Source organism: Lotus japonicus, chromosome 1 (genome assembly GCF_012489685.1).
Source record: "Lotus japonicus ecotype B-129 chromosome 1, LjGifu_v1.2".
Lineage (NCBI taxonomy): Eukaryota > Viridiplantae > Streptophyta > Magnoliopsida > Fabales > Fabaceae > Lotus > Lotus japonicus.
Window position 1 is genome coordinate 83,608,679 of NC_080041.1, and position 67,954 is coordinate 83,676,632.

Here is a 67,954-nt window from a genome sequence, read left to right on the forward strand (position 1 = left end):
TTTGAAAACATTGATGATATATCATGTATTCATCATGTGTTGGGTAATGGCATGTTTGGGTGGCGAGATTTTAGTGTGTGTTTTATGTCGAGTATCGAGGGGGTGACTGGTGAGTGAGGTGTTTGACTGAGAAAAGTGTTTACAACTGAGTTGAGTTGAGTTGAGTGGTACTGTCCTCAGTCATAGCATAACAACTTTGCATTCCCATTTATAGGAATAATGAATATCAATCAAACAAAAATTTGTTACAAACAAAATATCAATTAAATTCAAATCTACAATCTTTTTGGTTTAAAATTCAAATCTACAATCTAAAATTGCCTATTTTGAAATCAGTGTTATCAGACACAGATCGAAGCGGCAGGTTGAAACCGGTTCGCTAATTTAAAAAAAAAAACTCCAACCAACAAAACGACATCGTTTCATCAAGTGTTGGGAAATAAACGTCAAAGAGACAACATACAGCCGGTAAGCACCTTACTGATGTGTTGCTCTCTTTTTATTGGTTAAACCTTATTTTTTTGCTATTGGGCCCAACGGGTATGTACTTGTTTTGTGCATTAAAAATAGCACAAAAACTGCAAAAGTTGTGGTTACATAATTAAATAAACAAAGGTGATTTGGATAAAAAATAATAATTAAACTATGATGGATTAGTAATATTTTTAGGTGAAATTGTGATAGTAATTATAATATTTAATAGTAATATTTGTTTGTTTGAAGCTATTAGTGGTTTTAAATTTACACTTTGAAATTATTCGATATTAGTATTAACTAGTATTGTGATTTTTTTTAAAAAATATTAATATATTCCGAGTCAAAGGGTTCAACTAATCACCCAGTAGTTCGACCAGTGACCCATTGACCGAGTCAATCTATGGGTCGAGTCTGATAACACTGCTTGAAATTGTTATAAATTGGATTCTTATTTTCATAATTGAGAGGGATAAATTGCTCATCTTCAATTTTTTTTAGTATATCATTATATCCCTATTCATTGAGATGTACAACAATAAAAATATTTATATCTTGTTCCTCTTTATTCTCTTTAGGTTATTGCTTTCCTCATTTGATAATTCGTTTTCAACGATAGTTTTCTCCTTAAAAATCAAGTAAAATGAGTGTTCATGCTCATGATACCCCCACAAATAGTGAAGATGTTTGTTTATTTTATTGTGCAGCAACACATACAATACTTAAAGATAAATTTTACAATAATGATTGAAGGCTTTGAAAACTTAAAATATTGTTGCTTAGAGAAACACCATTGAATATTTTTTTGGTTTTCGAACAACATTGAATATTGGCAATGCATTTATTTCTCTAAAACTCATAGAAACTTATTAAATTTCAAAGATATACGTTAAAAAACGAATACTTCATTGGGACAATGAATGAATAAATGTGGAATATATTTAATATTTGTATCACAAAAGTAATCTCAGGGAAAAAACGCACAGTTGAAAATTTATCCGCATTCTCTTCTGGTTTATACTACACAAGTATTTGTATAATTGAAGCAAATGTTATCATAAGCTAGAAGTTTACGAATTTTTTTATTTGGCATGATCGGTTAGGTCATCCCAATTTAATTATGATGCGGAAAAATTACAAATTCGTGCGGACATCAGATAGTTCTACCCAATAAATTCACATGTTCTTTTTGTCCCCAAGAAAACCATCACCAACAAAAATTAGGGGGTGAACCACTTATATTTTTGGAACTTTATGTGGACCATTTAGACACTTTATAATTTTAATTGACGCGTCAACAAAATGACCACGTGTATGCCTATTGTCTTCTCGCAACTTGACACTTGCAAGATTACTTGTTCAATTGATTAGATTACGAGCACATTTTCCTAATTATTCAATCAAAAAATAGGCCTTGGTAATGCTAGTGAGTTTACCTCTTAAACTTTTAGTGATTATTGTGTTTATTGGAATTGATGTCGACCATCTTGTAGCATATGTTTAAACACAAAATGAAATTGCATTAAATGTTTATAGTTAATCACAAGGAAATTCCATATGAGGTTAGAACTTTCAAACTCTTATGAGACATACAATATTACATAATTCTGCTTCATTTGCATCGGGCCAACGAGTTATCATCTACACTTCTCAATGCAATTGATTTGTGATCAGAAACATAATATTTATCATCTAAGAACTTTTGGATGTATGGTATATGTTCCAATTTCTCCACCATAACACACATAGGTGGCCCTTAAAGAAGATTGAGTATATATGTTGGGTATGAATTCCCTTCTATTATAAAATATCTTAAATCATTAATGAGAGACATACTTATAGTTTGTTGATTGTCATTTTGACGAATCATATTTCCCCATGTTATTAGAAGAGAATATATAACTAGTAATTAGGTGAGGAAACTAGTTGAAATTAACTATCATTATCTCATTTTAATCCTTGAACAAAATAATGTGAACTTTTTTTTTGAAATGAAGATAATGTGAACTAAAAGTTCAAAAAATAATTAATTTATAAAGATTAGCTAATCAATTGTCATACGCATTCACTGATCCATGAGTAGTAAAAATGCCATGAGATGAAATAAAGAAAAATGAAAGGGAGAAGGTCATGAGTAATTAATAGGGGTAGTTAAAGAATTGAACTGGAGTAATTTTAAAAAATTGTATAAAATCTGATAAAAACATGAGTGAAAGGATTATTCTACACACTATAAAAAGTTTAACGAGTTAATACACCTTTTATATTGTCAGTGACTCAATCGCATGTGACCAAACATTAGGGGGCTAATTCTACCATGATGTGAATGTTTATGACTCGAATAGAATTATCTCCGAAGGAAGACATTTATCCTACACACAAAAAATTATTAGGGGACTAATTTGCTTTTTTTTTCGTAACTTATAATCTTAACTTGTCACTTAAAAAAAACAAAATTCCATTTTGTTGTTGTTGAAGCATACGCATGCTTGGAGGGTCCAAATGAAAGGAATCGCATCCCTAACTAGTCAAATATAACCATTTCTCTTCTCATTCTGTCTTAAGTCCTCAACTGAAGTTGCAGCAGTAAAAATAATTATTTACATTCTTCTCAAGGGACTTTATTTTATCACTACTTTGTTTGTCTTGAAGATTAATTTTAGCATTTTCACAAGTATATATGTAGAGCGCTATAGCTGGAGGTGTTCGACAGTGAATCCCTCGGCTGGGAATGAAACACCACTCCATGCACTCATTACACCCTCGGAATCCACAAAGGTTCAATCCTCATATAAAAGGCGTGGTCTGGGATTTCACAATGTAATTAATCTATCTCATATAATTACTCTCTGCCCCATGCTCTATCTTGTGCGTTAGAGTGTCATTGAAGGGACCCGGGGGCACAAGACGACGGAGACACGATGGAGCACCTCCTTTCACATACTCTTCACCGGAATTTTACCGTTTTTCTTCAATCAGCACTCTTCTGAGTGATTTGATCGAATTCATCTCAAGCAAGTTGCGTCGGCTAATCTGACACTAACTATTGGTGTCAACCTCGTGGTCGACGTTACAAGTTAATTTCATATTGTTTAATGACTGTCTCAATGCTGACGCTAAATCAATTTTAACGTTTTTTATTATTTTGTTAGCAACGAGTCGCCCCTATTGAACATTTTTCTTGTAGAGGAAGAGTACATATCCTTCCCATAATAGTAATAGTAACACTGAGGTGTGTGAAATATGTGTGATAGCTAAGTTTTTGTCAGTGTAGTGGGGCTTTGTTCACTTAACTACAAAACTTAATTATATATACCTGCTGCGCTCTGGTCATGATGCTATGTTATGTTGCTATCGATGGATCCTTCTTCGTCTCTATCCCAGTTCTTGCAAAAATGAAATTATCAACACCCACATGCATTTTGTTCCCAGCCCGCAAGCAATGCAAAGAAAACGATAAATTCAAGCTATGCCTTTTATTTAAATTTATTTTCAAACAGCTAGGATGGCCACTGATGTTATGTGATATATAGTACTTTTTCTGCTGTTAATCTGAATAAAGTCTATCTGCAATATTTAACATGCTTTTACTTTTCTATTTTTCTTTTTCAAATAATAGAAACAAAATAATTACATCGTGGATTCATATATATAACACATGTAAAAGTTTGTTACATTAGATTTAGCCAACTCATGAAAAGTTTTAACTTGATATAACAAATTTGAGCGCCAAATTATGAGAAGAACAACGCTTATTATTTATTACTGATCAACATCTAATAAGTGCAGAGTACGAATACTCAACGACAGTCAACAGGAATGATTAAAATACTTAATGATAGTCACCTGCTAATTAATTAATATCTAGACAATGCACTTTTTGGTCAATAGAATATCGTGATTTGTAGTACAGATCGATCTAAGTGCATTTTTGGTTATCCAATTGAATTGAAAATCCTAAATCAGTAGTTTGACCAAAGATTTGTCTTTTTATGAATTTGATCAAACTATATGATTCAAGCTGCAGGTAATTTCTAAAATTAAAATTTCAGGGAGCAATATGCCAAACAAAATAGAAAGTTGATGAAGAGGGTAATTTGGAAATTAAACATCACATATTGTAGCTTAATTTAGCAGAGTGATCACTCATTACTAGAGTTGCATTATCACTTTTTCCCCTATCATACACTTAACAACCATGAGATTAATCCCATCAAAATTCAGAGATCACAGTCATATAAAAGTATACTCATATATATGCCTGATATGATGTGATTGTGCATAGCAGAGATGCGACATGCATGATTGCGTGCGATTGAAATTTCTGTAAGCCTAGCCACACCTTCATAAAAGGTAATGTTCAGCATATGTCATCTTCCCAGATTTACCTCCCTGGCCCATGAAGTATATACAACATATTATACCTTTGATGTACTTCACAATGATCTAGAGTAAAAATATGTTTTCCCCGCACATTAAATATCATGTGCATGACACTTGTAATTTTTTTTATTTCTGTACTGGACCATCATGATTAGTACACCATAGAATAGTTGTAACCTAGATCAGTGGTAACCAACCACATTTTAGGTATAGGTATAAAGTTTCTTTGTCATTTCTTAACTCAAAGACGCCTTTAGAGTTGTGAATCGTTATGAATTACTTGGCATCACAAGGATGCCCTAAGCACGCATGATCAACCTAATCTGAGTTGACAATACATGTTGATCTGAGTTAGCCACATGAAAAAAGAGTCGTCTAAATTAATCCCCTAAACATTCATAAATGCAATTAAAAGGATTGTTCAATTCTCTTCCCACTAATTTAATTTAATAGGACCCTTTGAACCTCTCTTCCCTCTACGCAATTCCTCAATCGCCTCCATAAATGTGATACTAATTTAAGGATACCTCGATTATATATATATATATATATATAAAAGAGACTCATTCATGCTTTGGTGTGGGGCTTGGTCTCCTCCCAACATAAGGTCAGATCAAGTTTCGTTTTGGCAGGGATCATTAGCAAGGCTATATTATTGAGGCGAGAGCTCCTCAAACCAAGCCCTCCTGCCGCCTTTGCGTGGGTAACCTCACGCCAAGGAACCAAATTCCACCGGTGCATGCCCGCCTTTCACCCAAATGCACCCCCGAACCCTCTTATCAATGTACAAATTAACTTATTCCAAATTCCAATTATCAATTATGAGGTCAATGACACTGGTTTTGTTTGCCATTTCAACAAGAAAAGAGATTATGAATGATTTGATTACCCAAGTTATGGGAGCAAATCGATCGCCGAAAAAGTACAGTTGCATGTAATTAATCACTTTAATTTGTACTTATATGATCGCTTTCAAGTTCTACGACTGCTAAAATTAAAAGCATGCGCATTTATAATCACAAACTTTAATTTGCAGTATCATCTTCTAGCTAGATTTTATGCGATCGTCAAAAAGCTTCCATATATGTAGTTAATCACTTTAATTGGTATCACTTTCTGAATCACTATATCCAGTCCTTAATTTCAACTGATTTTATGCACCCAGACCCATATTCATCACTATAGTAAAGTCACCAATATTTAATTTCAAAAAAAAAGTCACCAATATTTGACACAGAAAGAAATTCCCAAAAGAAAAATAAAAGGTGCAACACTTTCAGTTTTCATTTTAAAGCTAGAAATATGTTTGATTGGTATTTAAAAAGCGTTTTCTTAGATTTTTTTTTCTTTTTTCAAAATGTTGTCATTTTTAAACAAATGCAATCACCACCATCATTGTCGTCCCACTACTGTTGTTGCTGCCACCACCACTTTCAATACTATTATCACCATCGTCACTGTCATCGTCATCCCTTCTACCGCCACCACCGCTGCCATAATTGTCACCACCGCCACAACCACCACCTACCATTGCGATAAAAAGCAGTGATGGTGGAGGTAGTGGTGGCGACGACGACAGTAGTGGCAGCAGTACGATGGCAACGATAAAGGTGGTGGTGAGATTGTAGCGATGATCAGGCACGGATTCATGTTAGAGCGTAGGAGGCAATTGCCCCCACAAAATTTTAATTGTTCTTTAATACTATATATATTATTTTTACTATCTGCCCCCACTAAGCTTTTCATATTTCACTACTTCTTGTTTATATATAGGTTGTGTATTTATATTGTTCCCATTAAATCAAGTGAATTGACGCACTGGTTCAACACTTTATCCTTAAGCAAGTGATTGGAGTTCAATTCTCGACTTTTGTGAATGAAAACTCATTCATCAACCCCTATATTGTTTACTACTACGTTGATCATGGGACTTAAAATTAGTATCAAGTCTATTGGCTATAGGGATAATTTGGTTAAGACAAAAAAAATTATTGCGACTCAAAAGTTCTAGATCTGTCACTGGCGATGATGGTTAGTAACAGTGGTGGGTAGGGATAACAATATAACATGAGCCCATCCCGATTTGACGGAAAAAACCCAATAGATTCGGTTTGGATTTGGTATTGGTGTGAAACCCACGCCCGAACAATATATATATATATGGAATTACAAAACTACTCATATTATATGGAATTACAAAACTACGCACTGGTTTAACTTGGTTTGTTAACAATTCGGTCATATTTGAACAACAAGATACTATATTATTTTGCAAGAAAATATGAAACTGTTTTTACACAACAAAATAATATAAGTTGCGTTTTGTTTTACAAAAAAGTTTATGCATAAAGTTATGTTGAATGTGGGTCTGAGGCTACAACGAGTTTGGAATGAAAGTTCAGGTTTAAGAAAGATAAAACTCAAGCCCAACCCGACTCGTTGCCATCCCTAGTGGTGGGGTGGCGATGACGACGGTGAAATGAAAATAAAAGTAAAAAATATACATGTTTTTTAATTTTTTTAAATGAAAACTGTTTTAAAATAAATAAATTATAAAAATATAAAAATTTTCGGAAGAAACCCAGCCACGCACCAAAAACCAAAAACCACAGCAAGCACCAAGCACCAAGCACCCACCAAGCTAAAAATTCACTTGTATATATGAAGGAAGGAATCTCATGCTTCGAGTGTTTCTTGTAGTAATATTATTTCCCCTCTCCTTCTCTCAAACCAGAACATAATAGAATTTAAGGTGAAAATAGCTGTCATACAGGGGTAAAATGAATCCATGATTTTATTGTTGAGGGATAAACCAGCATGATTGTGGTTGGTGCCTTATATAAATTATTCTGACACCCTAAGCAGAGTTAAAACCCCACTGCCACTAACTCCCATATCATACCACTTCTTCATTCATTCAACAAACTAAAGTGCCTGACCTTACCTTAGCTTACCTTGTAACATTTCTTTCACCAGCTAGTCAGTCAGAGACTCAGAGGGTACAGAAGTTTGCTATTCCCAAATCCCAATACTTGCTTTGACTGTCTGTCTCTTTGTTATTTCATTAATTTTGCCACTCCCCAAAACCCACCGGGCAGTGTGCTCACATGGAGGATCCACCGTGGCTTCCATTCCTGCAGGCACCACAAGGCTTGGCCTTTTTAGGCCCAACTCCAACACCTGGGCCTCCATATTTTAACCTTTTGTAGCACCAAACAACAATGACAAAATCAGCATCATTTCCAAACGTACTCAACACGGATTAGTAAGAGCTAGAACCCCTCTTTAGTCCCTATAGTACCATATCAGTTTGCCATGATAAATGGACCCCTATCTAATGGAGTTTGTAAAGCTTCATTTTTAGTGTTAGCACAACTTCTTTTAACCCTCTCTTGTCAGGGATGGAACTAAATATAATGATAAGGCGGACCGAAATTTAACACACTAAGTAAAATTAAGACTTACTATTTTATTTGATTGATTCTATATACAAAATTTTAGAGAAGGTGAATATAGCATTTAAGTATTACTATATGAAGAGAATAGTTCTCTTTGGGGGTGGCAGCCCTTTTATTACACTCTAGGTTCGTCCCTGGCTCTAGTTTGTCATGATCTTTCAGATATATTGACTTTTAATTTTCCTGATTTTTATGCCATAGCCAATGGACATTACTTTCCCTCCAAACTTTCTTTTTTTTTTTCCTTGGGGTTTTTATAGATTGATTCTTCTTCTCTCGCATTGAGCAGCTTAATTATGTAAGTTTTTTTTTGTCAATGAAAGGCATGTTGAATTGCTCGGGTCACTTTTTTGTATATAGCAGATTCTGGAACGTAATCTTTTTTGGTATTTTTTTGTGTGTCAAAACTCGCAGTTTCTCTCTCAATAAATAGAATGTTTGGGAAGAAAGCCCAATAACTATCCAAATAGAGTGACCAGGTATCCAGACCGTGAGCTGAGTGTGTAAGAGAAGAGGCCCATTTCTAGCAGGCTTGTTTACTGGCTGGTTGAGATTGGAGTAGGGATGGCAATTTCCATCCGAAGATAGAGATCCCCGTGGGGACTGCCCTGTTTGGGGCCCCGATCTTGAGGAATTTTTTCCTGTGGGGATGGGGATGAAAATGTCTCTGATAAGAATTTAGGGACGGAGATGAGGATCACTCTCCCTGTCTTATGGGGTCTCCGCCATGTATATATAAGTAAAAAATACAATAACATACTTCCAAATATTGAATTACCTACGACGAAAACTTCACATTTTGGATGAGTTAAATGCTTAAGAAAATATTTTGAGTTTTATACTTCCCATTTTAAATGAGTTGAATTTAGTACTTTACGTTTTAAATTGTTTATTTAGTCAACTTCACATCGTGATGAATTTCACTTAATATTATTTTAAATTTGTTATATATTTGTATGGAATTTGATGCAATTGCATTTTTTAAAATTATTTAATTAACTTATGTATTTTATATATTTAATTTAAAATTTTAATGACATACTGGGAATTCCGTGGGAACCTGTGGGGAGATAGCTAGGAAACAGGGATGTGGTGAAAATTCACCCCGCCATGGAAAATGGGGATGGGGGAGGGGAAGGCTCTCCCCGCCCCCGCCCGTGCCATCCCTAGCTAGATTGGAGGATCAACATGTGTTGAATCCAAATCATTAGCAGAAACATGATCATTGACAGTTTGACTTTTGACCAAAATTACAAAAACAAAAAGTCAGTTTGTGACTTAAATTTCGAATTGATTCAGTGGGCGTATGCTTCTTGAATTATCGACAGAATGACCAATTCATCCACACAATAGTTGCATAAAGGGTTGTCTCTATTACAAAGGTTTGACTCAGACAGTGCGAATGCATCATGCATGACAGCCAAACACAGATTGGGAAAGCGTAATACACCTCCAAAGAATGTAAATCACTAAAAAGAGATAGGAAAAAATGAAATGAGTGATAAGTATGATATATAATATGATATGTTTGGAAGAAAAAGATAGAAAAATAAGTATTCCAAAGTGTATGCACTAATTAGTAATTTATGAATCATTACTGACTTTATAAAGTACTCATTCAACCAGCAACTTTATAAAGTATTCATCCATAACAGAGAGTTAACACTATCGAGAAATAGTTAAAAAAATATTATTCTACCTATCCTTATATTATAAGAAATACATAACTACTTCACACCTCTTAAGAAAGGTAGTTAATGGAATTAGTAAAATCAAATTTACTCTCCATTTATATTAATTTTTCAGTAAATTTTTTAATTTCTATGTATTACAAATGCTTTAAAGTGTGATGAAGAGAAAAAAATTAATCAAATAAATATTTTTTTAATAATAAAATAATTATTGCACCACAACTTAAGTTGATTTATATGAAAAGATTGATGTGCATTTTCGATTAAATTTTATAATAAGTAAGGTAGAGAGTTTTTTTGGGTGCATTAAAAATCTAATAGAACAAAGGGGAGAAAGCGAAAGGGCCGCTAGAGAATCCTTTAAAATGAAGGTCTTGAGTTCAGAATATAGATCTACTATAAAAATTAACTAAATCAGTAGTTATGGGCTGGGAGCCCTGTCGCGCTAGGCAATCCGTTGTCGAGTTTCCATCACGATGAATCGAAACAACACTCATCTGCCAATTCTAATCAAGCAAGTCCTGGATATTTCAAAGCACCAAACTATCCTCATTGAATCTCATTCTCTCATTATCTTCCAGGATAGAAACAAGGTCCATGCATTCAGATTCGCAAAGCACACTTCTAAGCCTACAACTCTACGTGATGTCAAGACCATAGAGAGTTTTTGAAAATTGATTTTTATTTTTATTTTCTAAATTTTAAACTCCGTCCCACTGAATATAAAAACTGTCTATAAAAAATTCTAAAAATAAGTTTTGAATAATGAATATTATAATTTTTTCAAACAGAAAACGTTGTTTAAAAACTGCAAAAATACTGTTTTTTTGTGTGTGCAAAATAAATGCTATATATGTTGATTTATTATTATGTTTTTTTGGGTCAATATACCTATAATTATTATGTTTTGTAATCATGTTTCCCACATGCAATCTTGTCTCTGAGTTCTGATTGTCGACACATGGTATTCTCCAACCTTGGTAAAAAGTTAAGGTAAACGCCTGGATCATTCATCATCACTCATTCACCATCGACACATAAAGTACAACTTGCTTACGTAGTAAAAAGCAAGCAAAGACAACTTTGTCACGTCACGTGTTTTTTTTGATACAAAAGCAAACACGGTCGACATTCAATTGCCACGTGTCGCAATCGGCGCCGCAAAAATAAAACAATCAACGGTGCCGCTTCACCCAATCACCAACCGAATATTCTAACCACAACCATGAATAATTCCCTTTTTTATTTAGCAAAAATAAATAAATAATTAAAATTAAAATTAAAATTATTATTTCCGTGCTTCTTCTTCTCAATATAAAACCAAAGCCTCAAATTTAGGGTTCCAGTTCTACCTATTTCAGATAACAAAATCCCAATTCGATTTCACAATCCCGATCCCAAATCGTTCTCTGTAGAATTTTCATGGATTTTTCATCATCTGAATCTGAATCTGAATCTGAATCAAACCAAGTGTTGTCGCTAATCCCCTTTTTCTTCCCGATTTCTATACCCTTCGATTCTGCTTCTTCCTGTCGCATACTTCTTCATACTTGTTCAATTTCGTCTCTCTCTTCCTCAATTTCTGATTCGTGTTTCTAACAACGCTCATAACATTGTTAGTCCTAACCCAGTGTTTACATAACCTCGCAATTCGCCATGGGAAAACGTAAGCTCGAAACCCTCTTGCTTCCTCTTCATGAATCTCAGCTGAATTACTGTTTGTTTTCAATTTCTCATTGTTTTTATGCTATGTTTAGGTAATTCTCAACGGAAAGGTGCTGCTGCAGTGTTTGATACCGATGATGATAGTAGTGTGACTTCCTCATCAACTTCAAATTCTGATCTGGTCTCGGTGTCTGGTACCGAAGATGTGCAGTTAGAACAGGATTCATTGCTTGACCAAGCTCTCGATGCTCTAGATGAAAAAAGGTACTTACTTTGCTTGCTATCTTAATGGGAATGGAAGGTGGAATGAAACTCAAGTTTTTTGTTTTGTTTGGAATTGATAAAAGGGGTTCTACGAGGGAGAAAGCTTTCTTAGCCATCATTGACGCCTTCAAAACCAACTTGCAGCATCAGTTTGTGGAAAAGAAGTAAGCTTCTATCATTTAATCTTTCAACTTTTTAGTGAGCAATGGTTTCTTCTTTCATATATTGCAAAAGAAAAAAATAAGTCATGATTTATATCAGTGTGCTTGGTCAATTAATGTGTATCATGAAATATGATCAACCTATCTAGATTCTAGAGTATCATGTTATCAACGAGTCAACCAAACCAAAAATATATATAGTTTTTCCTATTATGATCATTGTATTTTATAGGTTTACTGCTAGCACTATTTTTAGAATGATTTCCAATTTCAATTCAGCTGACTGTGTATATATGATGATGGATACATATGAGTTTCTCTCAAAAATGTGTTATTGTTACATAACATTGAGGTTCTTTACTTTATCAGATTTGCCACCATATTACATCAATGTCTTGCTTCAATCAAAAAGGGACCCAAGAAGGCTTCTGCCACGGAGATAGCTTTCGCATCTCGTGCCATTGGTAAGCTTTGAAGTAACTTACACGTGTTTTGTATTATTGTGTTCATTTCATTGAATATCTAATTTTGTTCCCTTTCAGGTTGTTTGGCCTTGACTGTTGGTTGTGGTGATCATGCACGTGAGATATTCGAAGAATCGGTTCGTCCTTTGGATGAAGCACTTGTTTCTTCAAAAATATCAGCAGTAAGTAAAAGCTTAGAAATATTGCAAAGTCATTACTCAATTTTTTCCTAGTGATTCTTTACTGTCTCTGTCTAGTTGATACTGAATTGTATATGCTCAATGCCATTTATGTGTAGTTGCTGGAGTGCTTGGCTATAATCACCTTTGTTGGAGGGAATGATCAGGAAGAAACAGAGCGATCTTTGGATATATTGTGGCGAGTGATCCATCCCAAATTAGGTTCCAATGTATGACTCTGTTTGAAATTTACTAAGTTGTTTTATTCTGATAATATTACTTAATTGCACGTTCTGTGTTTACACTCTAGTCGTAAAATAACATTTCCCATTTTCCGGATTGTTGTGCCCAATTTTCTTGCTTAGATTGACTGCTTCTATTGTTCACTTTTTAGGTAGTTGCAGCCAAACCTTCTGCTCCATTAATAACCGCTGTGGTGTCTTCCTGGTCTTTTCTCCTGTCTACTATGAGCAATTTGAAGCTGAATTCAAAATTTTGGCAAAAGTAAGAACAGTCTATTCTTTTTCATCCATTTTCATTTCATTCTGAACTAGTTTAGTTAGGTAATATGCAACATGCATTCATGCAACTTGGAAGAGGCTTGCAATAGCTAGATTATTTTGCTCATTTAATGCCATAGATGACGAAGGACCATTGTTTGCAGGAACCCTAAATTGCATTCCATTGAAATATCGACTGCTGAAAATTGTTACCCATACTAGCTGAATTGGAATATTCTAAAATTTTTATGTTTAAATTTGAGTGAGAACATATCAAACCGATAATCTAATGACTTTAAAACTAAAATTTGGTAGTTGGAGATGTACCAACCCTTACAGAAATTGCTATCCTAAATTCCTAATAGTGTTTGCCCTTTCTTTCAATTAAGGAAAAAATTATGTGCTGTATTTGATATATTTCAAAGTGTGTCAGTTATAATTATATTATTCAGTATTACATTTATATCAGCTATAATTTTATGTTTCCTTACTTATTTTCGGTAATTTTAAGGTAGATATAGTGGTTAGAATTAGAGCCATGGTAGGATATTCTATGGGCCAGGATTAATTACTTATAACATGTTTTATTAGCATATTTTTTCCTCAACATCAATTTTGACATCCACAAGCCCCATATTACATCTTGGCTATTTTGCTTGGGGGTACAGTTTATACCCGTGCCTATACTATATTATTATTACTACATACAGAACCATATTCCATTTCTCTTAGCCTCAGATCTTACTTATCGATTTTATTGTTGATGCAGTTCAATATCTTATTTATCTGGTCTTCTAGACAAGGAAGATAGGTCAGTACGAATTGCTGCTGGTGAAGCCCTGGCTCTAATTTTTGAGATTGGAGTTACTGAGAAGTTTTCCGCTGTGTCTAATGGTGCAAGTGATACAACTCAAGACGAGAGTAAACCTCAGGAAAGTTACATATTTTTACAAGGATTAAAAGGAAAGGTGATTAATCAATGCAAAAACCTGTCTGTGGAGGCTGGTGGAAAAGGTTCTGCTAAAAAAGATCTTAATACTCAAAGGAACCTGTTCAAAGATATTTTGGATTTTTTCGAGGTATGTTAGTAGTTACTATTTTCCTTCTTGTCATCATCATCTTTTGAAAATAAATATATGATACTCGTGAGTCAAAGGCTTCTGTACTGATCTTGGCTTACCTTGTGATACTAGTATGGTTACTCTCCTGAAATTACTACAAAGATTGGTGGTGATTCGTTGCAGACATCGTCATGGTCGCAAATGATACAGGTATTTTCTTGTATTCTTTCATATATACCTATGCAGTCAGAAGTAGTATTCTGACATCCAAATTCTTGCAGTTGAACTATATCAAGCACTTCCTTGGAGGAGGATTCATCAAGCATATGCAGGTTTGCTTTCTCATGCATTTTCTTTGTCAAGCTTTATAGTTGTTGTGAAAAGTTTTTAACATTGAGGTTATTCTTCCCCCTTGTCTTTCCCTCTTTTCTGTTGGGAAATTAGGAAAATGAATTCCTGCATGATGTCTTTAGTTTCACACCAAAGAAAAAGCATCTCAGTAACAACGAACACAGAATGTCTGGTGAGGAGAAGGTAAGTCTATCCAAGTGCTTGAGCTCAGTTATCTCGTGATTTTGTTATGGACTTGGACTCTATAGGTTCACTACTCCCAGTCGCTACTTTTTCTTCATTCACTTGCTATCATCTGCTGACCAGTCCCATTCTTTCACCTGCAGAGAATGTTCAAGTCTCCAAATTCGTTTTTGAACAAGGCTAGGACCCAATTACTCAATAAGCAGCGGTTAATGTCTGAGGTTAGCATTCTTACCATATAAAAGAGCGTTCCATTTAATCTTCCTGTTGAAATAATTAATGGATAACAGGGTACTTAAATACAATCTGAAATCTGTTAATTATGATAATCTTTGCTGCAAAAACTAATGTTAGAAAAGACCACCCTTGACTTCTTTGACTCTCTAGCTGAGGTTGAGTTGCATTGGTGTTTTGTCCAATACCTCTGTTTAATTCTGAATTGCCGTTTATGCAATCAGCTAATTGATTTTCTGTTGTTGAAATCACAGGGCAGAAACTTCGGTCACTACTCGGCCAGTATGGTTAACGAGGAGCAATGAATTTGAGTCGCAACAACAAAAATGTTTCGTTTGGTTTCAAACATTCATTTAGTAGTGTCCCTTATTTATCAAAATAATGTCTCAAACTTTATGTGTATTACCCACTGTTGCTCTTGCCTATTGGCAATCAATAAACTGAGAGCAACTTGTATGATTAAAACATTCATTCTTAAATTATTTGGAATATCAATGCATTTACAATATGATAAAACGTGAATCTTGACTTCATTTAACGTGTATAGAACTTCCTACCTCATGGTCCACGTGCCTCACCTTGTTGCTACATCGTAAATAGTATCTCTAATGAAACTTGATGCTTCTTTAGATTCATTGTAACCCATCGGAGTCCACTCACCATAAATGAGACCCCATGTTTAGGCCTAAAATGAGACTCAGTGTTAAATGAATCAACTAATGAATCAAGGGAACATTATAGGCTCCATCTCCATGCAGCTCTCACAGGTACTTCTGAAAGGCATGCAATTAGTGCAATTGCTAGCTGATTTGTAACCAAAATCTTTTTCTCGTCTACTACTTGTAAATCCCAACCTGTAGCACAAAGATGCTACTTTGCTTAACTAGATACACATACTTTTCATCAATGAAATGTTAAAACCTACAGGAAATAGTAGCAGTCCTCAAGTTCTGATTTAAGTTAGGATTCTATGAATGATTGTTGGCTGGCTGTTAGGCTTCTTGATTGCCATTTATAGCCTTGGTTTTTAGGTGTGCTGACCATTTTAATCAAAATTCCTAGTAGAGGAAAAAACCAGTTTGCCGCCCCCCACCCCTGGTGGTCCCTTCCCTCCTCTTTCAATAGGGAGACTTCTCTTTGTGCTTAGTAGGCGTTTTTCTTATAATAGATGGGTTCTTTTTCACATAGAAGGTTTTGCTACCTAAATAAGTTTTTTCTTTTCTTCGTTTTGGCCACCACAGTCTCCTCCACCTCTACGCCCTTGCCTGTCCCATTAGTGTGTCATGCCGTCTTCGCCACTTTTGATGTCGCCTCACCCACCGCTACCTCTGACTTCGCCGCTAACTCGACCTCCTCTATCGCCGTCTTTGTTGCTTTTGCCTTTCACAAATGGAGATTTGCCAGTAGAAGGATCGAATTGTATCCATTGGCTGTGCAGAAGTTGTAATCTTCCTCCCACGTTCTTAGTGTTGTCGGCTTAACCCCTTTTCAATATTGATGAAGCCGTGATTTGGCTTCGCCAGTAGCTACATTGAATGCAACTGCAATAGCGTTGGAAAAGTTTTTTTTTTAATTGAAGTTGGTTAAAATGAAAAAAACCCTCTCTGTTAAAAAATAATTTGGTTTCCCTGTTGAATGTGGGTTTAGGGGCTTTTACAAAACTTTTAGGGTTTTTAATGTATTTCTATTTGAAATGAGTGTGCATATTTGTTCTTAATTTCCTCATCTATCAGCATTGTGATATCGCTTGTTGGGATTTTTTTCCGCATGTTGTAAAGCTTCTGCAATTTAAAATGCGAAACTTAAGTTTGTCTTTCACAATATCATGTATGTATGGAAGCTTGAATAATTGTTTACCTTCCAAATTTTCAAATTGCAGAAACTATACATTGCATCTCAATATAATAGTATTACAATCATAAATGTGGTATAACAAATTCTTACCGCAAACTAGAATGCGTTAATTTTATGTTATTAGATAAATGTATTACATTTTAGTTTGTGAAAGTTCAAAATTGACGAGAAAATTGAAATAAGTAATCTTAGTCTATTTCTGTTACATTAAGTTACAACCTTCGAGTTTGTGGTATGTACAGAATCATAACATACATCAAACTAAAATGTGTAGTCGAATGTAACTTTAATAAACTCTCAGTAGCCGTAGTTAATTATTTAGCTTCCACATTCTAGTTTATGCAGTAGAGTGATAGATGAAATAAATAAATACTTAGTCCTATGTGGCATAATGTGATTGGACGTCGGTGCATATCTATTAATCTCAAATATGTTTTGTTTATAGTACCTGTTCATAGAAATTACAGTGCAGTAATAAATTGACTACGCTTGACCGATCTAGCCTTTTAGGTGCATACTTTATTACTTGTTGATGAAGCCGTTTAGGTTTCACTTTCTTACTTCAAAAATGGTGATTGATTCAACCTTAACAGAATCCAATATTTCAACTCAACGCAGAAATTGAGACCAAGTGGCATTGCATTGCACTGCAATCTCGAGAATGAAACAGTTTTTAGATCTCTGAATCCCAATGCCAATCTTTCTACTGGTCCCTCTTCTCAAAAACCACAATCTGATTCTGAAAGCTACCTTTCATGGCGTAAAACCACTTTGCATCTTTGGAATCTGAGCCCATTCTGATCATTGTTTGTCTCGCCCTTTTCATCAATCACGGGGTTTCGTCATTTTCCTTGTGTTGATTGATTGCAGTTAACGTGTTTGTTAAAAGGTGTGAGCTGAGAACTGAAGTCATTGTTGTTGTGATTTTGGTTTCTGGAGGAGAAGATGTTGTGTGCTTGCTCCGGGGAGCAGTTCAAGTTAGAAGAGCCGCCGCCGCGGTCGCCGGAGTCCCTTGCAACCAGGGATTTCTCCGCCAGTGGGCTATCTTCCAGGACTGCAGATTGGGATTCCAAATTCAGTGAAACCCAAGTTGAAGAAGCTGAAACTACTCTCAAAGAAGCCCTTTCCTTGAACTATGAGGTTGCGACTCGCAATGCGCTTAGTTTGACATGAGTTTAGTTTTGTAATAATGTATGTGCATTTCAATAAATGTGACAACTCTCCTTTTGTGAATGAATTTCAGGAAGCTAGGGCTTTGCTGGGGAGGCTGGAATACCAAAGGGGAAACTATGATGCTTCCCTTCAAGTATTTCAAGGTATAGACATCAAGGGTTTGACCCCGAGGATGATCAATGTAATTGCTGAAAGAACTAAGCAAAGAAAGCCACGATCGAAGGCAGACGTCGTGATTCTTCCGAATGTGATGTCATTGCATTCTGTAAGCCTGCTTCTTGAGGCAATTTTGCTTAAAGCATTATCGCTGGAGGAACTTGGACGATACGTTGGTCGGTACCTAATATTACATTTATATCTCTTTTTAGAGGAATTTCATATGCTTATATGCTGTTTGATTAAGTGCACATTTGTTAAACTATCCTATTTTTGCATGTGGTATATTGGAAGTTTTGTACGAATTGGATCTTGAATGTTTCTCTATTTGAAATGCCATATAAGAGCATATAAATTTTACTCTATTATGCGGATTTTATGTACCAGAGTTTTCGTGTTCAAGGGTGCTGATTCTAATAACTCTATTGCTTTCTTAATCACCAGATGCTGCAAAGGAGTGCGGAATAATTCTGGATACGGTTGAATCTGCCCTTCCTAATGGAATGCCTGAGGGTATTAGCGAAGATTGTAAGTTGCAAGAAATGTTCCATAGAGCATTGGAGTTGCTTCCAAGCCTATGGATCAAGGCAGGCTTTCTAGATGAAGCTGTCACTGCATACCGTCGTGCTCTGGTTAAGCCATGGAATTTGGAGCAACAAAGGTTGGCTGTTATTCAAAAAGATTTAGCTACAACCCTACTCTATGGTGGTGTTGAATTAAGCCTACCCTCTCGGTTCCAAGTGTGGGGTCAGAAAGCACCCAAGAGTAACATTGAAGAAGCTATACTTTTGCTATTAATAATCATGAGCAAGATGACAATGCAGGTAATAGAATGGGATGCTGAAATAATGGATCATCTTACATTTGCACTTTCAGTCACTGGGATGTTGGAGTTGTTGGCAGATCATGTAGAGCAAATCCTTCCAGGCACCTATAATCGAGTTGATAGATGGTACTTCCTTGCTCTGTGTTATAGTGCTGCAGGACACAACGAAACAGCATTGAACCTTTTGAGGAAGGCATGTAGTCGTTCTGAAGCAAAGCTTAGACCCCATTTTCATTCGTTTTTGTTAGGAGCAAAACTCTGTTCTCAGGATCCTTGCCACGCTCATGAAGGCATTAACTTTTCACGTGAAGTTATTGATCTAGCTAAGCACCGTAACAAGCATTTTTTGGGTCAAGGCCAGAAATTTCTAGGTGTTTGCTATGGAGCTGCAGCCAGAATTTCTGTACTGGATTGTGAAAGAAGTGTATTTCAAAGTGAGTCTTTGAACTTTCTAAACTGCGCTGCTGTAAGTGGAAATGGTGACCCGGAAGTTATATTCAGCCTTGGACTGGAAAATGCAATTCAAAGGAATCTGGATGCAGCTTATGACAATATAATGATGTACTCAAACATGACTGTTGGAGGTTCAGGAAGAGGATGGCAGCTATTAGCACTCATCGTATCTGCACAGAAGCGACTTATGGATGCTGAAACTATAGTTGATTTTGCATTAGATGAGGCTGGGAGGAGGGATCAGCTAGAACTTCTACGATTGAAAGCAGTACTTCAAATTGCTCAGCAACAACCCAATCAAGCATTAGAGTCCTACAGAATCCTGCTAGCACTAATTCAAGCCAAAAAGGAGCTTTGGCTTCGGGATAAGGACTTTGATCAAGCAAAAGCATTCAGGCATGAGGTGTGTATTACTTTCAAGGGAACAACTCTCAATGTCCCTAGTATGGACTTATATTAAAGCTAATTGAAAAGAAAAATGGCCCTTGTTCACTGGAAACTACAAAAAATAAGGATGTTATGTCTAGACTCTAGACTGGTTATTTAATTAAAACGAAAACCTCTAAAGTTTTTTAATATCTGGTAAAAGAAACTCTCCCGTCCTTCCCCTTTCCTAAAGTTATTTCAAAATCTCATTATCTCTTTCATATTAAATTTGAGAGTAGTTTAAAAAAAAATTAAATGTTTCATTGATATTGTAAAGTGACTTATATTTAGGAACAAAATAATTTCACAAAAAGTTACTTATAAATAGGAATGGAGGGAGTGGAACTTTCATTCCGGGTGACCAAAGCTGATCCTATGCTTAGAGTGGAAGTTTGGGAATTAATGATCAGGGACAATATTTTCTTTTAGAAATATTGGTAGGATTACATTTATCTCCTAAATCTTGAGAATAATTTCTTCCTACTTTTTTCCACCCTCTTAGCAGATACTAACAGAAAGGAAGTTTGAAATGGAAGCCTGGACAGATCTGGCTACCATTTATGCCGATATCGGTTCCTTTCTTGATGCAAAAGCTTGTGTTGACAAAGCCCAGTTGATAGATTTTTTTTCTCCAAGAAGTTGGCACATTACAGGTAAAAGTCGGCTTGCCTAGGTTTATATTATTGAGCTACTTTTTTTTTTTCATCAAGTGTTTAATCTAATTGTAAACTAATCTTAAATTCCACGGCTGTGCATAATTGCAGGGGTGTTGCTTGAATCTCAATCATTATACAAAGAGGCCTTTGTTTCCTTTTCAGTATCATTGTCAATAGAACCAGATTACATTCCCAGCATCATTTCAAGTGCAAAATTGTTGCTGAAACTGGGGATGCAATCACTTCCAATTGCAAGAAGCTTTTTGATGAATGCTTTGCGGATAGAACCGGAAAACCATGATGTGTGGTTCAACCTTGGATTGGTTTCAAAAAGCGAAGGTTCATTACAGCAAGCAGCAGATTACTTTCAAGCTGCATATGAACTAAAGCTTTCCGCTCCAGTGCAAAAATTTGAGTAATTGAGAGTTTGGGAAGACGCCGAGAATGTTTATGGTCAAGGAAAAGTGAGCTTAAGAAAGGGTAGGATAGACAAAATGCCGACAGCTACTAAATAACATAATACTCATCCCACGGTTACTATTGCTTGGCTTTTGTTCAAATTGTATAGCCAAATCCAGTCTTCTCACCTATAAAATATTGACTTACTTCATTGTCAAATATTTAGCAGTTCTTAAGCATTTCTACTACCAAGGGGTTCATCTATTTAAACTCATTTAGGACAAAGAATTTCATTTCATGACTCATTGTAAGAAGCTCATTTTTTGTTTGTTTGAATACAGCTTACAAGAGATGCTCAAAGTTGGGAGCAATTCTTGTTTGCTTTAAGAGTAATACCATTTATGATCGATCGTTCTCTTTTTAGTTAATCTGATGACATCAATTCCCCTGTTATATTCTAGCTAGCGAAAAATATTACTCAGTAATGTTGCAGTCTTCGACAAAGATACAATCAGTTGTTTCTTTTTTGTCAAAAGGTACAGTCAGTTTAAGTGATTGTTGATGTGGTTCAAATTTTTGCAGAAGGAAAATGAAGTTGCTTGAATATCAACAAAGGGGAATAAAAACACCGAACTACATTCTCAACTTATCCTTGTTTCCTTTTTACATCACGAATTCTTTGTAATCAAACAGCATATTTCTTGGTCAGGTAAATAACAATTTTGACCTATAGTACAATTGCAATAAAGACCATTTGTTCATCATCTTCGGAACAAGGAAAGCTGGCAGTGCAGAGAACTTGACTGGACCTATACTTAGTACTGCAACACAACAAAGGAAAAACCAATGCAAAAGAAGGTAAGAATCTATATGATAACAGACAGTTCAATCTGTTACAAACATAATCTCAGAATTGGTTCTAATCCACTCAATCTAGAAAAGCAGTATAGTTAATCCAATTCAACAGGGTTGGGTTGATGTTAGATGCTTTTGATTTGTCTAGCCTAGAAGTAGATTTCTAGATTATAGTTTTGATCTAAGATAGAGGAATTTCTTGATTGACATGAACTGAATGAATCTAGCCAAATTTGTTTTATGAGAAAAAGATATATCTTTTTGTTACACTCCTAAGTCCTAACATGATCTCTGTTAATAGAAGTTACTTTGTTCATTTCTGCGAATAAAGAAAATTCTTTGGCCAGCCTTCTACCGCTTAGTGCGCTGACCGCGGGGCGGGGGATTAGTCTCACGGCTGTTGGATGTGGGGATACCTTAGTCAAGATAAAAAAAAACTGAACAAGAAACAAAAAGCTCAACCTACAATTTATCAGATAGATCAATCACCTTACACGTAATAAACAATTGGCTCGGACAGACAAATTGCCTAACCTCAACCCATCTGCCTCTGCATCAACATATGAAAAAAGAAAATTCAACACTACAATAATTGTGTAGTCACATAATGGATATGGTCAATATTCATAATGGATATGATTGGATTCATTTGAAGTGGATGTTTGGATACATGTTAAGTCAAAATCAAGGTGGACAGCCACAAAACTAATGAAAATTGCTTTTGTCCACCATGATTTTAGCTAACCATGGTTTTACCAAAACATACATAAAGTTTGTTAGACAAATGGTAAAGGGAAACAAAATCAACATATAAAAGGAAACTTTTTCTTTAAATTTCTCTGGAATTTTAAGATGATACATAAGCTGATCTAACCACAATACGAGTCAATACTTGCCAAAAATTAAGTGGCCTGTTGAATCGCTAAACTTTTACAAATTGTTCGCCATTGTTGGAGTTTTCAGGTTGCTTTCCCATATCTGGTTGCTTTGCCCCTCCTTGTTGTTCTTGCCTGCAATGACAATCAAATCATCACCTAAAAATTAGTCTATATATACCTACATTGCCACCCCCAAAAGAAGCCATTACAATAGCATTTTCCCCCTTTCCCCATGGCACCCATCCCAACAATTTTCAATAGTAAAGCTTCATATACAAATTCATAATTTTGATGGGGTTTTGCATGCTTCTTCTTATGGATAAATTTCTCTTCCATAAAACATGTCATAACATGTGTGTATATATCTATGCACGGCTATGCATGTTAGTCGTAGGTTGCCTTGTTGCATGAACAAACGTAACAAGATGGAAATATTAACGTATGATATTGAAGGATGAGAAGAATGCATAAAATTGAGAACAATTGATCAATGTCCACGAGCATGATGATCAAGGTTCTAACATAAATATAACAACCCAATAAATGCATGAAACATTTGCAGGAGTGCAAGGGTTATCATCTAAGCACATAAACAAATTAAAAATTTCTATCCAATTGATTCTAAAGGCAAAATCAATTATAGGTAGAAATTTCTGCGTTTTCATAAATAATTGTCACAAAAGAGAAACATGCTAAATAATGATTATATGTTAAATGAACGTATAGAAATGAAGATGAAGAAGAAGGAATGTACTTTTTCTGGGCGGCTTCAGCGGCTCTGGCGCGTGCTTCTTCAGAGGCCAATCTCTCTTCCTCCTTGGTCATACGCTTGTTGCCCCCATCGAAGCAACCAAAGCACAGCCCCATTTTTCTTTCTCTCCCTCTCTTCTCCCTCTCTCTTTTTCTCTTTCTCTTTCTCTTTCTTTTTTTCTTCTCTATCACCTGCTTGGCCTTTACGCCTCTAGCTACAACCTGTATTTTCCTTCTTTTTTTAAAAATAAAACTGTCTTCCCCATTTTCGTTGGAGTTTATCTTCCCTAATTTCTATTGTGGATGGGAATGATGACGGGTAACATGCTATATTAATATCAATATTAACAATTATTTAACAACAAAAAAAAGGCTACGTGAGTTACATGTTCTATGAAAATCCGTTGTGCCATTACGCGTAAAATCTGTGTCATGTTGCCCATTAGTTAGAGGTTTTAATAAATTAACAGTACTTTGGTTTCCACAGAAAATCTATAAATAAATTATTAACTGAACAACTTTGATTTACACCCGTTCACTCATTATTTTTTTCTATTATTATTAATATCATTCATTATCTCCTTCACTTCTTTCTCTTTCTTCATATATTTTTTATCCACATTTAGAATGTCTAAGAACATTTTTCCATAGATGAATATATATATTATTGGCCATACAGGAAGACAGAGGCTTTGAAGAATTTCTTGTTATGATTCTTGCAGAACATGTTCCGTCTTAAAAGACTCAGTATTTAGGGCTTGTGATCCTACATGAAGATCGACGTGTATTAAGTTCAAATTAGAAGGCTGACTTTTGTAGCGGTCCTTCTTTGGTCATCAAATCACTAGGAGGTATTACAGTCAACCCATATGCATGGTAGGGGATGTTAATTAACCAACATCATGGTTATCACATATAGCTGTCATTGGACTGCAACCCTTGGGCTAGCCCAACCCATCTCAACTTGTAAGTGGGTTGTATTAGTTAAACTTCAGCTCATAGAGACTCCGAGTTAGTGTAACCCTGACTCATTTAACCTGCGGGTTAAGCTAGCTAGTCCACAAGTCAAACGGGTCACCTCGTGGGTTAGAGTTTTTTTTTTTAAATTTTTTTTGTTACATTTGAATGTGGATTCATCAAACTATGTTAGACTTTTTGAGTTTGAACTTGAATTCAGATATGCACAAAGTGAATGGTGCATATTTTTATGATTTTTTTTTGACAGGATAATCCATATTTTTATGATCTTGGATTGGTGGTGGATTTGACAAATGCACAATGTGTAATTAGAATAAACATCTTGGGTTGCTAATTCAAATCTACTATTAATAAGAATTGTAAGCATGTTTTATGACATGCGATAGTTATCTCTGGCCTATGTGTTAATATCAATTTTTATATGTATTTTCTTATAATTATTTTTTATAACATTTTTTAATACATTTTTTCATTTTTTTATTCCGCCTAACCTACGAGCCTGCCCGTCAACCCACGGCGGGCTGAGTTGGGTTCATTTTTTTTAGCTCGTCAAAATACGAGATGGTCTGACTCAATCCGTTTTTAACCCAATCCGTGACGGGTCAGCTCATATAGGTCGGGTTGGCCCGTATTGACCGCTCTAGTATCACGTAAGGAGTTGCCTAAAAATAAGGGAAAATGTTTTTTAGACATGAAATGCACAGGAAACAAATAGGGAATAATTGGATAGATGGAATGCATAAGGTGAAGATTGGCAATCATCGAGGCCCCGGTAAAACCATTCCCAGGTCCTTAAGGAGATTTGGATTTGGAATGAAGTTGGGAGCAAGGGTGATGACAAGAAATGAAGGTGGAATGATGATGATGGATCAGAAGGATTAGGCAGACTGTAATTTATACTTTACGAAGTGTAGGTATTACATCTCACTTTCTACAACTCAAGAACTTTTTCCGGAGATTACTTCTACTTCACTAAGTAAGTAGGAGAAGCCTCTTCCCACAATAGCTTTCTCTCTTCATGAGATGGACGCTAATGAAAACAGGTTCGAGGGTGATGGTCGCCTCAAATTTAGAGGGTGTCGTTGCGCTCTCCCCCCCCCCCACCCCACCCCAAACCACCTATATCATATACTAAGACAATGTTGTTCAAGTCTGGTATGACCATTATGAGCTGTAAAACTCTCCTCATCAAGTATTGGACACAACTACATACATATAGACTCAAATCTAGCTAGGACTTGTGTTTAAGCTAGAACAACATTTTGTACACAAATGCGTGAGTTATACCGAGTGATCAGAAAATCTTAGACCACTTCAAATCTTCTTTTTTTAGAGGGATAATCAACTCCGCCAGTTAATTTACATGTTTGATAATTTGTGTTGCGCTCTCTTTATTAATCACTAAAATCTTAATTTCAAAACCCATTATATGTCATGACTTTATATTTATTGAGTAATCACTTATTCATCAATTAGTTACTAGTGAATCAAGCGGGTTGACGTAGTATTTTAACACTTCATTCCTTAAGTAAGTGGTTGGACTTGAAGGGAATTAGATCCCCTCCCGCCATTCTTTCTATCCAGCTCCTCCAACGCATTTTGAGCCACTGATTTTATAATCCAATGGTTGAAATTAATTTAAGAAAAAACCAAGTAATAATTACATGTATATCCTCTCCCATTTATATTTGCTAGCATGGTGCTTTAATTAATGAAAAAACTCATTAGTTAGCTCCTATAGCTTAATGCATTGATTGTGGGGCAAAAAATTTGTTTTAAGATTATCAGATGCGAGAATACTTTAGTTAATAAAAAAAATTACTCCCTCCGTTCCTATTTATAAGAACCAAATAGAAAATGCACTCGGTCCTTTTTATAAGAACCAACTTGGAGTTTGTGGAGAATTAATTATTTTTGGGCAAGAATGTCGTTATTTAATTGAATTTCTCTCTCTTCTCACTTGCTATAACATTAATGATGCATAAAAATTAAGAATAATGGGTGGAGGGTAACTTTGGAAAGTTGATATAAATTGAAAACAAATTTAATGCAATTATCTTGATTAACTAAATTTTTTAAAGAGTGTGAAGTGGTACCTTGGTTCTTATATTAAGAAATGGAGGGAGTAGAGCGTAAATACGAGAGAGGGCATATCAATCAAGCCATGAAAAAAATTTCATTTTCAATAACTTTAATTACAAAACCATTAACCACAAGATGTACATCTTTGATCCCTAAAGTCTACCACAATTTACAATCAGAAAACTTCATCAAGAATAGGAGATTGAGTTTCTAACTTGTCTCAACTACGTCACCTAGAATACATACACATATCTACACGAAGAAAAATCCTATTCCCAACCAAGAATTGGAAATAGAAAAAAAAAAAAAGGAACTAATAAATCAGAGATGTAAATCTTCACCAGCTTTTCTGGTGGCTATGTTTTCCAGAACTCTTATCATTTGAAGCCCTGGAATCACCACTTCTTGGAGAATGTAACCCTTCAGTCACAGTCACCATCTTCTTCTCACTCAAACCTCTAACATATTCCTTCTTCTTCAATATGGATTTCCTTGGTTTCAAACTACTATCTTTCAACATAGGGACTACATACCACACAACACAGGTGCAAAGTGTTGCAACTGATCTTCCAAACAAAGCCAAAAACACCAGAATCAAAATCATCATGGCAGGAACATAGAAAGATGGTTTCCTCAAAGAGAAGCTGAAACCACTCTTTTTCGTTTCCTTCTTCTCAGATTCCAACTTGGGGTGTTGTTGTTTTCTCTCTTCCACAGCAGCAGCTGCAGTTTTCTCCATTGACTCCGAGAAAGATGTCAAGTGTCTTACCTTAAACTCTTCATTCCCCTGTTTCTTGTGGTCTCTGTTTTTCACTTTGACCACGATGGGAACGAAATCGTTGGAGCTTGTATACGCAAAGCGAACGAAAGATATGTCATGTGGGTTCATGCGGGAGTAAACTTTCTGTCTTTTCTGATCAAGATCTTCCAAAAGCTCAGAAAATTTGTCTAGGCCTCGTGAGGAGAAGGGGTTCTTGTCTCTGTTTTCCTTTCTTTTGGACTTTACAGGGCTTGAACATGGTGGTGCAGGACCATCTTCTTCTTCGTTATGGAAATTGCCGCAAACTAAATGGCTCAACATGAGGAAAACTAAGATGGGTTTTGGTGAGAAATAGGAACTTGTTGCAGATTGAGTTGGAAATTAAGATGGGTTTTGGCGAAAAAACAATGAAACTTTTTGCAGATTTTGAATTGGATTGAATGTAAAACAGAGAAGGGGTGACTTGAGAAATATAGAGAGAGGGGACTTGACTGGATCCAATTTCACAGAACGCGCCTCAGGGGTCAAAACAGGGGTTTGAAATTGAAGTTATACCATTACCAAGTAAAACTTTCCAAACGTGATCAATAAGGGAGTATATCATAATTGATAGTTGGATTTCTTAAATATTTAGTCTAATATCCGAACTTTGGGCAGTAAGTATGAAAAAATATTTATTAGGAGATCTATTCACTTATCATGATCTCAGAATTCGAGAAGATTAATCTCATAGCTACCCGATGTGGGAATAGCTTCGGAAAAAAATCCCATTGTTTGAATTTCTTGGAGAGGAGTAAAGAGTAGATAATGATTGTTGAGTTTATCACTTTTTTCTGTTCAGACCATATCAAAATCTAATATTTTAAGATGAAGATAGCGTAGAAAAATGGTTTGTGGATTTTAATATTGTGGAGCATGTTACTTGTGGAAGATGGTGTTGATTATTTTTGAATGGGTCTAAGTTGTTCATTGATATCGCAAATACCACGATGCCGTCAATATTTAATTATATGATGTTTATGTCAAAGTGTCTTCTAGAAGGAGATTCTTCATTTACTTGAAACCTGGATCTGACACTGAGTGGCAGCAAAGGACTCTAGATTCTACTCATTCTAGAATGCTTGGTTTGGTTGGCAGTTGGAAACATTTACTACAATTTTGTGTTTTTAATGTAGTGATTAATGTGAGTTGATGAAAGTCAAATATATTAAATTAAATATTAATACAAATTCAATAAATGAAATTATCATTGCACTTTCGGTAGCTCTTAATTTGGTGTAATGTCATTTATTTGCTATTGACTGACTATTTTCTCACTTATAATTCAATCACACTTAAATATTGATGACACTTTTACTAGAATTCTTATTTCGGTGAAACAATTTGATGTGAATTGGTCTCCGGCACTCATTGCAATATATTTTCCTTGCCCTATATATTAGAGACACTAAAAGTCGCCCGTTAAGATTACGCGGGGATCAAATTCTATACATGTTTCTAAGTTCTTAGCTTTCTATTCTCTTTCTCTTTTGCTCTCTTTTATGTTTCCATTCACTTTCAAGTAATATTTTGTAAGACTCCATTATGTTTTATCTCGAATGCATGAGTTAAATCGTAACATTGTTAAGCTTGATGACAAAATTGGCAGTTAAAATTTGCTCTATATCTAAGTCTTTTCCAAATTATAAATGTAACATAATCAATTAATTGTTGGAAAAAAAAAGTTTGAGATGTTGTTCGATGTCAAGCACTGCCTTAAAGCAAAAGCAAAATTTGTTACATATATGTTGCTTTTGCTATTTTCTAATCACAACATAACACAGGTTGAAATTTGAGAACTTAACACACTAATAAATACTAACAAAGTTAGTGATTGGATTTTTTATTGGAAAACGACAAAAAAACCACTTTCAAAGTAGCTTTGTCCTTATATTTTAAGAAAAATCCTAACAACCACTTCTTTTGATCATACTCTTTAACATACTATCTATAATTGATTCATTTATTAAAATGTTACTAATTTATACGTGTTGACATATTTTAAAAATATGCCAATTTTCATAAATGGTGCTCAAAAAATTGAATTATAAACCCTCTTATTATGATTGTGTAGACGATATCTACCGAACCCCCTAAAGAAAACCATGTCACTCAACCATGTCACGTTGCTTAGTACAAAACACCTTTACCCACACCTCCAACAAAGAGAAAACAACTATGCTGGACGCAAATATTAAAATGATTTAACTTCAAAGAACAAACCAAAATCTTGTTCAGAACTGTAAGCATGCAAGATTCTGAATTTAAGCATATTGCACAAAGTTATCCAAGTCTGGTAAATGCCCTTTCAGCTGTTGGACAAGGCTCAAACTAGGTGATATCGTTAAATCAACCGGTACCTCAGCTGCTTCCACTATGCTTTCATAATCTTTGTGACCATGAGGATGAAAAATACAAACTGTATCACAGAACCAGTGCAATATCTGCAATGGAGACACCAGCTATTAGTAGCGTTCACAACTTAGGAAAGCACAAACAGAAAGCACAGCTTAACACGAAATAAAGAAAGTAAAATACCAAGGTGTCATTCTCTTTCAATTATTCTTGTTTCTCCATCAATCATCAGAATCGATATTTTCATCATCCTTCATGTACTTCTCTTGCACTGCTGCAACTGTAGATTGCTGAGTTAAGGGAACTAGGGAAGCTCCAAATACAATATTTTACATAAGGCGGTGTAGGGAAAAGTGGTCACATGAAAATAAGCAATGTAATTGACACATGCATGATAATAAGAACACTACCTAAAATAAAAACATTAGCAAATTAAAAATACAACTTAAAAGATTGTTCTATTCCCTTTCAATTCCCTTCCTTCATGAAGGGGATTCCCTTCCCCAACCATATTTGAGACTTGAGATTGTCCACCCAAGTGATTATTTAAAATCAAAACAATTAATAATTGATATAATGATTTGAAATCAATAATGCAATGAAATATTCTTCCAATGACGTTGAGAATAAAGTCATGAGTTTTGTGTCAGATAAAACATATACACAATAGACTCTTTTAGCAATATAAATATCAACTAAAAATCTTTAACAAACCCTCAAGAGGATGGACTTAAAAAATTTGGTGGAGAGGTGTGGACAAATCTCACCCTACCTGAACAGAGTTTCAAAGCTCATTACGAAGCTCAAAAGACACTAAGCAGATTAGGAAATGTAACGCATAGACAATCTTTCCTCCACAAGAACATTTCCCAAAGATGTTTTACACTAATTCTAAGTTTCAGCCAGTCATTACAATGAAATGAATCTGGAGTCCACAATAATGTAGCTGATATGTTTCTAGAAGGAAAGGCACACTTTTGTGCTTATGGATCCGTAGCATCATCATTTTGGTGTTACTAGAGGATCAAAAAATCAGCAGTTAAAAATAGTGAAAGCATGCAAAGCTTACCTTATACAGATTGAAAATGCAGAACAATGGTAGTTTAGTTATGGAATGATGCAAGTAATGATTTTTGCTTTAGTTATTTATCCAAGTTAAAAGAAAAATGAGACAGAATAATCAAACGATGATATAACAAGGATATCTATAATAATCCCAATCAACAGGACGAATTGCAATCTTGCTAAATTCAACAGCACTTGCTTCCATGCCAGCAAATATGTACCCATTGCTTTGATCTATCTGCTTCACTAAATTCCCTACACTCTCCCTATCCTGCAAAAAAGGAAATTCTAACTTAGTATTCTGAACATTTGACAGGAACAGATGAAAAATCCATGCAGATTTGGTGTACCTGAATATCTAAGGTTGTAAAAGTCACTTGGCCGAAGTTTTCAATAACTTCACACAATTCCTTGGTTAGCTTTCTGCAAATATAATAAATATAATCCTTTTAACAACTTTCAGTAAAAAACAAATGTCTGTCTTAAGGATGAAATAGAGAACATAATAACATATTGAATCAGAACCTTTAAGTGGGGGTTGGAGAATAAAAACACTCAATGTCATGTCCTGACAACTTATCATATGTTTTGCATGAGGTCCTTATGGAAACATTTATATTTTAAAAGTTATACCAAAAATGACAGTCTACTCCTATCAAATCTGTCTGAAAGAACTAGTAATTAGTGAACGTCTTGTATACTGACATAATTTCGATCTAACACATTTGCACCAACCTTAACCACCATTTCAACCTTTTCATTTTGATTTGCAGGCTACTATTCAAAATTGACAGTCAGAAAAAAAAAAAAGAAATTTAGACACCAAACATCAAGCAACGTACAGGGATGGAAGCAGGTAGAGCTTTAAAGGGGCGGTCGCGCCCAAAGAGAAAAAATTTCCTTAACAAAATAATATATAAATGTTGTTTTCATCCCCCTTAAATTTTTTTAGCGCTTCTTTCAACTAGTGTTAATTTTGTCTAATGTGTTAAATTTTCATCCCCCTTACCCATTTTTTTCTGGCTACGCCCCTGAGGATATACGCATGTTTCACATCAGGACAACTTGGACCATAGAACCTTATAATCATTGCAAATGAGGAAAATTAATGAATGACCCAATCGTAGCACATTTTTCATCATAAGCTGTTTTTGCCAGTGGAGCACCACACATTGAGAGATTATAAAATCTTAACTTCACCAAATTTAAGGAACATCATCATCTAATAGTAATATCTATTCAGTGTTTTTATATTAGAATCTATCATCAAGTACGAAGCTCAGAAGCTGTTTGACCCAAGTTCTAAAAATTAAAATTTGTGTCCTTTTTCCTTCTAGTCTAAGGAGTATATAGAATCTACCATTGAAAATACAATTTAGCAACTATACAATATGTCATAAAATTGCGCAAGAAACAGTTCAAAAGTTTCAACAAACAAAAGTAAAACACGTCAAAGTACTATTTTAAATTTTAATCATAAGAATCAGAAGTATGGTTACCAGGAAAAGAAACACAACAAATCACCTGTACTTGGCAGAGCGAGGATCCTGATCGAGATGGTTTTGCAAATATGACAAGTCTTGCACGTCTGTATAGAAATCAAGGTTAAAGGCTGCAACCATCAAATAGTAAAGTCAGCAAAGAAATCTTTCATCTAAAACCAGCTTAGAAGAAAATAGTTACTCAACTCCCTAACATTAAAAAAATAATTGCCGCACCTAGTTTTCCATAGCTCTCAATTAAATCAATTTTTGACAAGACATTTACATGGGGAAGTTCTAAATGTAGCATTGTGGATAAGGATAGAAGCAATGCACTGATGTACTTCCCAGGGTCACTGCAAAGATGAGCATCAACCAAATGCACTGCAGTTAACTGCATAAAATGAACATATAATGAGTTTGCAAAATACGATATGGTTTGACAATTGACATCAGGATGATGTAAAAAAAAAAACTATACCGTTAGGTTCAATTTCTTTATGAGCTTCATGATGACATTCTTGGCATTTGAATGAAGAAAAAAGAGTTCCACTTGGCCAGGAAAATCAAAAAGTAGGTAGTGATCTAAAATGTTAATAATAATGTTAGGCCACAAGTATTTTAAATGAACAAGAATAATAGTAGTTAGTAGACTAATTAAGGATAATGTTGGAACTTATAGCTTGCTTATTGAGGCTGTAGATTTACAAAATTAAGGCACAATAGTGTACTAACCTTTTATAAGAGGTTTCAGTTTTGCTTCCAACCAATCAATATTTTTCTCTAAATAATCCATACAATACACAAGACCTGCTTGCACAGCACAAAAAGAGCTTCATAAGGAACAAATGCCTTATAAAAGGTTGAGTAGCAAATTTATGGCCCCTTTTGAGAGAACCATTAATTTGCACACCAAGTAACTCGTTAGATTTTTCGTATACGCTATCAAAAGCAGAACCTAGAAAATTATCAACTCATGTCTACTACACTTGTAGCTAGTCCATCACACAGTGCAACTAGTTACATGATTAAATTTGTAGAGATTTCACAAAGAATAAATACTTCAAACAAAAGGAATAGACATACCCCCATTAGGACCAAGAGAATGTTCGACCATTACATCACTCAGTTTCACGAGATCTTCAATGTTTGCAGCACATTCATAGCTATAGTTTTCATTAGGGGAAACCATATCAATTTAACTATACAACTAAAAAAAGACATTGTTAAGTAAAACAATGTTTGAGAGAGATAGAGAGAAGGATACGGTAATGAATCATTAGCGGGATCCAAATTGATAATAGCAACCTTCCTGCATTTCAAAATTAAAATAGATAAGACAAATGCAATAACCAAATTAGTAGAAAACCAAAAAATAACATAATAATATGTTCTAACCTTATCTCCCCCTAAAGAGTGAGACTTACCTTCCAATAAGATTAAGGAACTGAGACATGCCATTGCAATAAGTTGTTTTGCCAGAGCCAGGAGGACCAATTACTACTTGCCCAAACACCATTTTCCTTCCTCCCTTTCAATATTGTGTTATTTCCCTATATAATATTAAGTAAAATTAAACCTTGCAACTGTGTCAAAAGGAAACCCATAAAAATTGAAGCATCTAAATTACTAGAAGAGTACAGGACACTAGAGAAAGAGAAACTTTGGCAAAAAGCATACTACATACTACAAGCATTTCCACAAACAGGTGATGTGCATAGTAGAATTAAGCTGGGAACACGGCACAGAAAGACAAAAATCAGAAAACGAATTAATCTAGAGTGGTTACTGCTTGCCTTGTAGCAGTGGCGGATCCAGAAATTTTGTGGAGCCTGGGCAACATTGGATATGTTTGGATCAGTTAGGAGATTTGGATCGGATAAAATTGAATCTGACAAAGACGTGATTTAAGTTTGGATGTTTTCATATGAGTAACTTTGACTAAAATTGTATGTTAGTGTATAGTGTAATGACCAAAATGGTATGTAAAATCAAATACTAAACTAAGGAATTAACTTTGAGTTAGAATCCACCACCTTATAACACGTCGCAACTAGCTGGCAATTCCTTGCTAAAAAATGCCACTGGGCTATGAATGTTGCATCCAAGTGTATGAAAAATCCTTCAACATGATATAACATATCAGTATAATAAAATGGAAAGCCACCAGAATAATGGATGAAAACGAGTGCGAAATTGAAATAAAAAACTGGAGAGTTTGTGGATGATGTGAATCAAGAATAGATCATAACTTTCATGAGGATCATAGCTTAAAAAAACGCAAAGCATCAGAGGGTGGAATCCATCATCAGATTCAAAATTGGAATCCAAAACCTCACTCTGTCACTCTTTCACCACAATGACTACATGCTTCTCAATCTCACATTCTGACTCTGTGACCACGTGCTTCTTCTCAAATCTCAATCTCACAATAGCCCACACTCTCTCTGTCTCTCACAGTCTCACTTCTTCACTCACCCCCTTCCCATCCCACACCGCCACTCCCTCTTCACTCACCCACCGTCGCCGACTGCTCCCCTTGCTTCACTCACCGTCTCACACTCTCAGGCTCACCCACCCACGCCAGCACAGAGAATCAGAGTCAGAGGACAGAGACAAAGTCACAATTGATTAAGAAGTTTACCTGCTTCTGCTTGGTGGTTTGGTGGAAGGAGCAATTGAACAATGGTGAAGGAAGTGGTGAAGCCGTGCGTCAGCAAAGAACAATCGAGCAAGTCAAAGAATAGGGTTTCACAATTTTGTTTTTATCAACTAGTCCCTGAATTTTTCCCTTACCTTTACATTTGCCCTTTTAATTTTATTTTTTGTGGCCCAAAATATGATATGGGCCAAAGAAAAAACTTTTTTTTTGCCAGAGCCTGGGCACGGGCCCAGGGTGGCCAGGCGGTAGATCCGCCTCTAGCCATATCTACAGTTCCCCCTCTCTCCCACCAAACAAGGGTCGTTACCCTTTCTCCTCTCTATCTCTCTTACTTAACTCTCTTCAAACATAGTGTAGGATTGACTAATAAAGTTGTATGACAAATAATTTGTAGTTTTTCACTGATAGTTGAATATTGAATATAATGTTCTCTCTATTAGTTAGCATTTTATTAGATTTTCTACGATTTTCTTTGCTAGAATTAGTAGAGAAGAAAGAGACAGAGAAGAGAGGGTAGAAAAGGGAGAAGCTGAGTAGAGAGAAATATGTGAGAAATAGAATAGATTTAGAGGTTGTTTGGTATGGTAGAGATAAATGAGAGAGAAATGAGAAATAATGAGGTGGAAGAGGGAGAGAAAATTAACTTTTGATTAAAAAAATAGCGGCGGTTTAGAACCGCCACTAAATGCCAAGAAAATGCAAAAAAAAAAATACAAAGTGGCGGTTTTGAACCGCTACTAAGTATAACATAATTGAAAAAAAAATATTAAAGCTAGTCTCCCATTCACTGTTCCTTTTCTCTCCAATTTGGAGAGACAAAAAAAAGCATGGACCCCACCATTAAAACTCTCTCTTCCTTCATCTCTCCAACAACCAAACACACATACAACCTCCTTCCTCCCCCTAACTCTCTCTTTCTCATCTCTCTCTACTCAAACTTCCCTCTACCAAACATAGTGTAACAGATGGTGGTGGAGATGCGCATGTGCGGGTGGTGGTGCATGTGATGATAGTGGTGGAGATGCAGCGGTGGGTTGAAATGTTATTTGTAAATGGCTCAGGACCTTGTTTGAAAATTCAAAAACTTTTAAATGGAGGCGAAAAATTGAAAGGATAAAACTTAGATACAATATTTTTGGTGTTGTTTGTGTTGTTGATCCATAAAAAACTCAGCTGCCCGCTATTCTAATATTTTCTTATTTCTATACTACCCTTTTTAATCTATGTAACATGTTCAAATTGGATAATAGAAAAAACTGCATATATGGAACTGCTCATGTCCGAAACGAAAATACTCTCAATTGTTTGGAGTATAACGTGACTTCACTCCATTTGAAACCATGGAATTGGAACCCCTTATGGGTTGGGCAACCCTACGCTTATAGGACTCACTCAAATAAAGACACTAAAGCTATCCCAAGAGACAGTTATGCATGAGGCGAGCATGGAGTTGAGGCGACCTTATAGCTGGACGAGCAGCTCAGGTGGGACGGTCTCATCCACGCACGAATATGATCGCCCAAGCTGATATTAGGCTTAGGATTATATATCTGTAATGGGAATTGACCCGAGGATTCTGAGGCCTAATGACTCAATTAACTTAGGGTTTCAGACCACCCCCACTAGAAAATTAAGGTCATTTATTGTACTAGCTAGGGATCTTTTGACTCATTTTTGAAACCAACTTTTATTCTTAAATTCTCTCATATTTTTATGCTCTGTTAGGGTTTCTTAGAAAAGTGGTCTTAGTGAGATTTAGATCTAGAACACCGTATCACAAAGTGACTATCATATGTAAAGCCCCTTGAATAAAAACTATCTATCCAAGAATGTGATAGCTCAGTTGGATTTTCAGATTGTTAGAGTCTCACATTGGCTAGAGATGTGGCCAAGCAATTGCTTATATATGGTTGTGCAAACCTTAACTCTTGAGCTAGCTTTTGGGTTGAGTTAGGCCTCCCAATATGGTATCAGAGCCAATGGTTGTTTGACCATGGCCCATAGGCCCCTATCCTAGATCCATTTGTTGTGGAGACCTCCCATATTTGGGTCACCTGTTTCATTCCACGTTCCAGATGTTCTACACTGGGCGTGAGGGGGTGTGTTAGAGTCCCACATTGGCTAGAGATGTGGCCAAACAATTGCTTATATATGGTTGTGCAAACCTTAACTCTTGAGCTAGCTTTTGGGTTGAGTTAGGCCTCCCAATACAGATTTCATTGGCATATATGTAACTAGAGTTTTATACTAAATATATATATGGACTTAGTTGGGGACCTTACTTGGTGCTTGTATAGTTCAATTCAACTCTAAAATAACATATGGAGAAGCCATATCTTATCAAATGCCAGTGAATTAACGTCGGTAAGATCATGGTGTCAACTTATCTTGCATTATGTATGAAATTATAATTCTTCATCTTCCAAACAAAATAAAAATATGAGAATGGTACACCTTCTAATAACATTTTCCTAGTATTTTATACTAAAGATAGTTAGGTGCTTAATTGAAATTTGGACAAAATGATTGTCAGTGCTAACATAATTTGTTGGGAAGTCTTCTTTTGTCTCCTTAATCTACTGCTGCCAATATTTCAGCACCCCTTTATCCTTATCTCCTTTTCATTGTTTGTTCCCATTTAGATACAAGTTTATTACAAGATTATTGAAATTTGTTGGAGCTTATCTACTTGAAAATGGACTAAATAAACTCCAATAAATGTTATTTGGTTTACATCCAAACAGATACAAATAGAAACTCAACTACATTATACATATACACTCACAGAGATCATAGCCTACTTGCACATTGGTAAGTTAAGAGAAAAAGAAACCATGGCATTTTCAGGAACAACCCAGAAATGCATGGCTTGTGACAAAACAGTTTATCTGGGTGAGAAGTTGACTGCGGATAAACGAGTGTACCACAAAACTTCAGATGCCACCACTGCAAAGGAACCCTCAAGGTCCCTCCCTCTCCCATTCCCTCTTCTGCATGTTTAAATCTTTATAAAATGCTTCTAAAATCAAAATAAATTATGCAGAGAAGTTTCTATAAGAAGTAATGAGAATTAGAATTGATTCTAACGAAACAGAAGTTGATATTTTTTCTGTAGCTTAGCAACTATAATTCCTCTGAGGGAGTTCTATACTGCTAGCCACATTTCAACCAACTGCTCAAAAGAATTGGTAGCCTTAACAAAAGCTTCGGAGGTAACTAAGGGATTGAAAGAAAATCTATTTATTCAAAACCTCACTATGTTTTTCTCTCATTATATTGTTACTTTCTTTTGGTTGATTAGGGACACCAAAAATTGCTAAACCAGAGAAAACCTGTAATAATGAGGTAATCAATCCTAAATCTAGACATGCACAATTAGTTTTAATTGAAGCCTTTTATCTAATATTTTGAGATGTTTCAATCAGACACCTGCAGCAATCAAAGTCTCAAGTAAGTTCTTTTTCTTATACTAATTCTTATTCATCAAAATTAAGACATGCATACCTGCATGTTTAGCATGAAAATTCACGATTAGATCTTTAAAACTAAAGTCTACTCCTTAAATATATAGGGTATAATCTGGACTTGCCTAGCTATGGATTCAATTAATGGTACAATAATATGTGCACCTAAATATATAAGTTGACCTTTGGGTTTTCATTTAAAAAAAATACTATATGTATTATGTACTATGTAGACATCCTGTGTACGTCAGTAAATAAAATCTCACTTGATTGCATCAACATACATGCGTTGGTTGAGCCATGCTCAATTGCTCCAATCATGCCTTGATTGTACCAATTAAAATGAGTCCACAACTTCTTTTCTTTGTATATAAACAGCAACTCTTAACCCCAACTCAAACTCAACTTACACCACTAAATCACCATCTACAGCTTCCATTTTCATATTTTCCAGTCCCAATAGGTACATTTTATCTCGCAAACAAAATGGAATCCATTTCCAATTCCATTGACCCAATGTGCAAGAAGCATGCATACAGTGATTGGTTTTGTTATGCATCTACAACATGCTCTGAAAGAGGTTATAAAAATGGGGAGGGTGATTCTTCTGGCTTTGCCCAAGTTGCATGCAGGGAAAGTGATGACGATGATGATGATGATGTTGTTTATGACTATGCTCCCGCAGCATGAGCTCTCATATTTTGCTTAGTGGCTATATACATTGGCAATTTTTTTCATGTCATCAAGACATGAACATTGTGGTGGTGATTCAGAGCGATCGAGAAATGTTTTTTAGATGTCATTTGGCCTTGCATCTGGCTGGAATTCTGTGTGGTTGGCTCTGCATGCAATCTGGTAGATTTGAGGCAGGGCTACATTAACAGCCATGTATTCTTAGCTCTCTAATATAATTTCTGTCATTGTTTCTATTATGTATTCGCAGTGGTTGCTAGCTACTTGCTTAACTCTCTCCTTTTGTATTTAAGTTTAGCACCCATTGTACTAATTTTGAATTCAATTCTTTAGCTTAATTTTTTTTTTCTGTTGGAATCATAATCCAATATATTGTTTGTAGCCACTGCATAATTACTATCTTAAGGTTTTTTTTTTTTGAAACTATTTACTATCTTAAGTTTATTCTAACTTAATATTTTTTGTCTATCTCCCTTTTCATACTAATATTTTTTTATTGTTATAATTTTCAATCTGGTATCATGTTCTAATTGGGTAACGCTAAAAACTGCATATACATATATATATATATGGAATTTCTCCTGTCTAAAACGAAAATACTCTCAATTATTTGGAGTAAAGTGTGACTTCCCTTCGAACATGAAATTGGAATGCCTTATCAGTATCACAGCAATCATAAGTAACACCCATTGAATAAAAACTATATATTCAAGAATGTGATTGCTCATTTGGATTATCAGATTTCATCATTGATGTATCTTATTAAATAGTATGTAACTAGATTCTTATACTAATTATAGACTTAGTTGCGGACCTTACTTGGTGCTTGTATAATTCAATTCTACTATAAAATAACATATGTAGAAGCCTTATCTTATAAAATGCCAGTGAAGCATCGTCGGTAAGATCATGGTGCCCACCTATTTTGCATTATGTATGAAATTATAATTCTTCATCTTCCAAACAAAATAAAAATATGAGAATGGTACACCTTTTAATAACATTTCCCTAGTATTTTACACTAAAGATAGTTAGGTGCTGAATTAAAATTTGGACAAAATGATTGTCAGTGCTAACATAATTTGTTGGGAAGTCTTCTTTTGTCTCCTTAATCTCCTGCTGCCAACATACACTCACAGAGATCATAGCCTCCTTGCACATTGGTATGGTAAGAGAATAAGAAATCATGGCATTTTCAGGAACAACCCAGAAGTGCATGGCTTGTGACAAAACAGTTTATCTGGTTGAAAAGTTGACTGCGGACAAACGAGTGTACCACAAAACTTGCTTCAGATGCCACCACTGCAAAGGAACCCTCAAGGTCTCTCTCGCTCTCGCTCTTCTCTTCTGCATGTTTCAAAATCTTTCTTAAAATTGATTCTAAAATCAAAATCAATTATGCATATAGTTTCTATAAGTAGCTTATGAGAATTAGAATTGCTTCTGACGAAAGAAAAGTCTATATCTGTCTGTAGCTTAGCAACTATAATTCCTTTGAGGGAGTTCTTTACTGCAAGCCACATTTCAACCAACTGCTGAAAAGAACTGGTAGCCTTAACAAAAGCTTCGAAGGTAACTAAATGATTGAAAATCTGTTTATTCAAAACCTGATTATATTTTTCTCTCATTCTTACGTGCTTTTGCTTGATTAGGGACACCAAAAATTGCTAAACCAGAGAAAACCAGTAATAATGAGGTAATCAATCCTAAATCTAGATATGCACAACATAACAGTTAATTTTAATTCAAGCCTTTATCTAATTTTTTGAGATGTTTCAATCAGGCAATCAAAGTCTCAAGTAAGTTTGGTGGAACCAGAGATAAATGTGCTGCTTGTGAGAAAACAGTGTATCCCATTGAAAAGGTAATGACATGACCACATTTTATATTCAAACATAAACCACTTCAATTTCAACTCACATTTATTATAATTAATTTTACCAAAATTAATTGTGACAAACATTATCCAAACGCAGACTTATTTTTTCTCAGAATTAATTCTGAAACCCCAAAGCTATGACTTTAGAATAAATTCTAGAAATATTTTCAATCATGAACTCATATAATACAGGGATGAAATAAGTATTTTGAAATGCTATAGGTTTCTGTGAATGGAACTTGTTATCACAAGAGTTGTTTCAAATGCACTCATGGAGGATGTGTTATTAGTCCTTCCAACTACATTGCACACGAGGCCAAACTCTACTGCAAGCACCACCATATCCAACTGATCAAGGAGAAGGGCAATTTAAGCCAGCTTGAAGGTGACCATGAGAAGAGTGATAAAATCAATGGTGAAGTAGTTGCTGCTGAGACATGAAATCCTTGAATTTTGATAAGAGAGACTAAGAATGTTCCATTTCCTTAAGTTCCATATTTCTGTACCATGGTGTTCATGGTATCGCTCTTTGCTTTTGATAAATATGGTCCTTTTCTCTTTTTTCCCCTGTTTTGGTTGTGTGGATCTCTATCATTTGTTTTCTCCTTTGTTGTGAAGCAGTGGATGCTAAATTTTGTTCTTAAAACTCTCATTGGATTCCTATTGATATATGCATATGTCATAATCCCTAAATTTCGTTTCCTACATCCAATTCTATTACTACTAAATTGAGTTAAATCATGTATTTTAAAATACATTTTTTTATTTAAAATAGATAAATAATAGAAAGAAAGTTGGGTTTTACTATAAAAGTGAGAAGAAAGCAGTAATTTTTTCTTATAAAATCCCCTTCAAACAAATTATATGTACATTTCCCCCTTTTTCTTTATAAAAATAAACTTTTTATTTTTACTTATTTATTTTAAAATACGTTTGATCTGCTTTAACTTAAAAAAAAAAGTTTCAAACACTACATTAATTCATATGAACATGAAATGCAATTGAAGTTCATAGTGAAGTTGCAAATGGATTGACAATAAGCAAATTATCTAACTTGCCTAAAGGGTTATTTAGGGTTAATCCATATTTTTTATTTATATAATTTCAAGTAAAGAAATTAGTATAATTTTAACACAGTTATCTTGATTATATTAGTCCATCATAATGGGTTAGTTAATACTTGATGTAAGGTAGAGCATTAGTAATACCTTTTTTTTCCAGAACACTAAGTTATGGGAAGTTATCAAGATTATAGGTTTTGGCTTTTTTCCGAGGAAAATATGTAATGTGACCAAATGTAAGTGGACGAAATTGACAAAGCTTGTACATGGCAATGCTTTGGGAAACAAATCATTTTTCAGACACACCGCTAAAAAATCAACCCTGAATTAGATGCTTAAGAAGCTCAACTATCTACCAGTTGTGCTAGACCTTGTTGGTGCGATGATACATATTATTATGTATGCAGACAGCTTCAAATGGAAAGGACCACATAAAAGGTGACCAATTGCGGATGCTTAATTACTCTGCTATCTCACCATCTCATGTTTGTTTATATGTATGTATATACGTGTGACGGTGCCAATAGCACAGATAGTTCTTTCCATAAATATTTACTAAAGAAACTAGACAAAACCATACTCGATCCTTATACTATGCATCAGTAATAATAATTTCAAACATTACAACATGATTCAGACACTTCTATTCTATATTTCTATCGTACTACTACCAGCAGTGTGGAACCTCCATGTGAAGAGGTAGTGCTTGGATTCACAGGATAATCTCATAACATCACAGAAAGCATTGACTGATGATGTGTTCTTATGGTCCCTTTTCCAATCTATCCTCACCCAGCAAGAAAATCCATTTGATGAAATTGGCACACTTGAATCAAAAGGAAGATTCAGTGTCACCTCTCCACTGATCCTTGTGCAGGTGACCATGGACTTGAGCCATGAACATTGTGGCTGACCCACCATCTCCTTATAAGCAGAGTTAGCCATCCTAACTCTGTTATTTGAGTCTGATATAACAGCAGGTAAAGACTCAGACTCAACCTCATCCTCCACCTCTTGTGCTCTTCTTGATAGCACTGGCACTGGAATGCTTGATGAGTAGTCTTCATTGATGTGCCCAACATTTATACAGGAGCCAACAGGGCGAACAGGGTGGGGTGCTATGACATTGCTCACATTTGGGATTGGTCTTTGCAAATTCTGCAAAAGATCTTTCTCTTCTGCTGCAGAGTTCATCGTCAATCCAAGTTTAGGAGAAGTAAGAAGAGGGAGTGTTGGAGGGTCTAAGCTGCAACTAAAAGGTGCAGCATTGTTAAGAAGAGGAAGGGGTGGAAGGAAACAACTTTGTAGATTAGGAAGGTTCTCTGTTTCAGAACAGGGGAAACAGAATCCTGAGATGGCATGATGTGTTTTGTGTTTCTTGAAGGAATTAGGTAATGGTAAAGGAGCTCTACCTCTTTTTTTGATCCTGGTGGGTCTGTTCAGCAACTGTGGCCAGAGATTTCCTACATGATTAGTGTTTCCAGGGTCAGATGTGGAGTTGGAAGGAGTGGTGGGTTTGGGTGCTATGGGCCTGTACCTGGACATGATTTCAGCAGTTTTTGCTGGACTATTGGGGTAAGGATTCAGGGTTTCAATCATGGTTCCTAAATGTAATTCAAGAAACTAGTGAAGGGGTGGCACATTGAGGGATTGAAGAATAGTAAGAGATGAGAAGGGAGCATTAGGTGAGTGAGGGTGGTAGAGGGGATGAACTTTGTTTAGGGCCAATTGGGGTTTTAAGATTGTGAAGCAACCAATGAGGGATAGGCAACATGAAGCAAGAGGGTAGCAGAAAGGGACACTTGTAAAATATACTCTGTGTACGTGTTGCTGAGGCTGATGAATGACCGCATGTCAGAATTGGGCAGTGCCAATGAAGCCATGCATGCTTACACATAATAATATTATTTTTGACTAAATTATTTATCATGTGTTAGAAAATAGTATTTTTCACCTTTTAGAAACAAATACTTGTACATTTAAGATACATTAAGATTTTACAAAACTAATTTTTTGAAACTATACTAAATTATTATGATTTTATTAATTGCAATACATAATTAGCAAATGACATAATATGAGAAATATCATTTCTATTACTTTCAATTTTTTTCTCTGTATTCAAATATCTTTTATCTTCAATTTCGTGTCATTTTACATGTATTACTTTTACATCCTTTGGAAAATTTTCAAACCATGAACATGGTTTCCTCAGCCTCATCTTTGGAGTAATGTCACTTAAGCTTTAAGTATGTAGGACCAAAAAAATTTCCATGAGCTAACCAGTTTTGAATAGGCAGAAAGATGTCCTTCCATGACTCTTTCAGTAGTAGGTCCCATTTCATGGACGATTTTGACAGATTCTGAAAGTCTATTGAGAAGATTCATCAATGCAATTACTTCATTCCTTTGCAGCTGCAGCTAAAAGATCAGAACCTTGTCAATTATAAGAGATAAAAAATTCATTAGATTACTAGTTCTTAACTTTAAAATTATCAATTATGTCCAGAAGCAGGACATACTAATGGACATAACAAATTTGCATGTTATGGAAGTTCAATATATTAAAAGTGCACTGCAGAAGTAATTTGATTCAATGTGATATGCTTAAAGGAATCAGCCAAGAGAGGAGGAAAAAAAAGGTTGCAGAAGATGAACTTACTGTTTGACCTAAATTTTCTTGTCCGTCATCAGAGAAGAGAATCTTTAATGCAGTTCCGAGACCAAGAACCTGAAGCTTTCCCCATAATCGACACTTCTCACACCCTACACAATCCATCAATGCACTGCATCGCACAAAAAACTATTGAATTGGCAACAAGATGTATGAAATGATAGAAATATGTAAATTGAAACGATGGCAGAACAACAAATGCAGATCAGAAGGAGGATTTGCTTAGTCATTTTCCTACGGTGAAAACTGAAAAGTTATGCTCAGATCAGTACTTGAAAGTGTTGGGGAGAGTCACGGCGAGGACCCATGGGGCAAGGTCGAGGGGAAACACATAGGAGATCTTGGACACCACATCTTAACCCAAAACCTTAAGGCATTAGGTTTATGTGTCTCTTATAAACCCTCTCTCTTACCTTGACTTTTCCAATGTGGGACTTGACTTTAACACTTGATTCCAACAATCTCCCCCTCAAGTGTGAGTCCCTCAACCACATCACTCATGGTCCTCCCGTAGCTGCCAACGGAACCCGCCGCCTAGCCACACTGCTAGGAAGACTTTCGACACAAGGAGCCGTCATGGTCTCACGAACCATCGGCTCTGATACCACTTGTTGGGGAGAGTCACGGCGAGGACCCACGGGCCAAGACCGAGAGGAGACACCAAGGAGATATTGAACACCACATCTTAACTCAAAACCTTAAGGCATTAGGTTTAAGATGTGGCGTCGATATCTCTTGGTGCCTTGCTCCTCAGCCCATGGGCTCCCTTGTCTCCCCCACCAAGTGGTATCAGAGTCGATGGTTGGTGTAGCCATGGTTACGGCTCCTTGTGTCGAAAGTCTTCCTAGCGGTGTGGCTAGGCGGCGGGTTCCGTTGACGCAGTGAAGCGAACGGCGGTGCAAGAGTGGATAAGCTTTCGCGGAGGGGGACATGATAATGTGGAGGTGACTCGCACTTGAGGGGGAGATTGTTGAGAATTCAAGTACGGAGTTGGAGTCCCACATTGGTTAAGTTTGGGTGAGGAGAAGACTTTATAAGAGATGTGACCCATAAACCTAATGCCTTAAGGTTTTGGGTTAAGATGTGGTGTCCAAGATCTCTTGGTGTCTTGCTCCTTGGCCCATGGGCTCCCCTGTCTCCCCCAACAGAAAGTCCAGATAAACCTACTTAACACCCATCCATTGGTAGGTGGAAATTCAAAATCCAACTTTTAGGAAAATGAGAACATAAAACTCCAAAACACAGAAGATGAAAGGCAGAACCATACTGCTGGAGTAAAAACAATGATGGCAGAATTCAAGTAAAAAGTCTGTTTCCTTTCCCCCCAAAAAGAAAGTTAGGAGAATTTGTGAAAACTGAAAATGAGCCATTGATGTTTAGGGTGACACTTTGCAAGTGTATAAAGAGTTTCAATGTTGTGTTTCAGCTCTCAAACCAAAACAAACAGCTAACTAGCTGATAGCCTAACTAACTAGCAGACTCAGACATAATCTAATACATTCAAGTGTAGCTTAATCACTATATTCAAGTAATCAGTAACATACAGCATGGCCACTAGAGTAGAGCCTAAGCCACAATAGAGCTCTGCAGTTATTAATGGATAATATTCAGGCCTAAGCTAAGAGCATAACTCTTTAGTTGATACCTGATGTTTCTGAATTGTTGCTGAATATTTTGTTTAAGCTCAGGTCCACTTTGGCCTTTCCACAGCTTAGCTTCATCAAATGGAACTGGACATGCAGCTTGAAGCTTGGGGTTGTAAAGTAGCTGTCTGATCAAGGATTGTGTTTTAAGGTCCTCATCACGGTTACCAGTGTCATACTCGGCCTGTTCCAGATAATCTGCAGCCTAAAGTGGTGGGCAGATTGCATGAAGAATACTTTTAACTAGTATTTCTAGAAGAAGAAAAAAATATATCAAGATTGATCCATATATGAATATACTGTTTATGATTTTAAAACCACAAGATAATTTACACTTACTTTGGTTACTGCTCGCAGGACAAATAGAGAAGTGAAATACAAATTTTTGACACGATCAGGGAATTTTAGGACTCGGTCATACATCATAGATAGATTTTGGCCCCACTGAAATAATAAAAAATAAATAAAGAAGTTAGACATTTAAATATACTTCTAAGTTTGATTAACACTTACAAGTTAAAATGTAGCCAAATTATTTTAGTGCACAAAAAATCAATTAACTTCACTTTACATGCTCAAAGCGAGATAATTTATAACTTTTAGGCTGTAAAACAAAAACTAAACACCAACAGAGCAGTCTACCTACATGCTCAAATATGCAAGAAATTGTATTAATTCCTTAAAATCAATGCGAGTGTTTCTTCCAAACAGAAAATTAGATACTGCTGAAAAGAGAAGCATGATATTTACCAAATTTGTAGCTTCATCAAGTAGATAATCAGCAGCTATATGTATCGATATGGAGGAGTGAAGTCCTGATATCAATTTATACAAAATCTTTTCTTCCTGGCATAACTCCTTCGATGGATCTACAAAAGACAAACTTTTTCTGATTATAAAGGATGCACAACCAAGATATCTCAGGGGCTTTTGGGGCTTTGCATAGGGCTCCCAACATCTATGAACCAGAGGTATCACAGAAAACAATTCCTCTACTATGATCAGTTATAAGATATATTTCAGTCAAGAAAAATAATGATACGGATATGACTAATCCACTCCACAGGTGACAAATGAAACAACAGATAATTAAATGAAATGAAACATTTAAAAGGAAGCATTTACTCCACCACAGAGAAGGATTGAGTTGAGAGTAATAATTCAAATTCAAGGTTACCAGCCTTTCAATGTTTGATAACAGGAAAAGTATCATTTAACTACCTAAAAATCACAGGCAATAGAAATACATAAGCTTTCTAAAGACAACTCACATTTGGGGCAGTTCTCAGAGTAGACAGCATCCCATATCCTTCTTGCAGATGGACCAGTGTAACCAGTATATCTTTCAGGGTTTAGTTGAAGATTAACATATGTCATCTCACCTGCAAATGCAAACATGCTTTCAATTGATATATTTATTTTCTTAGAAAGAAGTTCATAATATTATAAAATGATTTAATTTTGATGCAATAAAAGGTATTTCACACTACAAGTCAATGCTATGGTACCACCTCATTGAAAAAGTTAAAAGCTTTTTCTATAAGTGAAAAGTGAAGATTACTTCAATGATGTTCCACTTGCTTTCTGATACATAAAAAGTTGACACCCAAGAGTGTATCAAATTGAAATTTAATTATAAAAATATCTCAGTATATACAAAAACTATTTACCAAGATAATTTGATTTGAAGTACATAAGCAAATATGATATCACCCAAAATATATTTATTTCCGGACCTTATCTAATTTCAACATTTCAGACTAATACATACTATTTCACAATACTAGGATAAACTACAACTGAAATCAGAAATAATTTATAAATGAATCAGTACACTGAGTAGCTCACCATTGTCAGTCTCATCATCATTCGTCCATGGATTGTCTATTTCTGTCCATCCTCTGAAAGCTTTACTATCTAAAGTACGGTCAACAGCTGCTTGGGGTTTTCCTTCTTGACAAACAAGGTCATTCAACGAAAGGCGATTGGGCTTCTTAAATGTTTCAGGGAACTCACTTTCCGGGCACTCACATACGCTACAGTCCCGCAATCGGCACATGCCATCATCAGGCCAAAAAGGGCAGTCACACCATAACTTAACCTGTAGCAAATTTCATCTACTAGTCTTTAGCACAGCAACGCATTAGGGTTAACAAAATCAGAAAAGAAAATGCAATTGAGTGGTAGGTGTCCCTACATATAATATGCTAGTTGCATAATATCATTGGTAAATATAATCTTCACTCTTCAGCACCAAGCACTCTTAAGTTCAAACATCGTAGATCAATATCATTAATATTCATCCTAAACACACCACGCAATAACATAAATACTTAACAGGTTAGCAAGTTCAATATTTTAAAACCCAGGATTCTGAAAGGAATATTTTGAGCTCAAAGCAACTAAGCTTAGTTGATAATGCAGATGGCCATGCATGGACTCAATTATAAGGCTTTAAAGTGTTTCAACAACATATGTGGTTATATCTTATTTGTTGATCAAATCAAACTTTGAATCGTCCAGTGATGAATACAACTTTTACAAATGATCAATAAACAAGCTGGAAACTTAGGACTCTATCACACAATCTTTCTCTAGAAAGGCCTTTCAATGCTAAATTGTGTTGTCCATAAATTGGTATGAATTGGATACTTGTAATCTTTGCCAGTCATTTAAGGGGCAGGGGAACAAATGTTAGACAATATAGAAATACAAACGAACACTAGAAGGGCCTCTTCAAAGCCTAATGGTTTAACTGGCTCTGAAACAATGCACAGTAACCATGAGCATCAACAACGTAGAAGAGACAGGATAATCAAGAAAAATGTAGACATAAGAAGTGACAATAAGTGAACCTTAAAATATCGAAAGAATGGGGTTTTCACAAGCTCTTGGAGGGATGGATTCAACACTTCGTCATTAAGTCGGTCCACAGTTTCATAATCACAACAACAATCCTCCACCATGCCACTGTACTTTGGTGTACCCTGCAACAGATAAAAAAACAAAAATAAAGCCTTCATACCCTATTACCCTTGATTAATATAAATAACTAGTAGAACAAATGGCTAGTTACATTGAACAGAATAATCTGAGGACAACATATCTCTACTACATTAGTACTAACTGTGATTCCAATGAGGACAAAATGTACTATTTTTCCTGTATTAGATGAAATGATCAATGCATGAAATTATTCACTTTACAATCATCAATCACAAGTATCCTCTCCTTAGAAGTGAAATAAACTATTACAATATAAAAAGAAAAATAAAATCATATTCAGATACATTCCATCACATTATTAAAATATTATTATAAACTGCAAAACGGATTGAGATTTCACAATTCAAGGAAAGAAAAAACAAAAGAAGCAAAACTCCAAATGGGGGGTAGGTAACAAAAACGCAGAAACTTAGTATGGATCGAGAGATTACCCGAGCACAGGGACATGCTTTGCCAATTGCTCCAAAGAGAGCTAATTTGGGAGAAGTTTTGGAAGAAATGGCCATGGCAACAACGGCAGCGATAAGAGCAGCCGTCGCCCAAAGCCATCTTGTTCCAGAACCCCTTCTCTTGTCACCCTCCATTGTGAAAGAAAAGAAGAAAACCCAGTAACAGAAATGCAAAAAGGTGAGATTTTTGGTGTTTGTTGATCGATCCCAGCACCCAGAATTACGAGATGGAAATTGGGGTGACAACAATGAACGTACTTTCAAGCTCCAAGGGGGAAGGAGTTAAGGAAGGTTTTGACTTGTGAGTTTCTTCTTTTTTTGGTAAAGTGAATATACATAAATGCCCCTATTCTCATTTCGCTTTCACTCACTTTACTCTTTTCTTTTCGGGTTTAATTTTCACATCTCAATATATCGAGGAGGGTTCGGCGCCATGTCCTGTAGTCTGTAGTCTAAGCGTGTTTTCTTTCCTTTCTACCATTCTCATTAACCAGAAACAAAATTAAATTAAATATCTTAATCCAGCTTATACATGATACATGATGCATACTATTTGCATAGGGCATTGTGGATGCACAGTCACAAAATAAATCTTGTTTTTTAAGTAAGCCTTCATAGAAGAATATAATGGCTATTAATGTGTTGGGACCGTTTCAGTTTCTTACTGGTCTATAATTTCAATTTTACAGTAACTGAAGAAACCAGAAGTAATTTGAATTATTTGGTCATTATTATTGCATTGTAACCATCAGATTCAACAATTTAAATCAACGGAATTCTGATCAAAATGAAAGTAAACTGTGCTTTTCACTTGAAAGCTTCCCTTCTTCTTTCTTCTTCTACCTGCAAAATATGTCTAATGAAAACAATGCTGATGGTGCTGGTGATGGTGGCAACAAAAAACAGCAAAAGAATGAGAAGCCGCCGCAGGAACCGCAACCACATCCAGTGAAAGACCAGTTACCTGGAGTTCAGTACTGCATTAACAGTCCTCCTCCTTGGCGTAAGTACCTTGTTTTCTTTACTTTCTATAATTCTTAATTTTTCTTGTTGTCAGCATGACACTAAGATCATGTTTAGAAATCCTTCTAGAATTGATTTTAAAGCCAATTTGTTAGTAGCTTCTGAAAAAAGAGAGGTTGATCCAAACATGCTATAATCTCTTGCATGTTTAGTGGTTTTTTGTCTGCTCTACTGTTGTGCAGGTGATCTCTTGCATGTTTAGCCATGTGGATTTCGGTAGGGCAGACAAAAACCACTAAAAAGTTTTGTTTCACATTTGAAACCTTTCGGAATCACTTCTTACCTCATAAAAACTACTAATAGTAACTTCTCCTAGAATCACTTCTCGGTTAACATTAAAATTTATCAAAGTACACACTAAGAGTGACAGCTATACACCGGACAGGTCTTCCAAACAATCAGAGTCAAGAGTTTTAAGCTCTCAGCAATTCTCTATATCGAACCCCAAGTATGTTAATAGTCTCTATTTAGTTTTCAACTAATGTTCCTTGCACTTCCATAAAACTCAGTTGGTTTAACAGAAACTCAGAAAGCAATGTGAAAAACCAAATCTTTACCAATCAACTTATAACTATAAGAATTCATTGTCATTATGCAGAAACTCAGAAAGCGGTTTTCCTTATTGTTGTTTCATAAACCTCAGAAGGATGCCACCGATCACTTTTATTCACATAAGCAAATCCATACACCAATTTCTAAATGGTATTTTTAATAGCATGAGAAAATAGGAAATATATTTATGTGTACTTGCTTTTGACTACAGGCAAAGGGGACAAAGTACATATGGAAAAGTCTAACACCTATTTTACTAATTAAAAAAACAATACTTTTTAGTATTTTTCATGAATCAAAGTGTTCAAGTATATATGTTTTTCATCAAATTTATATTCTTGCTTATTTATATTTTATATCTCAAACTTTTATTTTGGTTTGTTAATGCAGCTGAAGCGTTTATATTGGCTTTCCAACATTACATTCTGACTCTTGGCATGACCGTTCTGATTCCATCTATGATTGTTCCTCAAATGGGAGGAGGCGATGTAAGCAAATTTCTTCCTTCTTTCTTTTTGGTCACTGTTTTCCTTTTCTGTTTAGTTCATGTTTAACAATAGTATGAATTAATTCAATGCAGGCTGAAAAGGCCAAGGTGATTCAGAGTCTGTTGTTTGTTTCTGGACTGAGCACATTTCTTCAATCCTTGTTTGGGACTCGATTGCCAACTGTAGTTGTTGGTTCATACTCTTACATAATACCGACAATGTCAATTGTCCAAGCCAGCAGATACAGTTCACTTACAGATCCTTATGATGTCAGTGGGGCTATTTTTTATGCTTCTTTTTTTATTTCTGGCTCTACCAAGCAATGTTCATTCCCTTTTAATATAATGCTGATTTGGTCCATGTTGTGACATTATTCTCAGAGGTTCACTCAGACGATTAGAGCTATCCAAGGTGCCTTGATCATAAGTGCATGTTTCCAAATGGTCATGGGATTCTTGGGCTTTTGGAGGAATGTTGTCAGGTTAGTAGTACATGCATCAAATCATTTAACCACTTGTTGTTGTATATCTAGCTCCTTAATTGCTACTTCTTGTGTTGTTTTAGGTTCCTTAGCCCACTTTCTGTAGTCCCTTATGCAACTTTTGCAGGCCTTGGTCTCTACCATCTTGGTTTCCCAATGGTATAAACATCTACCATCTTGTAGAATCAGTTTTATATTGTTTAGCTTTCTATAAGTTTAGGACTTGAGAATAAAAATATTTGACTTATTCTCCTTTATTTTGGCCAATCACTGTTGCAGCTGGCAAACTGTGTTGAGGTTGGGCTTCCAGCATTGATTGTTATGGTTTTCATCTCACAGGTAAGTAGTGAATCTACCTCTAACTATTTTTCTGTTATCTTTCTCTTTTTAGGGTACTGAACTAGAGCCAACTAGTTATAAATTGAAGTCAAGTTCTCAACAGCAAGTTAGCAACAAGTGCAAGTTACCAATATATCTAACTCTAGCAGCTGCATGTATGAACTGCAGCAAGAATAAATGTAATCGGAAAGGTTGAGAAGTTATATAACCTAAAAAATATGATATGGGGAAATTTCAAATCCACTATTTCTTTTTCTTAAATTTTGGTCTAAAATGTGTTTATTGTCTTGTGTGCTCCTGCAGTATCTTAATCGTTACATAAAGACCAAGAAGCCTGTATGTGACCGATTTGCAGTGTTGTTTTCTATTGCGATTGCATGGTTATTTGCACAACTTCTTACTTCAAGCACTGCATATGACCACAAGCCAGAAATTACACAGAAGAGTTGTCGCACTGATCGTGCTGGTCTAATGAGTGCTGCTCCATGGTAAGATTATGAACACATTACGTTTTCTCAATACTTGCATGCCTTATAATTTAAGTTTGTTTTTATATCCACTGAGTTTCATTCATTGAAGGAGAACCTTAATTTGTGGTTTATGAGGAAATTGAAGAGCTTATTAGAGCAAAATGACTATCTCAATGTGGAATTTTGTGTTACATATTTAGTGCATGTTTGGAGTCCTTCTGGAATTAATTCTGAAACTAAAATCAATTATGGGGAGAGGCTTTTGTGAGTAGCTTCTAGATTACATAACTACTTCTGAAGAAGAAGAAAAACTGATCCAAACATGCTATTAAACAGTTTGGCATAGAACTTACTATTTACTTGTACTTTGATTGATTACAGGGTGTATTTTCCTTACCCTTTCCAATGGGGGAGTCCCACCTTCAACTCTGGGGAAGCTTTTGCTATGATAGCCGCTTCTTTTGTTTCTCTTTTTGAGGTAGGCACAAGGTTCATTATTAGAATCCCATGTTTCAGTCATCATTGATGCACCTGCAGTAGTCTTTTATTAACACCTAAAAAGCACTTTAAAATGAATCTAGTCCCCAGCTTTTTTTGTCTCAATTTTCTGCATTCTTCATATTTAAATGCAGTCTACTGGAGCATTTTATGCTGCGGCAAGATATGGAAGTGCAACACCTGTTCCACCTTCTGTTATCAGCCGTGGAACTGGCTGGGTGGTAAGATTGATTATATTTTGTTATTCTTTCTGGAATCATGGACATGAAACTTTCAATTGGTTTTTATTCGTGTCATTCTTATTATTATTTTAGGGAGTAGCTTCTTTGCTCAATGCCATGTTTGGTTCTGTAACTGGAAGTACGGTATCAGTGTAAGTTTAGCTCAGTTCTTCTTTCTTTTTTCCCCATTGAATGTATTTTAGGTGACCCTTAACCAATTAAAGGGCACTAATGCTTTCAAGTTCAATCAATATAAATTCTCATTTTCATAGCTAGTTTTCTGGTGTAACTATTCTGGATTGAGTCCTCTTTATCCTCTGCGTTTTTTGCATCACTCACTGCCTTTTATTTCAGGGAAAATGCAGGATTATTGGCATTAACAAGAGTGGGAAGCCGAAGAGTCATCCAAATATCAGCTGGCTTTATGATTATTTTCTCTGTATTTGGTAATGATTGACCAACAAGTTCTGTGTCATTTCAAAATATTTATAGCATGTTTTGAACAACTTATATTTCCTGATAATAATCAACTCTAACACCCAAAAACTACTCACAGAAGGTTCTCTCCAGAATTGATTTTGCCTTTAGAATCGATTCTAGAAAGATTTCCAAACATGCACTTACTCTTCAAATGCCTTTTTTGTAAGAAAAAAAAAGATCTGGCATTGATTCTTCTGTTGTTTCATATTTAATGTTATCTCTTAATTGCTGATTATCTCATGCTGCTTACTTTCTCTTCAACCAGGAAAATTTGGAGCTTTTTTTGCTTCCATACCTTTGCCAATCATAGCAGCATTGTATTGTGTGTTCTTCGGCTATGTGTGTAAGTTCACTCTTACTAATTGCATTTGTTGTGTTTCTTGTTTTGTGTCCACATATAGAACTTGACCAGAGTTTGTAACTTGGGATATGCAGCTTCTGCGGGTCTTGGTTTTCTCCAGTTCTGCAACCTCAACAGTTTCAGAACCAAATTCGTGCTGGGCTTCTCCTTCTTCCTCGGCATCTCTGTACCACAATATTTCATTGAATATTATCAGCTAAAACATCACGATGCTAGATGGGTAAGATATTTGAATATAAGCTTACGTATATTTGAATTTCGGTTGAACTCAACGTCTATCCACATTTAAGTCAACGAGACAAAACCTCATTTCACCGTCAATGCGTTGGGATGTGTATTTTCTCTTAACAGACACTAATTGTTAAGAAATCACTTTTGTTATTCATGACAGTAATACTATATCTTGGAGTGAGTAATTGTTATATCTATGAATTTGCAGTTCACTGATTTCATGACTGTGATTTTCTCATCACACACAACGGTGGCTGCCTTGGTTGCTTTCATTTTGGATATCACACTTTCGCGTGAAGATGATAAAGCCAGTAATGACAGTGGTTTGAAATGGTGGGAGAAGTTCAGTATGTACACTACTGATGTTAGGAGCAATGAATTCTATGCTTTACCATGCAGACTCAATGAGCTTTTCCCAGCCCTTTAAGCAAGTTTATTTGGCTGTTGATGTTTATTTTTGACACTTTAAGCCAATTCATCACTTCTTTCAAGAAATTTGTGTAGTTTCCCATGACATTATTTACTTTTACTTGATTGGAAGTACTGATGGAAAAATGGGAATAATTTTCTTTGGTTATATCCTTGATGTTGCAACAACATTTTATTATATAAATTAGAGTACTATTTTTTGAGTGCCAGGCTATATTGTTTTTTGCTTTCTAAATGAGACTATTTTCAATATTCTCCCTCTTCTCTCATTTAAAAAAGACTTTAAATTTATATTAAAAACACTAATCTTAATTAAAATTAAAATAGTAATTACTATAGTATAATTTAATATTTACTCTTTAATATATAAATATTAAATTTTATCCATCTCATTTTAAATATACAATTTAAAAATTATATTTAATTATTTGAAAAAATACCTCAAATACTAGTTATTACTACATAGTTATTTAAGTTAAGTATGAATTTGTGTTAGTTTAAATTAACAAAGTAAGATAGAATGGCCAATAATTTCCAACAACATAGTTGATAGACAGTTGGGTTTCTCAAGCCTTTAATCAATGGTCCGATCATTGAATAGTGTGTATGGAGAATGATTTATTGGGAGAAGTAATGTAATCTCAGAATCTCAAGAGAATTAGTCTCATAGATGTTAGTTGTGGGATATTTTTGTGCGCACCAAAAAGTGAGAGAGAGAATGCAGTTGCTTCAAGTGGTATATCTCTAATTGCTCCTACATGAATGCATGGCTAGCGTATAATCTAGATTATTTTTGTGGGTACATACTACATAGAACTCATTCTAGATTATGGAAAATGAAACATGGGATGCATAAATACAAAGAAATTGACCTGTTCTGCCACAAAATATGGGATAATCAGTTATAAATGGCAAAAGCCCCATATTTTTAAGGTTATGAGTTGTCTTTCTTTGAGGGCTGCAACTTGTAGAGGCTAGAAATTAGGTATTAGGTGTCATTTTGAGCTGTCTTCAGTGTCATTTCTAATCCCCCCTCTGGTTTGGTGTATGGTTCTATGCCGGGACAACCTCTCCCGGCAAGAATCTTCAATTTTCCCTCACATTTCAATTATCTCCTTTGATATCTTTTTAATCCAATTAAAATGTCAGGCAAGTCACAATTTATTGTCCTTCAGTTTGTGTTTCTTATGATCCACGTTAGATTAGATGCATTGCTTACATTGTAAATTTCATGTTTTATTTACACGTGAGTCATTCTCCAGAAGAATGAAATATTGAAATGTGGTCAATAGGTTTTGCCATCTTACAATATCTTTCTTTTGATGCAATATGTGTTTCTAATTTCTAAATATAATTGTTATCTGGATTCTTGAAGTTGGCATTTTGAAAAAGCATTTGTGTTGCCCTTTGTACCCTCACTGCAGAGATGATACGTGGTGCATATGAGGAGTTGATTGTATCCCCCAAAAAAATTGAAAACTTTTTTGATGGTGAAGATGAAAGAGTGTATTCAAAGGAATTGAAAGGAAGGAGAATGTGGAAAAAATTAAAATATCAGCTTGTAGAGTACAATTCACTGCCAGCATACTTAAAGGACAATGAGTTCATATTGGGATATTATAGAGCAGAGTGGCCATTGAAGCACACCTTCCTCAGCATTTTCTCAATTCATAATGAGACACTTAATGTCTGGACGTAAGTACTTCAATATAAGCACAGCTGCACAGATATTTTTTTGCAAGTCTGGAAATCCTTCTACAGAATATTCTAAAAGCAGTTAACCTATCAAATCTTTTAAGAGTGAATCCCTAGAAGAATGAAATACTCCCTCGGTCCCTAATTGTGTTAAATGTCGGTCAGGTTGCAAGGACTAACTGGACCAACGTTTTATCTGACCGTAGGACTAACTTGGACAACAATTAACACAATCAGGGACCACTTTATCTGACTGCATTTTATCTGCTGAAGGTATTTCCTTCTTCTATGGACTATCTTGCCCGACACTTACTTTTAGGGACGAAATTGGGCATTCACTCACTTGATCTTTTACATTTCATTACCTAAAGCCAATGACATTGTTTCAGGCATTTGATTGGGTTCTTCCTTTTCCTCTTTCTCACAATATACACAGCTATGAAAGCTCCAACTGTGGTAGATTTCAAATCCCTTCAAAATTTGTCCAAAATGATTCGAAAAGCTGATTTAAGTAAGATTCATATAGAGCTCTTGAAGTTCCTTCCTTCAATGTCCAACATGCCTGATCTTGTTAAATTTAAAAATGAGTTGAGTGCTACAGCTCTTAATTCTTTGGACTTCTCATTATCAGGTTGGAATCTTGTGGAACATCTCACCAAATGCTTGCCAGAGCAGTTTTCCCTAGTAAGTTCTCATTCCTCTTCATGAAGTATCTTGTGAGATTCTTTTCATCTGTTCTCAAATTGTCATGTACTTTACAACATTAACAAGTAATTTTTGGAAATGGTAATAGAATAACCACAATGAATCATGCTGTTTAACAAAACAAGTATATAAGAAAGGCTTATAAGAAATAAGAACCTGAGTCAAATGGTGTATGTATTAGTTGTCAGTTTCCTTTCATACAAATTTTTTTTGTCTAAAGTGAAATGCCACTTATTAGTTGTTCATATAACCATTGCATAGTTAGTGTGTGTTCAGTTCCCGGGCTGTTCGGGAACCTCAGAATCAATTATGAAAGAGTAAAATCAATTCTGGATGACAATATAGATGTTTGTGAGTCACTTTAGTGAATTGATTTTTGTTCCAAAATCAATTTTAATAGAAGCCGGAGAGAGTAGATTCTGCGTTGAGCGTAATCAATGGTGAGATTTCACAACATTATCCTACAAAAATCACTTTTTGCATAAATCAAATACCAATTTTACTATAATCATTTTTTCCAAAATCAATGGTGACAATTTTGATCCAAACACTTGAAAATGTTTTCACAATTGATTCTAAAACCAAAATCAATTCTGGGGTGAAGCTTCTTGAGTAATTTCTGAATGACAGAATTCAGTTTGAGGAAAGAAAAGTTTATCGAAACATATTATTAGTTGTGCATATAACCCTGGCAGAGTTAACTTTTTTCAAGTATTTTGATATATTTTGACTTTGCTTCAAGTTCATTCAATGTTATGCTTACATTTTATTTCAGTAAGTTGTATGGTGTTGCATTGTTTTATACTAGACGTTACCAATTTTCATTGAGATTAGGAGACATTGATTTCTCACAATTTTGATATTGTTACAGAATGGTGTGAAAGATGATACAATATCCACCTTAATAGTCAAACCAATTACAAGGTGGCCTTTTTATGCCTTCTTAGGTGGTGCCATGTTCTGTTTGCTAGCCAGCAGCACATGCCACCTCTTTGCTTGTCACTCACAGCGGCTCTCCTACATCATGCTCAGAATAGACTATGCAGGAATTGCAGCATTAATTGCAACTTCATTTTACCCTCTTGTGTATTACTCATTCATGTGCAACCCCTTTTTCTGCTACCTCTACTTAGGCTTCATAACACTAATGGGGATTGCTACCATTGCCTTCTCTCTTCTCCCATTTTTCCAAAAGGCTGAGTTTAGAAAGTACCGTGCTTCACTCTTCTTCTTAATGGGGTTTTCAGGCGTGGTTCCGATAATTCATAAGGTGATACTGCACAAGCATCAACCTGAGGCTTTGCAAACTACTGGCTATGAGATATTGATGGGAGTTCTTTATGGTTTGGGAGCTCTGATCTATGTTACGAGGATACCAGAGAGATGGCGGCCTGGGAAGTTTGATATTGCTGGACATAGTCACCAGCTTTTTCATGTGTTGGTTGTGGCAGGGGCTTACACACACTATCAAGCTGGGTTGGTCTACCTGAGATGGAGAGATTTGAAAGGTTGTTAGCAGGGTTTTAAATTGTAGTTGTGGTCGCGGTTGCGGCTACATTTTGGAATTGCTGACAAATATGAGTTGAAAAGGCCGCAATTGCAATCGTAATTTCATTGCAGTAACTTCACATTTACATTGCGGACCGCAATTTAAAACCCTTGTTGTTAGGTGATAGGTAATGAATGTTAGCTATCAATTGGAGGAAACAACGAAGAATAGTGTTTGATTCACTCTTATTGGGGATACACCACATTTATTGACATGTAAATATGACTATGATGAGAAAAGAGAGATGTGGTGAGACATGTAATAGAAAAGGAAGAGATACAGAAAGCTATAAAGTGAGTGTAGAAAGTGGTACCATGTGGAATACCCTTCATTGCTCTTTGCTGTGTTGGACAGCTGAATGTGTGAACAAACAAGCCCATAATGCAGAGTCAGGAAGGAGCTAAGAGGTGACATGGAAATGCTGTGGTATCCCAAGTTTGTTGTAATGTATTACATGTAGCTAATTCACGTAGGAGGGGGCCTTTTATTTGTTGGAATTCATGTGGTTTACATCAAATTGGAGTAATAATTAAGTGTGTCTTAGATTGACCTTAATTTACTAAGATAGAAATCAGGGATAAATGAGAAAAGTGATTTGTGTTGGTAATTTTGTGAAATATAATTATAAAATCTCACAATTGATCATGTCCACTCAAATACTAAAATCTGTAGCTTCATCTCAGAAATGATTTTTAAGCTTCAATCTATTGTGAAAAGAAACCACCAAAACCAAAAATTGACTCTGGTGTGGAGAATTGATTCTACCCCTTGTAAAGTAGAAACAAATAGGCTCGAAGACTTATTTGCTTACTACATCTCATCAAGTAACATTAACAACGACTATCAAGGCCTATTGATTCAAATGTATTCACTTAATTAATCAATAGATCATGGGAAAGCTATCCTCTTGAAAATGCCTAGTTGGTTGGATTCAGATTAATCAATAACTAGGGGGTTTAAACTTTACAGTAAAGTATTGTCTGAAACTAAAGTGATCCTATTCTATTTTTTCTATATGCATGTATTTAACAATGAAGGAGAAAGGTCATAAGCAGGGGGATCACATGGGTGGTAGCTTTTGCTGCCATGCTGAACTGTGAGTGAGTGTGTGCTGTGACTCTGAGGAACACAAAAACAAAATATGATCCGTATCTTAATAATCATGCGGCTAACATCCGGAAAACACGGTCAGCTGTAATAGGATCGCCGCTTTACTTCCTCCGACTCACCACACGCTCCTCCTACTATACCTATTCTTAGTCAATCTTTCTTCTGTTCCAATTCTATTGCTCCAACGTGGAATTTGAAAACTCTCAAGAAATTTAATATCTCACCAATTTAATTATCACAGAAAATGACAATTCAAAATTCTATTATCTGCTTCCTGTGAGCTGTATATAAAACAAACGTTTTTTTGGTTGGAAAACGTTTTTTAATTATAAATTGTTTTGTAATGTCTTAAAGTTATATGATCTAGTCGACATGATGATATGAAAAAAATGCAAGTAAGGAAATCAGGTTCAGATTTGGTAGAGAGAACCAAGCGGGTTGATATAAAGTTTCAGCACTTTATCCTTAAAATAAGTATCTGTTTGAGAATTTAATATCGAAGGGAAAAAATTATTTTGTCATCTCATACTACTTAGTAAACTGATTGTGAATTGAAAGATTAGTCTTACGCTCATTGAGTTATACGCTAGTTAAAAAAAAAATCAACTGTTTACTGTTGGCTCATGAACAGCACTAGACTTACATGTCTCTTGAGCTGCTCTCTAATTAAATAATTGAGATAATCCATCATGCGTGCACTTGTTTTTATTCTTATGGAATTTAGAGCACATGATTGAAATATTCATAAAAATTTGTCCCTATCACCGATTTTCTGTAGAGGAATTGAAGCATGGGGATTTGACATGTGATGTGGACTTGATTAATTGTCTCCGGGTGTGAAAGGTATATACAAAAGTTGGCGGTAGAAAAGGGAAGGGAATCTCTTCAAACACTAAATACAGTTTCAGCAACACATGTAACCGTTGCATTAGGCAATATTTGACCGCCATAAAAAGTGAAAATGGTAGCAAAAAAGTGAAAAACCCTGTACAGTGACGCTCCACGAGTTGCATGATAAATGATAATGACTGCAAATGTGTATGTGACACTCTCTCAGTCTCTCTGTCATGCTACTATTTCAGCATGTTTTTTTTCTATCAATGCATGTAGCACTGTAGAACTGTGCTAGTAAAATATGTGTCGCCATAACTTATCATTTCAATTTGCTCGTCTCCATGTGGTTGCCAAGGACCATGTCCCTCTGCAGTTATTTTTCAAATGCAGGGGAATTCAATTTTCAACCCCTGAATGGTCTTCTTCTTTCTGATAAAATAGTTGAAAAACACACTTGAGAAATTTTTTTCACTCCTAGATTGTTAAAGCATTGGAAATTGGATTCTTAAAATGAATTTGTCAATGCAATTTGGTGGTTTGATTAACTTTAGTTGATTAATATGACTTTGATCATAATCTCAGTGCTTACCAGAGCATGTATCATAGAATTGCAGCAAAACGACACAATCCATGAGAATTGAGAATAAATGGGCATCTAATTTAAATATAGTCACATCTCATAGGTACCTTATAATTTAAAAAATTTAACAAAAATAAATGAATTAATAAAGATTCAATGGCTGCTTGCAATGAGCTAGGGTCAGCGACTGACCCTTATAATTAATTTTTCATCAATAAGTCCAAAAAGTACAATATGTACTGTACAAACATTCGTATATAAAAAATTAAATTAAAAAATAATCGATAGAAAATTTATTTAAAAAAATTGAATATTGAATAAATGAATTAAATAATAAGTTTTTATTGGATGGTTAATGGAAAATATTAATTAAATATAGCAATGGTGATTTAATTAATACTTTTCGTAAGTCATTTAGGCATACTCGTGTTAGAAAATTATAATAAGCATTATCTTGTTTTAAAATTAAAAAATAATAAATGAATTAATATTACTTTGTTTTCGAGTTAACCATCTCAAACTTAAATTTAAATGAAAGTGGCTCTTGAGCTACATCAATTTTCAAGTTTTGGTTCCACTAATGTTTTATTCTGTTGAGATGTCAAGTGTGAGTAAAAATACTCACATTGGATGAAAAAAGGTGTTGAGCAATTTATAAGTGAGATGACTCATAGATTCAATGTTTTATGTTTTACGTGAAAGATGTGTGATGTGTTATTCACTTGTGGTTTACTCTTGTTAGCCAAATGTGGAGATCTCCCGGAATTTTATGCCTCTTGTAGCCCAATAGTTAGAGCCGATGGTTAGTGCAATCAAGGTGACGACTCATTGTGTCGAAAGTCTCTCTTGCAATGGTGGTTAGGTGGCGTGTCCTGTTGATGAAGATCTAACAGCGGTACAAGTATTTGGAGACTTCCACTTGATATGGACTCACATTCCCGCCATATTTTCACCTTCACCCAAAATGATAACCTGTTTGAATTGACATTCAACACACAATCTAAAGCATACTTCATAGTCTACATTTTCTAGCTTCTTTTCAGAAGTGATTATGTGATAGGGATAGAATCAGGAAGAGAGGGAGAAGAAGGAAGAACAGAGATAATAAAGAGGGAAACAGGGGAAAATGAGTATCATTATCATCAACAACATATTAATTACAATGGTGGACTCTACTTATATAGACACACTAACTAACTCCCTAAATGATGTTTTACATTATGGGGCTTCATATGATAAAACCGAGCAGAACATGATAAAAAAATCAAAAAGAAAGAAATAAGAGATATTATGAGTATTTGGTTTTACTTCTAAAAACCACATCTAGCTGAAAAAAAATTAAATTGAATCACAAGCTATGTAGCTTTTGAAATAACGTGTTTAAGAGTGTGTGCAAGGTGGAATAGAATGTGAAATTGAGATGGAATACAAAGTAAAAGTATCTGTGATTCATGCAATTTGAAGAAATATATCATTTTTACAGTAGTTTTCAAGCATGCAATATATTACAGTAGTAATATGCAATCTACCCATACATTTCCTAATATAGCAAGCCAAGTAGATATCAGGTACATGGTGTCAGATCTCAAGCATAGCACAACCAAATGTGACATTATTTGGCCAGTACAAAATCACAGATATGGTAAGAAGTAGCTACTATCATGGGCCCTAGATGTGTTATAACTTATAAGTACCATATGGATTTTTCACAAGAAGCAATGTGAGGTGAGATTTTGTCACTAAAAGCAAATTGTACACATGTTGTTGATGCATTGGATCTTCACGGAGTATATTTATTTTCTACTGTGTCCTCTTGAATGTTTTCACTTTCTGCATTTAGTTTGAGGCCAGATATCTTTATTAAGGAAATTAAGTGTTACTATTTGGGTAACATTTTGGCATTTGAAGGAGAAAAGTCCAAGAGAACTTGAATGAGAGTCCAAGTAAAATCTCTTTCATGGTCATTCATGCCTGCAGGGCAGTTAAGCATTAAAGAGAATATTCTACTCAAAAAACCAGCAGTCTTTTTAGCTTTGTGTTGGCATTAAACTCAACTAGGTGCTTACCAGTGGTTTCACTTTTTGAAACATGGGTATGTCTAGCTCCAAGCGTGTTGTTTAATTAATTAATCCTTTTGTTACATAGCTACTTTCAGGGCTCTCTATTTTCAATTTGAAAAATGTGGAAGGATTCAAGAAAACAAAATAACCCTTAAATGAGTTGGAATTAGGATTTAAGAGGAGAACCAAGAGGACAACACAACATGAATTTGCTAATTAGGCTTTCTTTGAGAGTTTTTTAGGAAGGGAAGATGAAGGCTTTAAGGGGAAGGGGAATCGAGGGCAAGTCTTCCCCTTGTTTAAGAGTTCAAAATTCTACAAAATCTTCAATTTGGGAGAACCCCAGAAAATAACTAAAGGAGAGTCTTGGAGGGTTTTCAAAATTCCCCAAAGTTTTTTCCTTCTTAAAAAACCCTCAAACAAAGGGAGGGTTTCTCATAAGTCTCGCATTTCTCTTATCTTTTTATCATATTAAATAACCTACAAAATCTACTAATTTTCTACTGTTTTCTCTATTTTCATCTTCTCTGGTCTTACTGTCTCTCTTCTCACACTCTGTCCTAAACCAGACAAAGCATCAAAGTAGATAGACTGTATAGATGAAGAAATTAGTTTGTTGGTTGTTGAAAACACACTGGCTATGTTTAAGATAAGCCAAGCTATGAGAGGGAGCAGGCCGTATTTTACTTGAACCATTAAGTAATCATTGAAGTATCATTAGCAGTGACTGCACCAAAATGTAATTAAACTCTAAACTTGAAAGTACAACACTATATGTTCCTATATATAGGATCATGGTAATTGGTAAATTCATCCATATCTCTCTCCCTCTTTCAATTTCTCTAGTCCCTTTCACTCTCACAATCACTCACTCTATACAGTGTACACAAACTGACACTGTAGTACACACGCACGCAAAGCCAACTGGCAACATTGATTCATTCACATAAAGATAAAATAAGAAGGCGAAAAGAGTGTGCTTAGGGACAAACAGTTTAGAATTCTAGTGTGTGTGATTCATTCGTTTCTCATCTCTCTCTCCTTCTTTTTGTTTCTCAATGAATTATTATTAATTTTCTCCAACCTCCACTGCTTCTCTTTCTCCTCTTCTACTTATACTAAGAAGAACAACACATTGAAAATCACCAAACTCTACCTCTAGGCCCTTCACCACTCTTTAACTTGATCAGTACCACACCAAAATATATATCAAGACTCAAGAGTTTCTCATTCTTAGTTGAAGAAAGAAAGGGTTGAATCAATGGATATGTCAAGTTCACAATACAACAGTGCAAGTGAATCTGGTTGGACCCATTACTTTGACCAACCCTCTCTTTCTGAGAAACATTTCCAGAGGAGTGGGATAGTAGAATACAAAGGAATGGAGGAGGAGGAAGAGGAGGAAGATTTGTCCATGGTGTCTGATGCTTCTTCTGGACCTCCACACTATCATGAAGAGGATGATCAAATTCAATCCTATGGTCTAAATTGGTACCCTTCTTCTTCCTTGTACACCAAAGAATCTGTAAAGAAGCAGAAGGTGAAAGAATATGGTAGAATTCAGCAGCCTTCACCTCTTGAATTTGATGATACTGCAAGTTCCCCTGTTCTTAACTGTCACAAGGCTAATGTATGTAATGTCTCATTGGCATAATCATATGTTTTTATAATTTCTCCTTAGAAATAAATGTAATATAATTTTTGGGGGTTAATGGATTGTTCTTTGAATTGAATAGAAGCAAGCCAGCTTCTCAGGGAATGGAGCAGTGGAGGATGCATTGGATTTTTCTCCTTGTTTCTCTGCAACAAGAACAAAGGTAATTAATTTTCCATCACATTGTGTGTATTTTCTGATTAGACATTTTATTGTCTAGAGCTAAACTTGTTTGTTTCTGCAGAGAAAGCCAAAATTCCAGAAGCACTTCAGTTTCTTTGGTGGGAAACAAGCTTCAGAGGGACCAGGTGATACATTGTCTTGTATACCATGTATTAGTATTTGTGTGCCTCTTCCTACACAATGCTTTATGATAGAAAGCTAACAAGGTCTCCATTTATTTCCTGATTAGGTGGTTTTGATGAAGATGAAAGGAAATGAAAATTTTAGCTGTGGCTTTCTGTGCTGCTGAAAGATAAGCTTTGGGATGTCAAAGGAGGAGAAGCTGATCAATTCAATGACAAAGGAAACTCCTTCACTTTTTTCCTGAAGAGAAGGGAAAAATAAAAAAAGGAAGAGAAAAATAAAAAAAAGCACTTTTGATGTAATTCTGCATTTTTTTAAATAAGCTACTGTACCTTGCCAATGCAGTTTGGAACAGCCTAAGAATATAAGAACCTGAACAAGGTTTCTAATTCTATTTTCTTTTGTCATCAGTGGCAGGTATTTTTTGATACACTTCAAAGTCCATAGGTTTCCAGCTTGTTTGGATGTGCATCTGGGCACACTCCAAAGCACGTTAATTGAAAAACACTCACTTTGTGGGTTTGGATAACAGTTGAATGCAACTTAAGCAAACTTTTCTCACAATTCATTAGAAGAGTTTTCACTTTTTTTATCTTGAAGTAACACTGTTGGGTGACGGGTGTCCAAATATAGTATTATAAAATTCAAGCTATAATGTGTAGCTTTTGCACTTTAAGTGTTTTAAAATTCTATGCACTGAGTCAATCTAAACATACACTAAAAACTTTGCCTCATATGGTGTTTATGCTAAATTTTCCACACAGCAGTTTATAGTTTTTCTAAGTAAAAAGCACAATTAAGCCATCTCAGAAGTGGAAAAGAAATAGCATGCTCAGATAAGTAAAATAAAGAACTGAGTCAGCATATGCTAAAACTCACAAATAATGCATTGTTTCTATGGTCTCCACAACACTAGGATTAAGTTGCAAAATTTAAATATAAGGTAGCAGAAAACTGTAGTATTTGATACATCATAGCAGGAACACTATGGTTATTCATCTTTATTTTAGTAACCAATATCCAATGATTGATTACCCCAGAGGAAGCAAACTACTATGTAGCAACCCAAGCAACTAACCAGCTAGAAATAAGAGATATATATTCATTACACTTGACCGTTTTAGTTACTGCTCACAACAGAGGCAAATATCAAACCAAAATGCCTAGCAATGAATTATGACCCACTTTATAAGGTTCAGCTATTGCCAGCCTAGCTCTCAACCACCTTGGGTGGGTAAATATGGTAACCTAAGCTGCTTCACACCCAAAATGGACAAGGTATCCAAATGAAACCAACACCCAAGCTTCATTTTCAGCCAAAGCTAGCAACCCCACCACCATCTGATAGCTACCCACCTAAAATGTGGCCCATACATTAAACTGGAACAATTATTGAATTTGTATGCCAGGATACCCATAGCATATTAGAAAATCTTTCTACAATTGATTTTAATTGATCTTAAAGAGTGAATCAATTTCACGGAGAAACTTCTAGTAGTAGCTTTGGAGTTTCAGAATTGGTCAGATCGGTCCAAATGGTCATGTGGCCCAATATCGTCTTGGACAACCAAAACGTTTTATAATTAAGTGGGTACCATGTTGGCTGAGACGAGACGATCAAAAAGAGGTTCATCTCATCCAACAATTAGTCAAGTAACCGCCCCTAGTCATGGTGCTTTCTTGTGTATTCTAAGTTGGCGTTAGCAAGTTAACTAGAGATAATATCATACTATCTTTTTTGGCTGCATTCTACTTGTAGTATCTCTTGTGTGATTTTGAAATAAGACTTATCCGAAATGAGTTTCTATCATAATTATATATCCAAAATATTTATATGGAATAACATATCATTTTAGTGAAAAATAATTTGTAATGGGAAATCGACGAACCTCATTTGATAGAATGGCTTAAATAGTAACATCTTATAGAATAACACCAATATGTAGCCAAGAATCTGTCCAAAAACATAACTTTGGAGCCATTGTGCATGAATTTGACCTCCTCATTCCACTCAACACAAACACATCATCATAAACCTGGAAAATCGCTTTCCATGAATCAGAAGCATTTCGATGGCGGTGGGCTTAGGGAATCAAAGAATCA

The 67,954-nt window shown here is 35.4% G+C and overlaps 11 protein-coding genes and 1 long non-coding RNA gene across 24 annotated transcripts in view; 6 read left to right on the forward strand and 6 right to left on the reverse strand.

Annotated features, from left to right (window-relative positions):
- The window catches only part of LOC130723310 (cyclin-D5-1-like), a 2,140-nt gene extending 1,963 nt beyond the window's left edge, over positions 1-177 (reverse strand). Inside the window, exon 1 of the mRNA XM_057574310.1 lies at positions 1-177. This exon is cut by the window's left edge and continues 453 nt beyond it. The gene's annotated coding sequence lies outside the window, so the exon portion shown is untranslated.
- An 11,158-nt stretch (positions 178-11,335) lies between these two features.
- Positions 11,336-15,601, forward strand: LOC130723320 (uncharacterized). Its single transcript, XM_057574322.1, has 13 exons — positions 11,336-11,672; positions 11,764-11,935; positions 12,019-12,099; positions 12,466-12,560; positions 12,639-12,742; positions 12,859-12,969; positions 13,134-13,243; positions 14,009-14,318; positions 14,433-14,510; positions 14,582-14,632; positions 14,745-14,834; positions 14,978-15,055; positions 15,323-15,601. Exons 1-13 carry the CDS (start codon positions 11,663-11,665, stop codon positions 15,371-15,373), a joined length of 1,341 nt encoding a protein of 446 aa, XP_057430305.1. The 5' UTR covers positions 11,336-11,662; the 3' UTR covers positions 15,374-15,601.
- Positions 15,602-17,425: 1,824 nt separating this feature from the next.
- Positions 17,426-21,439, forward strand: LOC130723326 (protein NPGR1-like). Of its 2 annotated transcripts, none has more exons than XM_057574326.1 (5): positions 17,426-18,062; positions 18,166-18,427; positions 18,696-19,933; positions 20,459-20,609; positions 20,721-21,439. In XM_057574326.1, exons 1-5 carry the CDS (start codon positions 17,868-17,870, stop codon positions 21,029-21,031), a joined length of 2,157 nt encoding a protein of 718 aa, XP_057430309.1. In that variant the 5' UTR covers positions 17,426-17,867; the 3' UTR covers positions 21,032-21,439. The 2 variants fall into 2 exon arrangements, with proteins under 2 accessions (XP_057430309.1, XP_057430312.1); XM_057574329.1 differs by having other exon boundaries at positions 17,428-18,062; positions 20,462-20,609.
- Positions 21,440-21,627: 188 nt separating this feature from the next.
- LOC130723335 (uncharacterized) lies at positions 21,628-23,796 on the reverse strand. Its single transcript, XR_009014260.1, has 4 exons — positions 23,499-23,796; positions 22,759-22,876; positions 22,356-22,416; positions 21,628-21,832 (listed from the first exon to the last, which is right to left on the reverse strand). It is a non-coding gene; the product is annotated as an uncharacterized LOC130723335 (long non-coding RNA).
- A 2,827-nt stretch (positions 23,797-26,623) lies between these two features.
- LOC130723339 (uncharacterized) lies at positions 26,624-27,840 on the reverse strand. The gene has a single exon (XM_057574347.1). It carries the CDS (start codon positions 27,633-27,635, stop codon positions 26,892-26,894), a length of 744 nt encoding a protein of 247 aa, XP_057430330.1. The 5' UTR covers positions 27,636-27,840; the 3' UTR covers positions 26,624-26,891.
- Positions 27,841-29,393: 1,553 nt separating this feature from the next.
- Positions 29,394-35,034, reverse strand: LOC130723350 (GPN-loop GTPase QQT1). Of its 6 annotated transcripts, none has more exons than XM_057574366.1 (14): positions 34,899-35,034; positions 34,291-34,376; positions 34,051-34,086; positions 33,682-33,807; positions 33,522-33,566; positions 33,341-33,420; positions 32,990-33,064; positions 32,736-32,839; positions 32,492-32,648; positions 32,298-32,385; positions 31,124-31,196; positions 30,913-31,044; positions 29,892-29,989; positions 29,394-29,797 (listed from the first exon to the last, which is right to left on the reverse strand). In XM_057574366.1, the coding sequence occupies exons 4-13, from the start codon at positions 33,771-33,773 to the stop codon at positions 29,930-29,932; spliced, it is 906 nt and encodes a 301-aa protein (XP_057430349.1). In that variant the 5' UTR covers positions 33,774-33,807; positions 34,051-34,086; positions 34,291-34,376; positions 34,899-35,034; the 3' UTR covers positions 29,394-29,797; positions 29,892-29,929. The 6 variants fall into 6 exon arrangements, with proteins under 6 accessions (XP_057430349.1, XP_057430356.1, XP_057430379.1 ...); XM_057574373.1 differs by having other exon boundaries at positions 34,051-34,145; XM_057574396.1 differs by lacking the exon at positions 34,899-35,034 and adding an exon at positions 34,507-34,766 and having other exon boundaries at positions 34,051-34,145.
- Positions 35,035-40,155: 5,121 nt separating this feature from the next.
- LOC130723422 (LIM domain-containing protein WLIM1-like) lies at positions 40,156-41,621 on the forward strand. The gene is made up of 5 exons (XM_057574470.1): positions 40,156-40,394; positions 40,549-40,645; positions 40,726-40,769; positions 40,857-40,937; positions 41,175-41,621. Exons 1-5 carry the CDS (start codon positions 40,260-40,262, stop codon positions 41,391-41,393), a joined length of 576 nt encoding a protein of 191 aa, XP_057430453.1. The 5' UTR covers positions 40,156-40,259; the 3' UTR covers positions 41,394-41,621.
- A 957-nt stretch (positions 41,622-42,578) lies between these two features.
- LOC130723412 (uncharacterized) lies at positions 42,579-43,926 on the reverse strand. Its single transcript, XM_057574459.1, has one exon. The coding sequence runs from the start codon at positions 43,610-43,612 to the stop codon at positions 42,662-42,664; it is 951 nt and encodes a 316-aa protein (XP_057430442.1). The 5' UTR covers positions 43,613-43,926; the 3' UTR covers positions 42,579-42,661.
- Positions 43,927-44,084: 158 nt separating this feature from the next.
- On the reverse strand, positions 44,085-49,920 carry LOC130723396 (endoplasmic reticulum oxidoreductin-1-like). Of its 3 annotated transcripts, none has more exons than XM_057574439.1 (9): positions 49,768-49,920; positions 49,186-49,317; positions 48,179-48,431; positions 47,602-47,712; positions 47,081-47,199; positions 46,670-46,774; positions 46,333-46,535; positions 44,676-44,799; positions 44,085-44,428 (listed from the first exon to the last, which is right to left on the reverse strand). In XM_057574439.1, the coding sequence occupies exons 1-9, from the start codon at positions 49,918-49,920 to the stop codon at positions 44,252-44,254; spliced, it is 1,377 nt and encodes a 458-aa protein (XP_057430422.1). In that variant the 3' UTR covers positions 44,085-44,251. The 3 variants fall into 3 exon arrangements, with proteins under 3 accessions (XP_057430422.1, XP_057430413.1, XP_057430430.1); XM_057574430.1 differs by having other exon boundaries at positions 44,086-44,434; XM_057574447.1 differs by having other exon boundaries at positions 44,313-44,449.
- A 28-nt stretch (positions 49,921-49,948) lies between these two features.
- On the forward strand, positions 49,949-55,603 carry LOC130723383 (putative nucleobase-ascorbate transporter 10). 2 transcript variants are annotated; one of them, XM_057574417.1, is made up of 15 exons: positions 49,949-50,086; positions 50,692-50,788; positions 51,751-51,848; positions 51,941-52,117; positions 52,229-52,329; positions 52,413-52,488; positions 52,609-52,668; positions 52,972-53,156; positions 53,520-53,616; positions 53,771-53,857; positions 53,951-54,009; positions 54,212-54,303; positions 54,603-54,680; positions 54,773-54,918; positions 55,138-55,603. In XM_057574417.1, exons 3-15 carry the CDS (start codon positions 51,798-51,800, stop codon positions 55,354-55,356), a joined length of 1,428 nt encoding a protein of 475 aa, XP_057430400.1. In that variant the 5' UTR covers positions 49,949-50,086; positions 50,692-50,788; positions 51,751-51,797; the 3' UTR covers positions 55,357-55,603. The 2 variants fall into 2 exon arrangements, with proteins under 2 accessions (XP_057430400.1, XP_057430391.1); XM_057574408.1 differs by lacking the exon at positions 49,949-50,086 and having other exon boundaries at positions 50,602-50,788.
- A 745-nt stretch (positions 55,604-56,348) lies between these two features.
- Positions 56,349-59,862, forward strand: LOC130723431 (heptahelical transmembrane protein 4-like). Of its 3 annotated transcripts, XM_057574482.1 has the most exons (5): positions 56,349-56,507; positions 56,783-57,053; positions 57,443-57,564; positions 57,685-57,737; positions 58,630-59,862. In XM_057574482.1, the coding sequence occupies exons 1-5, from the start codon at positions 56,501-56,503 to the stop codon at positions 59,272-59,274; spliced, it is 1,098 nt and encodes a 365-aa protein (XP_057430465.1). In that variant the 5' UTR covers positions 56,349-56,500; the 3' UTR covers positions 59,275-59,862. The 3 variants fall into 3 exon arrangements, with proteins under 3 accessions (XP_057430465.1, XP_057430474.1, XP_057430480.1); XM_057574491.1 differs by lacking the exon at positions 56,349-56,507 and having other exon boundaries at positions 56,914-57,053; positions 57,490-57,564; XM_057574497.1 differs by lacking the exons at positions 56,349-56,507; positions 57,443-57,564 and having other exon boundaries at positions 56,916-57,053.
- Positions 59,863-64,884: 5,022 nt separating this feature from the next.
- On the forward strand, positions 64,885-66,461 carry LOC130732133 (protein SOB FIVE-LIKE 5-like). Of its 2 annotated transcripts, none has more exons than XM_057584245.1 (4): positions 64,885-65,521; positions 65,631-65,708; positions 65,790-65,853; positions 65,958-66,461. In XM_057584245.1, the coding sequence occupies exons 1-4, from the start codon at positions 65,153-65,155 to the stop codon at positions 65,984-65,986; spliced, it is 540 nt and encodes a 179-aa protein (XP_057440228.1). In that variant the 5' UTR covers positions 64,885-65,152; the 3' UTR covers positions 65,987-66,461. The 2 variants fall into 2 exon arrangements, with proteins under 2 accessions (XP_057440228.1, XP_057440227.1); XM_057584244.1 differs by having other exon boundaries at positions 65,628-65,708; positions 65,958-66,458.
- The last annotated feature ends 1,493 nt before the right edge of the window (positions 66,462-67,954 follow it).

Excerpts from the sequence above, each read along its gene's own strand:
- LOC130723320 (XM_057574322.1), top strand. Across the intron at positions 12,561-12,638 it reads TTTCGCATCTCGTGCCATTG|GTTGTTTGGCCTTGACTGTT; the intron begins GTAAGCTTTGAA and ends GTTCCCTTTCAG. Across the intron at positions 15,056-15,322 it reads AGCAGCGGTTAATGTCTGAG|GGCAGAAACTTCGGTCACTA; the intron begins GTTAGCATTCTT and ends TTGAAATCACAG.
- LOC130723326 (XM_057574326.1), top strand. The coding sequence starts at position 17,868 with ATGTTGTGTGCTTGCTCCGGGGAGCAGTTCAAGTTAGAAGAGCCGCCG. Across the intron at positions 18,063-18,165 it reads CCCTTTCCTTGAACTATGAG|GAAGCTAGGGCTTTGCTGGG; the intron begins GTTGCGACTCGC and ends AATGAATTTCAG. Across the intron at positions 19,934-20,458 it reads CAAAAGCATTCAGGCATGAG|CAGATACTAACAGAAAGGAA; the intron begins GTGTGTATTACT and ends CCACCCTCTTAG.
- LOC130723339 (XM_057574347.1), bottom strand. The coding sequence starts at position 27,635 with ATGTTGAGCCATTTAGTTTGCGGCAATTTCCATAACGAAGAAGAAGAT.
- LOC130723350 (XM_057574358.1), bottom strand. The coding sequence starts at position 33,773 with ATGGTGTTTGGGCAAGTAGTAATTGGTCCTCCTGGCTCTGGCAAAACA. Across the intron at positions 33,567-33,681 it reads TTCCTTAATCTTATTGGAAG|GAAGGTTGCTATTATCAATT; the intron begins GTAAGTCTCACT and ends TTTGAAATGCAG. Across the intron at positions 32,386-32,491 it reads TGAGAGCTATGGAAAACTAG|CCTTTAACCTTGATTTCTAT; the intron begins GTGCGGCAATTA and ends TGATGGTTGCAG.
- LOC130723422 (XM_057574470.1), top strand. The coding sequence starts at position 40,260 with ATGGCATTTTCAGGAACAACCCAGAAGTGCATGGCTTGTGACAAAACA. Across the intron at positions 40,395-40,548 it reads ACTGCAAAGGAACCCTCAAG|CTTAGCAACTATAATTCCTT; the intron begins GTCTCTCTCGCT and ends ATCTGTCTGTAG. Across the intron at positions 40,646-40,725 it reads CCTTAACAAAAGCTTCGAAG|GGACACCAAAAATTGCTAAA; the intron begins GTAACTAAATGA and ends TTGCTTGATTAG.
- LOC130723412 (XM_057574459.1), bottom strand. The coding sequence starts at position 43,612 with ATGATTGAAACCCTGAATCCTTACCCCAATAGTCCAGCAAAAACTGCT.
- LOC130723396 (XM_057574430.1), bottom strand. The coding sequence starts at position 49,920 with ATGGAGGGTGACAAGAGAAGGGGTTCTGGAACAAGATGGCTTTGGGCG. Across the intron at positions 47,200-47,601 it reads CTCTGAGAACTGCCCCAAAT|ATCCATCGAAGGAGTTATGC; the intron begins GTGAGTTGTCTT and ends TGTCTTTTGTAG. Across the intron at positions 44,435-44,675 it reads AAGAAAATTTAGGTCAAACA|CTGCAGCTGCAAAGGAATGA; the intron begins GTAAGTTCATCT and ends CTGATCTTTTAG.
- LOC130723383 (XM_057574408.1), top strand. The coding sequence starts at position 50,638 with ATGTCTAATGAAAACAATGCTGATGGTGCTGGTGATGGTGGCAACAAA. Across the intron at positions 52,118-52,228 it reads CACTTACAGATCCTTATGAT|AGGTTCACTCAGACGATTAG; the intron begins GTCAGTGGGGCT and ends CATTATTCTCAG. Across the intron at positions 54,681-54,772 it reads TGTGTTCTTCGGCTATGTGT|CTTCTGCGGGTCTTGGTTTT; the intron begins GTAAGTTCACTC and ends TGGGATATGCAG.
- LOC130723431 (XM_057574482.1), top strand. Across the intron at positions 57,054-57,442 it reads GAGACACTTAATGTCTGGAC|GCATTTGATTGGGTTCTTCC; the intron begins GTAAGTACTTCA and ends ACATTGTTTCAG. Across the intron at positions 57,738-58,629 it reads TGCCAGAGCAGTTTTCCCTA|AATGGTGTGAAAGATGATAC; the intron begins GTAAGTTCTCAT and ends ATATTGTTACAG.
- LOC130732133 (XM_057584244.1), top strand. The coding sequence starts at position 65,153 with ATGGATATGTCAAGTTCACAATACAACAGTGCAAGTGAATCTGGTTGG. Across the intron at positions 65,522-65,627 it reads TTAACTGTCACAAGGCTAAT|AAGCAAGCCAGCTTCTCAGG; the intron begins GTATGTAATGTC and ends TGAATTGAATAG. Across the intron at positions 65,709-65,789 it reads TCTCTGCAACAAGAACAAAG|AGAAAGCCAAAATTCCAGAA; the intron begins GTAATTAATTTT and ends TTGTTTCTGCAG.